Source organism: Tinamus guttatus, unplaced genomic scaffold (assembly GCF_059628265.1).
Source record: "Tinamus guttatus ecotype Peru unplaced genomic scaffold, ASM5962826v1 Tinamus_guttatus_pri_ptg000367l, whole genome shotgun sequence".
In the NCBI taxonomy this organism is placed as follows: Eukaryota; Metazoa; Chordata; class Aves; order Tinamiformes; family Tinamidae; genus Tinamus; species Tinamus guttatus.
In genome coordinates this window covers 499096-565722 of record NW_028288901.1, presented here as the reverse complement: position 1 = coordinate 565722, position 66627 = coordinate 499096, and the positions used below count along the sequence as shown (strand labels likewise).

General features: G+C 45.5%; 1 protein-coding gene across 1 annotated transcript; it reads right to left on the bottom strand.

Moving 5' to 3' along the window:
• Positions 1-10286: 10286 nt before the first annotated feature.
• Positions 10287-62290, bottom strand: SLC24A3 (solute carrier family 24 member 3). The gene is given in 17 exon segments (XM_010214209.2): positions 10287-10847; positions 11176-11241; positions 17617-17729; positions 18440-18554; positions 19460-19626; positions 19943-20104; positions 20107-20218; positions 20674-20834; positions 22360-22493; positions 23553-23606; positions 24447-24472; positions 28028-28102; positions 42712-42815; positions 43906-43990; positions 47481-47555; positions 58862-58970; positions 62253-62290. Coding segments are annotated over 17 exon segments (1746 nt in total). The 3' UTR covers positions 10287-10697.
• Between the last annotated feature and the right edge of the window lie 4337 nt (positions 62291-66627).

Genomic DNA, 66627 nt, shown 5'->3' with positions numbered 1-66627 from the left:
CTGCTTTGTGTGTCTCTGTTGATGTTTTGCTTCGTTTGTTTTGTTTTGCAGTGGAAATTTGTATCATCTCTTAGGCAGAAAGGATTTGGGGTGGCTGAAGGCTAAGGGCAGTGACAACTTGGCAACAATTCCTAGGAGAGCAGAAGTGAGTAAGTGAATGTGAAATGGATATTCCTCAATAACCATCCTGCCTCCTGGGCGTCCTCCAGGAAAAGCAACGATGACTTGCCTCAACTTGCTGGTTATGCCCACTTTAACAAAAACAGCTAGAAAATAGATTCAAAAACCCCCCAACAACTTTCCAGGCTAGGCTGTAAGCTATGTGGTGTGTTCTTTTTTTTTAATTAAAGTAATCATAAGGCTGAATCAGACAAGATCATATTTGTCATATCACCCTGGCAGGTTGTGGCGAGAGGAGTGGGGATACCTTAGGAGTTAACAGCCAACCGGGGCGGCTCCAAGTTGTGCTGAAAAGGAAGGTTATCCTTGAACCATAGAGCCAGCCATGGATTGCTACCGCATCCTTGTGCACTCCAACATACATTTCGGGGTGCCAGCATACGAAGCTGGAAAGCAAACCATAGAACCAACAGAAAGTATTTTCAAGACAACTGCTGGGCTTGCACGGATGAAAGCCGCTTCCTGCATTAACACCAAAGGCTGCATCTCATCTCTTTATTCACAGAGACGTGGAGCCAGCACGTGTGTCCGTGCTGCACCGCAGCGCTGCTCCACGTGGAGATGGGGTAATTCAGGAGAGGGGTGTCTTTTTGGGCAGTGTCTGTCACAAAGACATAAGAAGCATTAGTTCAGACAGGCCTTGTCATTCCAGGATCTCAAAACATTCTGTCAGAGAAAAGATAAAGGATGGAGAGCTCAGCTGTGGAGCCCTGGCTTTCTTAGGTGATGAGGATGGAAGGAGAAGCCAGGCTCAGATTTACCAGGGAAATTCATCTGTCTTTGCCCAGCTGATGCAAAACATAAGAATGGCCCAAGTATTTTCCAGTCCTAGTGCAAGCCCCTGCCACAGGTTTTCTGCTGCTTTCTGTAATTCAAACTGACCACCCAAGAGCTTCTTATAATAGCACCTCCTTCAGTATTATTCTTCCAGGCACTATTGGAAATATTACTCCAAGAATAACTTCAGAGGAAAGGCTGGAGCCCATGCCCACAGCTGTCCATGGCTGAATGGCCGTGGCCACAGCATCATTCCCACTGGGAGAATTATAATTAACTTGTACCGTATGTCTAGAGAAAAAAATAACTAGCTGCAGCACAGTAAATTCAGTCTGTAACAAGGCAGAATTTGGTTCATTATCTAGCAGCAAGTAACACTCCCTTGGTGGTTGCTCACGTCCAGGACTCGGGCACATGCACATTAAAGGGTGAAGGAAACGACCTGCACAGAAACTTCCGTGTGTACAAAAATCTCCTTCTTTCAGTCCCTCACTAATTCAGTGTTCTGGTCAAAACAGTGACCCGATTTTCTCAGAATTATGCCAAAAATGAAGGAACGATTGGGACCATGACCCACAGGGATGCTCTATTCCTGGGTCCCAGCAGGCCCTAAAGTGTTAAGTTAGTACAAAGAGAGGATATTTTTATTGATAAACATTATATTGTCTTAGTGTAGATGTCTGACACATTATTAAATCAAATGACAAAACATTTAAAGTAATTCATTCTAATAAAACTTTTTGATATTCCATAGACAATAGTGCTGTGAATTTTGTTTATAGTATAACACTTTAAAAACACAGAAATACAAGTTTCTAATTTCATAGGTTACCAGCAAACAGAGAAAATGCATGCTTTCAATTCTGTTAAATTTCTAGTTTACACAGGCAAGTGGAACAGCTATGCATAAAAGGCTATTCTACAACAAACTGCAAAACGAACATATAGAAAGACTGACCTTATAATACTTGTACAAGTATGACAAAATTATTGTAACTCATTTCAAAAGGTAACAAATGTTTTGTCTGTGGCTCCACCATTTTAACATTTCTAAGCTGACGTAAGAAAAAGCTATTTTGAATAAAATTGTATTACTATAAACCACGGATTTCTTTTTTTTTTTTTCCTTGCTGGCTGTAAAGGACACGTACGTCAGGTGCGTTTGCACTCAGTCCCACCTAAGGTTTCTTCCTTGTGCTATGGAGCATCACGGAATCTCCACGCTCGCTGAAAAGGGACCCGGATAGTTGTCGTTTGAGCCTGATGTGAACAAAAAGGTGCTGGGATCGGCCACGTTTATTGCTGTGCTTCCTGCAGCTCTGATGCAGTGACTGTGCCCTAAAGGAGAGAACTAACCCTGCAAAGAAATCTGATGCTTTTATCACAGTTTATTTTAGAGCAAGCTGTACTAGGGGCTGCATTCAGCGATTAGGGGACTGCAGTACCAGTAGTGGTGCAAAACCAAGTTTGCCCTAAGAGCCCCAAGGAATTATCATGCCTTCAGTGGCCACACAAGGCAATGTAACCCTTTTTCTCCCTTTCTTATTCTTTGAGCCATTTTTTATTTTGCAGACACTGCAAAAATTTGTCCCTAGAGCTTTGCTGCGTTGCAAAGGCCGAGTTCATCCCTCGGGTGTGCAGATTGCTGCTGGTGCGTTTTCCCACACATCTGTGTGACAGATTATGTGTGTTTGTGCAGAAGGGGTAAGACCTGAGTCAGAAATGCTATTTTGGACATAGCCCCGTATTTCTCACTGGGAAGAAAAAAAGCCTTTCATCAGGAGGACATGAGCTGTAGAAGGTCAAATATTACACAGGCCCATCTCTGCGTGCACGCAGTCCCTGCAAAACTTGCCGGTATCCTAATTACTCAATATCCTAATTACTCAATATCCTAATTACGCAGGAGCCTGTGGTTTGCAGTGCACCACTGCTTCTGCTCGCGCTTCTCTCCACTCCTGCTGTATGAACACGGACTCCTACTTTGAACCCTCTATTCCATCATGCAGCTCAAAACAAATCCCTTAGGATCCAAGTTCTTCCAGGAATTTCTCTCTTTGGTTTCTTTGCAGAGCTCACTGCACTGTCATTGCAGGTGCCCACAGCATCTGTAATTCCCTATCCCAATCTGGAGATAAAGAAATGCCTGTTACACTCAGGGGTTTTGACTCAGCGATGAGAACTGCTGAAAGACAGGGATTTCTTTCTGCTCATCTAGGGAGAAGAACTCAGCCAAACTCTTAGCTTTACTGTAAGTGAGAGCTCACTCTATGCAAATCTTGCAAATTACCCAAATCTGAAAATTTACTTCATGCAATCAACCCTTATCTTTCAATGCATGGACTCTTTTCTATTCTGAAAAAATAACCCCTCCCTTAGTGTTTAAGACCTTCCAAAACAGGCTTCTGATTTTCTCCCCAATACTACGTCTATAAAATGACTCCTGTATTGCTCTTTCTACTTCCCCACACGGAGCTGTGCTCTAATTCACACCGATAGCAATGACATGGGATATATTATTCTACATTGGCAATCTACAGTTGTACCTGAAACCAAACGAAACCAATGAAGGAAACCAAAGGCAACAGGGGAGTCTCACACTCTTGCTTTGACTGCAGGATTTCAAGGGGGGAGATCCCCGCTTGCTGTAAGCAGTTCTCATCCCGCCATGCAGCTGTGACCACAAATGTCACCAACTTCTGCTCATGTGTGACCCCTGTTTTAGAGCCTGAGCATCACAGAGCTGAAGCTAAACGGCAGCCGAACTGCCATTTAGTTTTAGAAGCAGCTGGAGGGGGGGAAACCTGGCGAAGGAAGATCAAATTTTAAAAAACCTATCTACGTGTCGGTATCTTATGAAACGTTGACTTTTCACTACTGCAGATGGCACCTGGTGACAGTGGCACAGCAAACACGACCAAGTGCAACAAGTATGTGCTGCTTACACATTTCTACGCTTCTGCTCGCTAGAAGGGAGCGTTACAGGAGCATTTCTGTGGCTATTGCAGCTTGGAACTTTTAGCGGGCCCTGCTCTTAATGACAGCAAGTGGTTAATTCCCTCTGGAGAAGCATATCATGGTCATCCTCTGTGCTACAACCTCGGTGCAAATTACTGCAAGCGGCTGAGAAGGGCTCACACCTTTCTGTGGCCACCCAGAATGGCTCAGTGCTCTAATGGCTTCATCTGTTTCATACCTGATTCAGGAAAACCTGGCTTACCTTCAGGTGGAGGGGCTGAAAATAGGGTCCTACATCTTCTGCCAGCATGGGGAAATGCTTCCTTGAACCAGGGGCTCAACTCTTCATGTAAGATAAATAAATAAATAAAATGTATAAATATATCAGTGCAGAATTTCCTGACCTCCTCAGTCGCCCATGCATGCTCCTTTTTTTTTTTTTTTTTCTTTTTCCTTAAACCTGTCCTTACATTCAGCAAATGCAACTGGAATTTCGAGTGACTAATAGCATTTACAGTTAGAAATAGCACTGCATGTACAAAGAAAAGCTGTGCAAGCTTTCGGCCTGCTATATTATACATATGCAATTGTCAGGCGTCGCTAACAGTACCTTACTGATACAATGTGGCAACACATAAAAACTAGAAACCCCCTTTTGTATTTATTTATCTTAAATACTGATGTCACTTAGCATCTTAGCAGGAGCCGTGATGGCATTTTGTCCCTACGTGAGGACAGGCAGCTACCACAGGACTTCACATCAACAGCAGTGGACATACTAGGTGAAGTACCTATGTAGCTGTTTGGATATAAATCTGTATTTATACACTAAAAAAAATGAATAAGGCCAAATCCTGCCAATTAACTTCCAGATATAACTGAGTCCCTTAGTGAAAACAAGATAGTTTGGCTTCCTGAAGCTTAAAATGTCTGGGCAGATCTAAAACCACCCAGCCAGGTCGATTGTGTTTACTGTATGAGCAAGGGCTCTGCATGGAAAAACCCAAACTGGGCAGGATTGCATCCATATGGCTCCTCTCGCAGACGACAGAACAAATACAGGGTGCATTTATAAATGAGCCAGTTGGGGATGAGGCCACTGAGGAGATAAAAGTGTCTCCATCTGTGCAAGTTTCGCTTTGGAAAGTCTTTGCCAAGACATCCTATGAAAGCCTTTCTGGGTACTTTGTACTGAGTGCATATGTTAATGGTTTGTAGCATTTTTACACTCTTTTGGAGTCTGGTTGTTAGGGCCTGATCTCTAAAAGATCCGGCATTTCCCCCGCCCCGTTAATGCACTGGACCAAGAACTTCATCCCATTTCTCTTATGGATGGAAGCCATGGAAGCCAGAGGGTTTCAGCTTGTGGGACAGAAAACAGAGGCAAAATCCTGAGTCCTTGTAAGGCAGGGAGCCTGATGAAACCCTGAGCAAGCAAGCGGGGTCGGAGGGCTGCTCTCCACAAAGATACCTTGGCGCTTCCCAACGTTCAGACCGTATCTGCAGGTCCTTCACCTCTCAGGCTCTATCAGGAGACCTCCTAGGCCCAAGATGGGACTTAGGGCCTGAGCAGGTGTGTCCTTGGTGCTCAGCTGTGCTGCTAGAAGAAGCTGCTCACAGAAATGCTTAGACTCCCTCCAGATACTCGTGCTCTGCAGGAGAGGTGGCAACCTCGAGCCAAGAGAGAATGGCCCAGCAGGGTGGACATGGCTCCCAAGCACGTCCTCTGGCACAGAGCTGGAAGGGCAGTGTCAGTATTTGTAGATATGTGAGGAAAATGCAGGCCCTCTTCATTCAAGTGTTTGAGAAGATGCATCTTCTCCCTTGCCTTCCCCAGCCTGATTCCCTTCTCCCTACACCTCAGTTCTTGCTACTTTTCGTAGCTGCTGAACGGGAAGAGGTGACTCAGGGCTGTCACAGCCGGGAAGGCAGCTGGCCCTAAGGACCACGTTTGATTTCTGTGGCCACTGCCAGGCACCCTGCTCTGCCACCACCTCCCTTCGGTGCCATCCTGGAGAAGATGGACCCTTCTGCAGCAAAGCTTCTCCTCAGCTGGACCCTTCTCCGGCGCTCGCTCCCGGCGAACGGCCGCTACAACTCCCATCACGTCTCCTGAGAGCCACTCTCCTTCCTGCAACCCAAGGCTCCTAAGCCTCACATCTCGGCAAACCATGTACGCACAGAGGCCTTCATTTCTAACTCCTAGAAATAAAGAAATTCCTAGGAATTCCTGGAATTTCTAGTTCCAGAGCTGCCTGCTGGTGGCATGCCCCGGGTTACTAAAGCCTGCTCATGTTGCTGGCCCTCTTCCTTTGCCAACACTTCTGCAGGTAACTCCTGCCCCCAAACTTCTGTTTCTATGTGAAGGAAGCCAACAGAGCTGCTGCTTCCTCACGCACGCTGAGGTCTATCTGCTTGGAGGCCACATTGACCAGGATTAAAGTAATACTTGGTCTTCAAGGGAGATCTGGGTGTTTACTACAAGAGAAGGAACAAGTATCAGCCCATGTTAGCAGGGAAGTATTAGAAACAGAGAGGTGGGGTGTACCAGGAGCCCCCTTCTTTCGCTATGAGAGCAGCAAAACATCCAGGAAGGGGCATGACGCCTCTGGGAATCCACCCGACCTGTTTCACCTGCTGGACGTGCCCATGGAGAAGCCCAAAGGCAGAAACCCAGCGCTTGAGCCAACCTGCACCTCCTACCACGGCTGCCCCTGCGGGCCCGGGCTAAGCTTTGCTTCCCCCAACCAACTATTGACAGGCGATGAGAAATGTTGTAAAAATTCCCATGTTGATTTTTAGCACCATTCGAATCTCAGAAGATAATAGTGACAGGCTTTGTGGGGTGGTTTTTTGTTTTTTTTTTTGGTGTGTGGAAGTTTTAAAACTTGTTTTTTAGGCTATTAGAAAAAATAAAATAAATTGAAAAAAATACCTAAAATAAGCCTTCACAAAGTTATTTTAGCTATAGAAACACACTACAAAGTCTGGAGCTTTACACAAATTGTGCTTTTTTCTTTAAAAAAAAAAGCTATTCCTGAAATTAGATGCTTATGTCCAGTCTTGGATAACTTGAGCCCAGATCTCAGGCTATTTCGGGGTGATGAGCAACAGGCCTCCCAGCCAAAGAACATTCCCCAAATAACGATCAAGCCAACCACCGTTTGCTTCCCTTGAGTAGAAGTAGATGCATTTATGAAATACCCTTCAGTTTTGGCTCTATTCAAACTTCCTCAAAAGGGTGGCTTTAAACTGATTCAGTTCAACTTGTACAAACCCCAATGTGGACATTCTTGCCCAGATTCAATTCTATTTTACAGGAACCTAAACCTAAGGCACGCCCGTTGAGATGGATTTCTAAAGTGTATCTTTGAACCAATTTAAAGTTCCTCTAGTGCAACTTTGGGATGGGCACATCTGATCCCATAACATCTTTATGAGGTTAATCTGAAAGGACGAGGAGATTTGGGTGCAAGAAATATTTGTCAATCATCAGAAAGCTTCTCTAAAAAGGTATTCAGCAATATTCAGTCGACATTTTATCGTACAAGTATTAACACAGTTCTTAGGAAAAGACGTATAAAAGTCCTGGTTTTGACAGCAGTATGTTAAATGTTGCCCTCAGGCCGCTCTACCTAAATTGAACATTGAGTTTTCTGAAAGGAGGATGCTTTTGGTTCACCCACCAGCATTTAAGATGCTGGTGGCAGTGCCAAAAAGTGCACTAAATCAAGAAAGAGAAAGAAAAAAGAAAAAAATACAAAATTTAACTTTGGTAGGGACAAAAGCAACTTTTCTAGCATGTCTTAAGACCTTCACGGATCAGATTCTCGGGGCTTTCGGACCAAAGGGAGGCTCCCTGCACACGGAGCAGAGCTGAAGCCAGCGCAGGATCATGAATTTAAAATCAGGCAGAACCAAATCAGGTCAAGGCTGGAGCTGCAGCGAGGCGCTCTCCCCGGAGGGAACGGCTCTTTCATCTCCCCTGGAAACCCTCATTAAGCATTGTCTGCAACCGCCAGGAATGGAAACAAAAATACTCCGCAAGTCCCGAGATTGGCCTCCGACTTGAAGGTGACCCTTTCAGAAGAACCAAAACCCAAGCAAACTGCAGGCATTTTGAAAAGAAAATAATAATAATAATAATAAAATCCCACCTCACTTTGCCCCACTTTCTCCCAGATCCTGAAGCACAGGATCTCTTGCATCCTCCTGCATGGTCCCTCGGCCCCGCTCCCGCCGCTCGGGGCATCACGGCCTCCCTTGGGGGAGCAAACAGTGAACGCGCATTCAACCGGTCTCTTCTCTTCCAAACCAGGTCCATTTGGTCGCAGGACGTGAGCGGAACTCCCCGAAACTGCCCCGCCAGGAAGGGCTCGTCACGTTGCTCAGAACGGACCGCGCGCGACGGCGGCTTCCGCACGCCCGCACACGCGCGTCGAGACAAAGTATTTCAGGTTTCACGGACAACGCAAAGCTACAACACACGACAGTATTTAATGCACACTAAATAGGAAAAGTTCCTTAAAAATACTCATGCAGTTTTTGTGCCATGGGATAGGTAACAGCTATTTCGTAGAAATAGATCCAACTGGCTCCATTGGAGCAGCAGTATAAATATTCAAAAATAGAAGTAATAATAGGCCCTGACGTGACACTTTTTATTTTATTTTGTTTATTTTATTTTATTTCTTTCCCTTCCCCAAATCCATCCATTTCATCAGCAAGGAAACATTCCGCTGAGGAGCAGCTGGGAAATCCCAGACATGTGCTTTGCGGGTGGATTTTTTTGAAGGGTGCCACATTGCTGCTGACACTGTTGGTTTTAAGGAAGTATTTCAGGCATTTTAGTGGTTATTATTCTTATTACTCATTGCATTCCCTCCTTGGAAGAAGCAACGAGGAGGTACACGGGGCTGAGCAGCACGTGGCGTTTCCCCAGGACTCGCCCTCCACGCGTGGGGCAGCGGCTGCCAACGCTCCCACGCGCCGAGCGCGACCGAGGTGGAAAATAAGGTGCTGAGCTGAAGGGGAACCACGGGTGGGGGTTGAGGGGAGGATAAACCATCTGTTTTACATCGTTTTGCCCAAAGAAAACTCAGGTGAAATCATCAAGTGCAAAAGTGCAAACGAGTTGAGGAATCGGTTTGCTGGGTGTGAATGGGGCTTTTTTCTTTTTTTTTTTTTTGGTTGGAGGTTTTTTTCCTGTTACAGTTTAGTTAAGGGATTTTTTTTGTTTGTTTCTTTTTACTTGGGGTTCACTGTGCCTCAACTACCAATATTTGCCACTGTTTGTACCATAGACAAAAACATTCGCCTAGCTGGTAGTATCTCACTATGCTTTTTGCAGTAGAACATATACAAGAAAGAGGAAAAAAAAATCATAACCAAATGAACCAGAAGTGATCAGTGCTCAAAGTAAATACAACAGCCAGCACTGGCAAGAATCCACAGCATCAATACGTACGAATGCAGCGGTGACGGCGCTTCTCATGGGATGGAAACTGCCTGCGTATTAATACAGCGTTATACAAAATCTAGCGGGGATACTGGAGTGATGAAGAGCTAAACTTCCACAATAACTTAGGTCTGTGAGCAAGTCTGCGTTAAAGGTATTCCACATTTTCAAAGTGCCATCTCTCCTCCGTCTCTCCCGCAGGACGTGTGACAAGTCCACACGATCGGTTAGCAGGTAAAGTTCAGCTGTTTAAGAAAAAATATCTGGCCAGGTCCAGTGTATTCTTTAAAGAGTGGCAAATTATGACTTCAGTAACTATGTCTGTGCAAAATATGCCTCTTTCCGTTTAAAGAAACCAGTGTCTGTAACTCAGTTAAAAAAGTTTTGAGACGTATTCATGTCCTTCTCAGAACAAGTACGTCGCAACTATTGAATCCCCCCAAAACTACAGGAAAGCTCATGATGCAGAGAAGGTTCTGACCTTTCGTCTCCACGTGTGGATGGTTGAAGACCAGGACTCCTCCTTGGCAGCCCTCCGCGGCTGGCGCTCAAACTATTGCTTGGAAAAGACCATCGACAGCCTAACAACGACACTCCGACATCCGTAAGGAAAACGGCAGCGTGTGTCTCCGTGCTCACCTCGTGTGCCTGCGAGCGATCCACTCCTTTCAGGAAAAAATCCCTGCCCGGTGCTTTGCCCATCTTTGCGAGCAGCAAATCCGCTTGTATCCAAGTACCTTGGAGAGAATTCCCATCACGCGCTGCCCCGTGGCCGTCAGGTCGTTGCAGGAGACCCAGCACTCCACAGGAGAAGCCGCAAGAGAGGCTGTTGGTTGCTGCCAATAAAATTCCCAACCGAAAAAAGAACCCCCCCGAAACCCCAAACGACCACAATATTCCCACCATTCTCCTTGGAAATCCGCCCCGTACGATGTACCCTCTTCTGTGTTCTAGCAATAGTCTTAAGTCATAAATTAGATTAGTCTTCCATCAAATAACTTAAAAAAGAAGGAATTGTAGCAGACCAGTTTTGCCTGGCTTGATGCCAGTTAGCAGCCAGTTGATCTCGCATCCCAGTCACTGTTCAAAAACGGAGCTAGGAAATCACATGAATGCTGAAAAAAAAAAATCTTCACATCGATGCAGGATTTTTCCAGGTTGCGGTGGTCAGGGAGCGGGTAAACGGAGACGGGGCCGAGGGTCCTATGAACAGTGAACAGGAAAGACGTCACGACTCGGAGGGGCACCGTGTTGCAGAGATGCCAGCCGTGGTTTGTATTGCACAGGTAAGAGGGACGTTCCTCCCGACAGTCTGCCACCCGCGTTAGTGATCTCTGCACATGGGCAAGTTCACAAAGGTGAAAACGTTGAATTCCGTCATGATGGAGAAACACAGGAAGATGCCGTAGAGGGAAAGGCACACGCACCCTAGCTTCTTATCCAGTTTCCATTTGTTCATGTGGACGCCAAAGACCTAGGACAAGAGAGTGGGCCATGTCAGGAGCGTTTGGAAGAACACGGGGCACCACCTTCCCAAGGGCAGGAGCATGAGAAGTGATAGTGAGAGCTGGGGTAAGTCAGAGCCTCAAGCCCTGGCCCAACAACCTGGAGTTTCTGCTGGGAACCGCATATCTTGGCAAGAACAACCCCACTTGGTTTCCCCAGGAACATTTCACTGCTCCTATCCCTCAACACCAGACTTTGCAAACACTGTTACATAGAGAAGCAAGAAAGAAAAATGTGAAGAAAACATCCATAAAAGCACTGTATGGGAAATGAAGAACAAAAGACTGGATACGTACTGTGACAAAAACAGACGCCAGCAAGAGACCAACAGAATAGATAAGTCCTCTGCTGTTTAACCGAATCTGAAAAAGAAGGAAGTTGGTAAAACTATGCCATAATTTCAAGCAACATTTTATTCCCACTGCTAACAATCCAGGGAAGCTATGAAAGCCAGGCCAGCCCGTTAAATCACCCGTTTGTTTTTGCCTACCCCCTTTTGCCAAAAGAAGAGGGTCGCTGAAGGCCAGGCGAACTCGGGACCTGAGAGCACCTCAGGTTGTTCCACCACCACAGGGGCTTCCTCACCCCTTGTGCAGTTAGGTCTTCCTGCCTCTTAACTCCTACTTGAGTCCTGAGTGGAAAGTCGGAAGGTTTATGTTCAGTCATCACTTAATGCCTGATAAGGGTCCATAAAGTGGTGGATGCTTTAAGCTGCAATTTTCAGAGCCTCAGCAGTCTAAACTAGGATGACCAGCTGCATCTCTAAACTCTAAATACCTTTAAAATAGGGGCTTATGTGACACAGGCCTACAGACAGGTTGGGGTATGACTAGGTTCCAAAGATGCTTCAGATGAGGATGCTGCTATTGCTTCTCTGGCCACCTTGGTTTTCCTGTAGTGCAGGTAGGTTTTCAGGCCTTATTGCTCTGCTGTGGAGGTCAAACAGCCCAGCTAACCACAGGGATCTTCCTTCAACAGGCTGGTATCAAACTCTTACCTTGCCCTGCAGCTGCAAACAGGCAAGAGCAAAAGCCTTAGTTTGCTGGTGCAAACGATCTGCAGAGAAAAATGTAACTCTGAGGAGGGAAGTTCATCCATCTCACACAACGCATGTTTTCTTTCCTTTTTAACAGCTGGATTTCCTCCTAGTCTAATAAACAATCCAGGGAGGAATTTTGTGCTACAATGACATTTGCTCAAGCATCAACCCAGGAAACAACAGGACGTGGTGCATAATGGGCCTCTTCTCAGTGCTCATCTTTCCAGCACTGACGAGACGTGTGGGTTGCTCAGTGCCACGGGCTCCCTCGTGTCACCAGCCTGGGCTCCTGGGACACCCGTGCTGGCTGGCATCACTGCCCGTGTGTCCAGTTCACCCGCTGATGTCCCCATCGCCAGTCGGACTGTTGAAGAGACCAAGGACTTGGATTGCTTCCCGGCGGGAAGGCCGATTTTGGCACCGCGTGCCTAACTGCAGGAGGAAAGGCTGTAACGATCCCACTGCTAATGTAAAGCGCAGATTGTGAAGGTCAGAAGGGAAGGAATGTATTTTTGCAGCCATGGAAGAAATCTCCAGAGCCATTTTCCCTTGCAGCTTCTAATACCAGTCCTGAGCAAACCTCAAAGCTTTCCTGAAACGAGAGCTTCCCTTGGGGCGGACAGAGAGATGCATCATGTTCCAGTCCAGACGGTCCTTCCTTCAACATCTCGTGTCTCCTGGTATGCCAAGGAGGCAGAACGAGCTCATTCTGGGGCCCTGTGACAGAGACAGGGGCCCTGTGGCACCCTACAGAGATAGTGCACCGTGCTTCATCCACTGCCAGGTGTGTGTGCCTGCCCTCCAGCTTCAGCACATCCCCAAGGGCCATGCAGGGCCGCTAACCAGGGCTTGCATCGGCAAAGCAGGAACAAAACCATCTTGCAAAATGCAAGCCTAAGCCCAGCTCTCCACTTGCCTCCTCCTAGCCCAAAGGGGCAGCACCTGGCCGGGAAAGACGGATCCTCTTCTACAGCAAATTCCTGTCTGGCTTTTCCTCTGGAGCTGGGCTGCTTACTGAGTGCCCAGCATCTGCAAAAACCGTCCGCATGAAATGTGCCAACCGCACAGGAATTCACAGGAAGAGGAAGCGAATGAAGCAGCTGGAATTATTTTAGCATGGAAAATGTCTGAACGCAACCTAGAGTTGTCTGGGGCTGTGGTCTTAGGCCTATCTGCAAGACTGGACTGAAAACATATCACAGCTGGATTTTCTGTAAGAAAAGGAGTGCGATTCATTGGGTAAAGAAGCCTTGCTGGTGAGCTCTTAGTGCTAGGAGAGCTGTGCTCAAAGGTTTCTTGGAGCAACAAGTTTTCAAGACCTTTGCAGACTTCACAGCCTATGTTCAGAAGAGGACTGGGACTGTGCGGTTTGTCCGGGTGCCAAGTGTGAAGGTGGTCCAGACTGAGAGAGACATCATCTGCAAGACGCTCTCAGGCCACCACGGCGACGTGTTCTCCAGAGACAGACAAAACGCAACAGCAAGTGTCACGGGAAGCTGCAACCCCAGGATCTGGCGGGCTGCGGCGCTGGGGCTCTGAAGGTGACACAAGTGAAGGTATTCCCACATTTGAGGGGTCCCCAGTGACCTTAGCTGAAGGAGATGGGCTTCAGCAAACATCCTCCACTAGCTGGAATACAAGCACACTGCTCCTTCCACCAAAGCTGGCACGGAGCATGAAGACATTTAACTGTTGTAGCAGGATGAACCAGAGGACATGGGCTGAATCACGGCAAGAACGTGGGTGTAAAGTATTCTGATTCCCCCTACCTGCTAATATGCTCGAGGTGCTCCCTGCAACCCCTTCTTTTAGCCCCTGTCTGCATGACTCTGGTAACTTGTTTTTATTCCAGCCTGCCCTATTTCCTACTGTGACTCCTAGAAGCCTGAGCTCAGGAGCTCGGAAGACTGAAACTTGGTGCAGATGCTTAAGAAAAATGTGTTGTCAATCTGTCATATCAGGATGGAAATCAGAAGCAGCCTCCCATGCTGCTACTGGTTTTCCCATGAGGGAAAATCCCTCATGGGAAAACCAGTATTTCCTGCACAAGGCAATGGAACAGTTTTCTGCAGGGCACATGGAGGTGTCTATGCTCCAGGAAAATAATGCTTGCAAAATTTTCAAAACTCCTGGTAAGGGAGGGGAAGTTTCCTCAATTTTTAGCAAAGAGCAGAGAAGGGGCCTCAGCTGAAGCTTCATCATGGAAGCAAAAGCTCAATTCTCTCTGTTTACTTGAAAATAGGAAATGCTTCTTCAGCAAGAGAGAACTGTCTGCAAAGGAAGAACCACAAGGAGAAAAAAAAATCTGCATTCCCAAACTCTCCTTTGAGCTTTGGTTTGTGCCTAGCAGCTAAAGCAGGCCAGGCGAACTCTCTGCATAGACTGATCATACATGGAAGGTTTGGAAGACCAAAACCTGCTTCGTGTGCTTTCAGTGCATCCATCTCCCATCTTCTGGTGCAGCAAATGCATCGATGTGGCTGCAGACTCCAGCTCCTGCAGGCAAGAAGGAACTGAGGCTGAAGCAAAAACTGGAGGAAAAATAATGGAAATAAAATAAATGTGATTCCATTCTTCCGTTCTCCTTTGGCAGTTGCTGCAGGGAAAACAAGGAGTGATTGCCAAAATCCAGACTGGTTTTGCTTCAGTCTCCAAGTGAGAAATTACCTCAGCTGGGAACATTAGAAGGCCTGTGTTAAGCTTCCAGCCCCCAGCTGCAAAAGCATCAGGTCTCCAGTCTGGTTGGGGATCCTTGGCTTTCAGTATTCTTGGCCAACAGTGTAAATTCACTGTAAATCCAGCCTTCCCCAGGTCCTGCCATGGGAGAGGAGTCTCAGCAACCCCCGGATTCAGGATGCATGCTGCATTCCTGTCTGTCTAGAGGCACTTTCCTCTTGGACCTTTTCTGAGATGCTGAAGCACATTCAAACAAAGAACTTGGTTTGCTCCGTACCTCATATTTCCCTTTGCAGAGCGTACGAAGCCTGCAAACGTGGAGGGCATCATGCAGAGCACATAAATCCTGTGCAATGCAGAGGGCATCTCCCTCCAGGTGAGGGATATCTCAAGCTCTTCAGCAAGAAGCAGAGGAGTTTCCATGGGAAGAAGCTGCTGCATTGCTGCATCCTCCGTGCCTTGTGGATGCACTGTTTTTCCCTACTAGTCAGTTTTAGTCTCTCCGTTATAAATGAAGTTGGTCTCTTCTGTCTTCGCCCCACGTTGAGCTATCCAGGGACTTTCCGCTGTATTTCTTCTCTTTCAAAGGAAAACACGGCCTTGCAAAATCACACTGTGGAAAACATGGAGGCTGCCAACATTTTTGTCTTGTTTTCTGTGAGGAAGCTGTTTTGTTTGGGATGATGTGAACTGAGCCCAGTGTGGTTTGGCCAGGGGAGCACTCACTCTTTCTTAGGTGGCACTTCCCAATGTGATGCGAGCCCGAGGGACATCCCCATGCCCAGAGCTTCTCAGCAATGTCCTGCACCCAGGCTCAACTTCCACATGATGCAGTCTGCTCATTTTGTGGCTTTCAGGAAAGATATAACTGTAATTGGCTTACTAAATTGTATTTACTTTGCACCTTCAGCAAAACCTAACTGCAAACACCTTAATCCCTGATCCCTGAAGTACAAACTAAACCTATCCTTTGCCCTTGGGTCAAACATTTTTGAGAAGCAATCGTGGTTTTTGAGGGCTATACAAAAGCAATCACGATCAAATATACTTCTACTTTTCTTTCCTTGTGTCTATAAGGAGGGAGAATCATTGTGACTTTGGTGACTTCCTCTTTTGTAAGAGAAGACAAATTTGGGATCCTGCTACACCCTGGTGCAGCTGTGCTGCAAATAGTGATTTTTAGCTGTGGACTTTGGTGGTGCAAACTGCTTGGCTGGAGTTTGAGAGGTTTCACTAGGACAGCAGCCTGGGCTGCTGCTAGCCCTGCCACCTGCACCCACCGCATTCCCCACGGCAGCAGAATAATCCTTCGGATAATTAATTGGTATTAATGCGAATGTGGGGGGTTGTTTTGGTTGGAAGTGCAGCTACCCAAGGATTTGGAGGGAGAGCTGCGGGCTGTATACGGACGCTCTCTTTGCTCACTCTGGGGCAGTTTCCAGGGCTGCGTTTTGGAGCCACGTGAGCACGTTACACAATGAGCGATTTGGGTGTGCGGAACAGTAGCGACATTGTTTGGCCTCCATGGGAGCTGGCTGCTTCTGCTCAGCCACTTGTTTGCATCCTTTTCAATGAAAAAAAGGAAAAAAAAAAAAAACAAATGTAACAAATATAGGGATGAGCTACTCATGAGAGAAAGGGGTTTTATTCCTACAGCATTCCTCTCTGTTTTGTTCTCAGTCCCAAAGTCTTGTGCACTCACACGTCATCAACTAAACTGAAATATTAGTTCTGTCAAAAGGGTGCCCTCATGCTGACCGCTCTCCTCCAGGTCTTCTGCCACGGGGTTGTTGTATCTTAGGCTGCTACGAGGAGTGTGGCCTTCACTCCTAGCCCTGTGCCCTGCTCTGAGGGAAGGAGACCCTACCTGCTGATGCCACCTGTCCTTTAGGTAGGTTTCCTGCTTGCCAGGGAATTGGATTCAGGATGTTGATACTCGTCAGCTTGAAGAGAACACTCAGAGGGATCTTACTAGCATGCATGAATATCTGATGGGTGGGAGCAAGGAAGATGGAGCCAGGCTCTTCTCAACGGGATCCAGCGTAGCACAAGAGGTAATCCACATAAATTGAAATACAGGAGGTGCCTTTTAAACATTAAAATGTTTAAGACCATTTAAGGCGTTCTAGGTGTTCTTCTTTACTTTGAGGATGATTGAACACTGGAACAGGTTGCGCAGAGGGGTTGTGGAGTCTCCATCCTTTCAGATGGGTGGAACTTGACTGAACGTGGTCCTGGGCAACCTGCTGTGGTTGACCCTGCTTGAGCAGAGGGGTTGGACTAGAAGAGCTCCAGAGGTCCCATCCAAGCTCAGATATTCTGCAATTCTGTGATTCTGTAGCCTGTGACTTGGCCTGTGCCGAGTGTTGTCTAGCTACTGGCAATAGCAATACTCATTTCCCCATGGGATTTTCTACCTTCTCCGACTCTTTCCTCTTGGAACAAAACTTTCGACAGCTTTGCAGGTGTGGGGTGGGGTTGTTTTATCATCTGGGAGCTAAAGAAGCTTTTTTGTTTTTAATTTGGGAACTGTTGCTGGCATTTGTTTTCTCAAAGGAGGAGGCTGTGCTGTGGTTTCTAATGGTGGTCAGGTTCTGAAATCTCCTGGTTATTTAATAGCTTCCTCTGTTTTCCAGTGTTATCAGTTTACTAACACTAACTTTGCAGATTTGCTCTGACCCTTTACTTTTCACCTGTGTGTTCTAGCCCTTGATCTCATTAAAAATAGGACTATTCTTCTTATCAGCAATAGATTCCAGTGCACCACTTTGCAGTATACGTGCTGAGTTAGCTTATTTCAGTGCAGACTGAAGCACACATCCTGCCTTCAAGGAGATGGATGCACTCCAAAACCTGGGGAATGTCTTTTGAAAACGGACTGCTGCTTCCCTTAAATAATAGCAGCGTGACACTATTTGTTTCCTCAAATACGATCTACAAAATTTGATCTAACCAGTGGATATAAAAGCCTGGGTTTAAGAATAAATTAATAAAATATCATGCAACCGAGCATAGGACTTACGTATGAACCATAATTCACTGCTAGGGTCTGTAAAGCCCACGGGAGGCCTAGGCCAATTAAAATATCAAAAACGTTGCTTCCGATGGAGTTGGACACAGCCATATCCCCCATACCTGCAGGAACAGAAACCAAGCACAATCACCCATGAGAATATGCTAATCTGAGTGAATCCAGATGATTTCCATGGATTAAAGCACAGAGTTAAGTCTCTTCCTTTCCCCTCTCCCCATCCTACAGTCCATCATCAGGAAAAGATGGATCCCCTTTCTATGATTATCTGAGGACTTCCTCAGCTACTCCTGGGGCCCCTGAACCCCTGGCTCTGCTGGCAGGGACCTGCTGGCTCTCTCTCTGGGCCACACTTGCTGCTGATTCTGGTGCTTTATTGCAACCATGAGTTTCTGTATCAGACCGGTTAGATTCGCTCTTCAGTTATTCTAATTTGACTGACATGTTTCATGAAGAACCATCTTCTTCATCCCCCAAAGCAGCATTCCCAACTTTCTTTTCCTCTTAAAGAATCTGGCCCAAAAGCCATTAGGTAAAAGAAGAAAAAGTTTCCTTAAAAAAAAAAGTTTTCCAGTGCTTACGTAGTGTTCTATACAGTTCTACAAAATTGATATTACAAAAGAAAAAAAACACTTGTGAATTTTTGGGGAAAGCTTGAAGTTGGCAGCGGTGCCAAAACACTTTGGTGTTACCTGCTTTGCAATAGCAACATAATTCTTCTTCCTTCTAAATCTCGGCCCCGGGGAAAGGGCTGTGAAGGTTTTGGATTCGGGAAGGGAGATGCCCCCCGCGTGCCCCAGGGCAGGGCGCCTACCTTGCCGGGCTACGATCAGGCTGGCCATGCAGTCCGGCACGCTGGTGCCCGCCGCCAGGAAGGTGATGCCCATGATCACGTCCGGAATGCCCAGGGTGTAGCCAATGATCGTAACCTACGGAGGGGAATTCAAACGTCAGCGTGTCTGTGAGAAGCAAAATCACAGACCAGCTTGGGCCAGCATTGCAAGATTTACTGGTCAGCCTAACCTGTCCTTCCTTCTTCCTTTTAAGAGAGAGCAGCAGTAACAGCTTTATTTATTTATTTATTTATTTTGGTATATTCGTCACTTGGCAGAGGATAGTACTGACCTGCTATATACTCATTTTCATCCATAATTTTCTGGACGTTAATCTGGAAAAGAGGCTCTATGTAGGCCAACTACTGGGTGCAACAGAACTCCTCCTCATGGCTGATGATTCAAGGCATTAGCACGTACAAGACACTAAAGACATTACTGCATACAGACATTAAAACAACCCCTTAGTTAATTATATTATGAGCATACTACATGCAGGACATATCCCCTAGATATTGCAAGTACTTCCCTGTTGCAGAAAGGAGATTCTTTTATCTCCTTTTGCTTCTTTGCTATGCAGTCTATGATAAATTAGTGCTCTTTGAATTGATTTGTATTTTGAAACGCTGGAGGCCTTTGCTGAATGATGCCAGATTTCCTATGAGCTGCATTTAGCTGCACAGAGCAAGGAGAAAAGCTCAGTCCGTGCCGATCCATGCTATCCTGAACTCAGCATGCCACAAGAAATGCCAACTATATGTTGCAAGCAACACAGTGACCCTGCAGACTCTCGTGTTCCAGCTATGGAAAGCTGGGAGAGCTTTTCCTTGGAAACACCTCATCCTCGCAGACGAAAAGCAGGAGGAAACAACTAACTTTTCATCTCCTGCTCAGGATAATCAGAGTTATTAAAAAATAAATAAATGTCTTCTGCTATGGCATTCATTTTTGCCTTTTGTTAGAACTGTGTAGGGGTGGTTCCTGCTTTAGTGGGCACATACCATCCACACCATCATGTAGGAGAAAGCGGCGATCCAGAGGGTAGAAGAAGCAAAGGTAACCATGAACCATTTTTCCAAGTGGGGTTTGTTACAGTTGGGCACCGTGAAGTACAGGACAAAACTCAACGGCCACGTGAAGAGCCACTTCAGGATTTCAGTCTTACCGGCTGCAAAATAAAAAATGGGAAAAAAATCATAATTTTGATCTACTTTAGTCTAGCACACTTCAGATTTTTTTTTTAATTTTCCTGAGCAAGAGGCCAGGCTGCTCTCAGCCTAAGCGCTGTGCAAGCGGTTAAGACAGGGCACTAGTTGTTCACAGGAGCACAGCACAAGGGAAAGAGGGCAGCTAAGAGGATGACCATGGGGCAAACCCAGGAGCTGGGGTGCACCCAAGGCCAGGGCTCTGTATCCCGAGCACTGTCTGGCATGGCCAGCCTGAGCTTTGCTTTCTAGAACAACCCAAACCCAGGAGCCTCTTACTGGGGAGGTCAAAAGGCGTGTATGGCCCTTCATGGTCATCACTGTCATCTTCTTCTTCCTCTTCCTCATCGTTCTCGTTGTTCTCGTTATCCTCGTTCTCGTTCTCCGTCTCGTTCCCGGCCTCAGCCACGTCTTCGTCTCGCCGTGTGCCGTTCATGCCCGCTCGCTGGAGTTGCTTGGCCCCGTGCCATTCTCTACAACGTGCTTGATGGGTATTTTGATTGCTACTTCTGACTCACCATTGGTGTAAGCCCTGCTGTTTATCAGCCTTTGTCTCTGCAAACACAGGTAAATTCTTGCTGAAATGAAGATTTTTTTTAAAAAAGAGGCGAGGAGGGAGAGAAAGACACATACCAAGAAGTGTAGATTCAAGACAGGGAGATTCCAAGATGAGGGGCCAGACTCAGTGGAATACCAGGTTGTAAAATAAATGCAAGTAATATCAACATCAGATCAAGACTGTGGGTACCTACTGCAAGTAATAGCTGAAGGTAGTGTAGCCTGGGTCACCTATAGCTTTCTTTACTAAAGTCTCCATGGGGCTGATATCAATAGATGATTTAGCAGAGCCCTTACCAGAAAGATCAACTCTAGGAAAATTCCACCTGGGATCCCACAAATCTACTGAATTCCATTTCAACCTGAATGCTGCTGTAGGAAGGGGCAAATTCAGAAAGAAAGAGAGAGAGATAAATATATATGTATGTATATATAAATGATATAACACATACCTCATTGATCAACATGCGGCTGGCCATTGAGAGCCGGGTTTTGGGAGGAAAGTGGCTGGTTATCATTATTCGGAGGCCAGCCTCGGAAAATGAAAGCTGGTGTGGGTAGGCAGAGAGCAGCTCGTCCACCATGATCACTGAGGCTTTGCGGTGGAAATTCCCTGCAGCCAAGGGACATGGAGAAATTAAGGCCTCTCAAGATCCCACAAAGGTTTCTGAAGAATAATCTGTGCATTCCAGGGGGCCCATCTAAAACCATTCCTTCAGCTACTGTCTTTTAAAATATGTCTCTTCTGTCCCAATTTCTGCCTTGAGGTGGAATTTCTTTTTTTGAAATAAATTACCAATAGGGTGCCTCTACTCATGCTCATTATTACAAAGCTCAATCTCCCCTCCACACCTCATCAAAGGCCTGTGTTAAGCTGATGGTTGCTTCCACCAAAATCTGGCAGCCTGCTGGTCCACTGGGAGTGACCTGCCAGGAGCCATCGAAGGAGAAGGGACACACAGGGCAGACAACTGAAACAAACTCCAGCTGGGGCACAGGTATGAGGTCAAAGCCTTAACTATGGTCTCTCAACACTCCAGGTCAAGCCCAGGGCTTTTTCTGTGCTTGGAGGCTACACAGGATTTTAAGTGATAAGCCACAGCTGAAGTTGGCAGTGGGGACACTTGACACAGCTGGGCCTTCTGTTACCAGCTTATTAAAACCAGTGCTGAGCACTAGCCACGATTCATGATATTGCTATTTACTGCTATATCCTCAGCCTACAGAAGAGCATCCTCCTCATCCTCCCAGCCTTTCTGCCTGGGAAGGTTTCCATGGAGTGGATGTAAACATGTGGGGTTTTTCCTAGTCATCCAAGAGAAACTGTCAAGTGTTTTTTAACTAGGACTTTTTTTTCCATTTGGCATTTCTTATGTGGCACTGGTGGGAACTGCAACTACCCTCCTGCTATCATGAATGTTACAGACTCTTGCAGGTCTTGCCTTCTTTTCTCCAGTGAGTAAATTTTCAAAAAGAAACCCAGAACTTGAGCCATGGCTGCACCAGGAGGCATGTTGAGCACGTCAAAGCTTAAATCCCATAGCCCAAACTGCCCCGTGTGCTCATATTCCTGCAGGACCTGAGAAGACCTGAGCGACCAAGGAAGGCCTGAGTTTAGGGTCATGATTTAAATCAAATGGACGAAGATTTGCACCAAAGTGTAACCAAATGATCTCCACCAAGTGGAGATCTCCAAGTGGAGATCATTTATGTGGAAAAGTTTGTCGTGTTGAAGACGGTGGGTGGAGTGAAAGCACTCTACCCACACTCTACACTATGCACCCTATCCACACCAAAGCCATGTCCCCTCCTTCTCCTGTGGAGACACATACCCAGGCTTAAGCATGCTTATCCCCCTGTTCAGTTTATGCCGCTTTATGCATTAAATGCATTGAATCCAGCTGGAGGTGCATGGCCTGAAGCTGCAAGAGGCTGCTCTACCAGACACACCATTGGTAAGAAAGGGATGGCATCACCCTGCCATCAGGCTGCTGGCACAGAGGGCTTGCTAAAGGGCTATTGCTTTTCTTACGACATTGCTAATAAGCCACTGCTTCCCACACCATGGAACTGATGGACCCGCTTGATAAAACCCGCAGAAGGAGGCAACAAGTAGGGCGACTTACTGGAACAGTTACCTTTCTTTAGCAACACCACCGTGGCATCACAGTTGCTGTTATCATCCATTTCCGTGTTACTCGCTAACCCGTTCACCATGTTGGCAGCACCTTTGGTCTTCCTTTCGAAGCAGTGGTGGATGGTCGAGTTGTACCTGGGCGAAGGAAACACACTTCAGCTGTAATGTTGAGTTAGAGCCTCCATGACCCAGCTAAGAGTGGGGAGGAAAGCCCTCTGGTTTGCAGAAATCCAGCTAGACCAGGCTGCAGCTCTAGCTGCACTGCCTCCAGAGCAACCTAAAGCCAGAGCAAAGCAACCACAGACCATATGCTAAGTTCGGCCTTTGTAAAAAAATCACCACGCCCAACCTCCTAAATCTTCACTTCTTATTTCACTCTGAGCACAGATGTGAGCTACAGGCCTCACTGCATTTCACAGGCCAAGGTGGCTCGCTCCAGGCCACGGTCCCTAGCCAAGCCAAGCCACCTCCCCAGCTGCCTCCAAGCAGCTCTGCAACAGCTGGGCCAGCCCCTGCATCGCTCACCACAAAATAAATCAATACGGCAACACTGCAACGACGCTGCGTGCGTGAGGGGAAGACACATTCGGGCTTGTGTTTCCCTGCAAACCAGCCCCCCTTGCCTCTCGCACTGGGAATTGCTCTCATAATATTTACCCTGCTCATTGCTGCACAACACAGCTCTAATCGCACTTGCTGGGACAAGACCCACTGGCGCGTCTAGCAGCCGGCAGGTTTTGTTTAATGTTCCAGCTTGAATTTGGGTTTCCTTTCCACTGGCTTCGGAAAACACGGTGGGAGGGATTGGGAGTGAGCAGCAGCCTGGGGTGTTCCACCTCACCCCTCGATGCCTAGAAATCAGTGTGGGCTGCACTACAACTTCCCTGGGGAGCAGGGAATTGCAGAGGGGTTTTGGGAAGCAAATGCAATCCCCCACGCTTTTATTTCTTAGTAGGGATGCTAAAGAGACCAGGGGAAGAGCAGTGGCCAGCTCAGAAGGTGGCTGCTTTGGTGGGACTCGGAGACAACTCAGTTCTCCAAGTCACCCCAGAGAAGCGCTGCCACGTTACACGTCTGGTCCTCGGATGAGCGCAACAGAGATCCTGACTTTCTGGCTAGAAGGGTGACAGCTAAATGTGTGGTGGGTGACCAGGCAGTGACACAGGAGCCTCCGGCCTGCTGCGGTGCACTTACTTCATGATGACGATGTAGATGGCGTACATCAGCACTAGGACTAAGGACTCCCACCTGCAAACCAAAGCAACACCGGTCAGATGCTGTTGGATGCTGTAAAAATTTGTAAAAGGGCTCAACCCTCTCTGCTTGCCTTAATCCTTCCCCAGGAGAGGACATGGGTGAGGAAATGGTTTCCCACAGGAAGCTCTATGCAAAAATCCCCCGTGTGCAGCTTGTTGCAGACTAAGCCACACGGGACACAAGTCCTTTAAGGAAGGCTTTTATCTGAGATGCTGCATGGACAATACCAATATCTCCCTCCCTGCTTCTGGCAGTTCAGCCCTCAGCATTCTCATTGATGTGTTTTAGCAGAGGACGTGGTCAAACTGAATTAGGCCTCGGTGCAATTTTATTTAAATACAAAACCAAACCAAAACAAAAAAACAGCAAAACAGGCCATTGCAAAACTTGGTGTTTTAGAAATCCTCCGTGAAGCAAAACATCGCTTCCCTGGGGAGAATAAGTTTAAGCAAACATGTGCTGCAAAAAGCCTGCCTCCCCCTAGTGCTTGCAATCCAAATAATCCTGGATGTGAGGGAAATCAAAGCTACTACTGGCCCCTGCCAAGGCCAGAGATGCCCTGAAAACAAAGGCTGAAAGCAAAACTCTGCAAAACACAGTCATTTTTTAAAGGTTTTGCAGCCCTCCTAGCCTACCATAGCAACTGCAGTCTATGTAGTGACATTTGTAAATGTTTAAGATATTTAAACATTTAAGTGTCTGTATATATTTAGACACCTAGTGATCATCCTCTCATTAGCTTTTTCCCTGATAACCCACTTCTTTTGCAGCTCTTGTGCCAGGATGAGAACAAAACAATGAGAAAAGGACTTCACTGCTGTGTACACTCACCAAGAAACCTTCTCGTCATAAATAAACTGCGGAGGAAAGGTTGAAAAAGAAGCATGTTAGAAACAAAATACAGATGGAAAAGCTGCCGAGCCAAGCGGGGCACGGAGCGGCTGTGGGCTCAGCATGCCGTCCCCCCCTTCCTCCCATCCAGCCCATGGGTTGTCCCCACTCCAGAGCTGGGTCTTCTCCCCAGTACCCATGAGGACCTCCATATGAAACCACCCCAGCCAAATATACTCAAGGACTGCAACTGCTTCAGCCCCTCTGGAGCCCTATGCTCACGCCCCCAAGATAACTACGCCCGTGAGAGACGTTTTGTGCCCATGAGAGACGCTGCGTGCCTGGGGAAAAGTTGTACTGTGCCCCTGGAGCAACGGGCTCCCTGTCCGGTTTCTGGTGCCGGGGGCAGGCTGCAGGCCCGCTCTTGTCGGTGGCCGGTAGATGGCCGTCCTGTTTCACAGCTGGGCGCCTCCTCGGTTCCGGGCCTGCGGCCGCTCGTCCGCCTCAGCTCTGCTGCCGCCTCCGCTGCTGCGAGCACCCTCATGGCCAGGGCCCTGCTGTCCCTAGGCCCAGCCCTTGAGAGGCACAGCCCCTTCCTGAGCACCCAACTGCCACTTTTGGGCTATGGGACACCTGTGAATGGTGCTCCAGCAGCTCGCAGCACGGAAACTGGAGGCTGAGCCCTGACCAGTGTATCCTCTGGAAGAGGCAAGGGCCAACATTTCACCATGGCTAAGCTGTAGATGGGGGCCCAGGCTTCATCATGGCTGGGTTGTAGATGGGGGCCAGCGCTTCATCATGGCTGGGTTGTAGATGGGGGCAAGCGTTTCATTGTGGCTGGGTTGTAGATGGGGGACAATGCTTCATCATGGCTGAGTTGTAGATGGGGCGGCTAACACTTCATCGTAGCCGAGTAATAGGTAGGTAGGCCTATACTTCATCATGGCCAAGCTGTGCCTCTCTGAGGGGTCTGCACCACCGTCATGCACATAGCAGCCCTACAGCTTCATGGCCTACAAAGCCACTCTGCCCAGCATTTCATTTTCCTGAGGAAGTTACTTTCCATTTAGTCCTTCTAAAGCATCTGTATGTGGTTTGAACTCAGTGCTGGATGAAGAGATGCAAACATTAGGATTGCATTAGGAGAGCACCTCCATGGAAGCAGCACCAAAGAAGGGAAAGCAGATGACGTTTTGAAAGCACAGCACAATACTTCCCTTAAGCTATACAGCTTGCAAATAGCAACTCTTGTTTGGTAGCAAGCACCGAACAGTCATTATATCCATTGCTGGAAGAAAACACGACTACAGAACATTATGCATGTTCTAAGACGGCTCCAGTCACCATAATTTCTTCTGACAATGACTATTTTGGGCTGCAATGCGTTGGTGTGGTAGGACACAAAAACACGTGCAGTGACCTTTGTGATCAGAAATAGCACCAGTCCCACTGTCTTCACTAATGACTTTGACCATGTCCCTCCAAGTTAAGAAACACGGATGTCTTTTTCCTTGCAAGAGGAATAAGAAATAAGAACAAGTTTTGACAAGCTTTAATGGGTGACAGGGCATCTTTGCAACATTATTTTCAGGACAAAAATATTATAACATCAAATCAAGGTGAGGTATATGTGATAAACAGAGCTAATCTGTTTATAGCCTCTATGATTCAGAGTTCAACCAATCTTATCACCTGGCCAGTAGTACCCAACAGGTGAGTCTTCTGCTTCTCTATTTTCTAGGCAATTCCTTTCCTGGTAGAAATGGAAGGAGACAAAGCAGAATATCAAGGAGTTTTTTAAGTCATTGAATCCATAATCTCAAAATACTCAGCACTGGAAGGAGTGCATTTATTTCCTCACGTGCATATTTATGAGTAGGCAAGACAAAACTGCTCTGGAGTGCAACCCATATGGGAGCCAAGGCTTAGGAAAACAAATTGCAGTATCCTGGTATGATGGGCTGCAGTCCCAAAGCAAAAGGACTGTTGAAGTTCTATAACCTTGAGGAAGAGCTTACACAGAAACAAAGTACAGGAGACCGGAGCTTTCTCTGGAATGACAAAGATGTCAATTCAATGAGCACTATGAACTGTAGTTACACATGATAGGTAGCTAGGAGTTTCAGTGGTGTGTTGGGCACAGGAAGGTGAGAATGAAAGCCGCTGACTACACAAGGATGAATTGGCCATGGAAAACGCTGCCTTGCTTGAAGGATGGCAAATCCAATGGCAAGGTCAACAAGATCTTTAATTTGCTTGCCACCAGGCAATAAATGAAACAGCCAATCCAGAAAAAAAGAGGTTAAATGCCAGGTAGCTGCCCATATGTGTGCTTCCCTTGGAGTACACCAAGAGGATGACTGCTGGCTTGAATATGTGTCTTTATGCTCATACTATGCAGCTTATTTCAATTTGGAAGAGTAGCTGGGTTTATTGTTTAGGAACACACTTTTGGGTATGATGCTGCTGTCGAGCTATCAAGAAAAAAAAAACATTTTTTTTTTGTTTCATAGCTCATTGCTAATAATTATGCAGCTTTTATTCTGGTGGCGGCATTCATGCATGGATTAGACTGGAAATGAGCTATTTTTCAGAAGATGCTAAAAGGCTGACCTGGCAGGGCAGGAAATAGAAGTACAAACAAGCCAAGGCAAACCCTTGGAGATTTCAAGGACAGGCACCTGTACCTACACAATATGTGCATGGTATAGATGCATCCGCAGAGAGAGAGCGAAACAACACACGCGGTTGAAATCGTGTGTTTAGAAACACAAGCACTCATTTCTGACTATAAAGTTATCTTCTTGATCACAAATGAAGACTAAACCCATAAAATCACCGTTCTTCTGGGGAATCTAGGGACTTCATGTCCAAGGAAAAAACGTCATGCAAGACAGTACCTGTTACCAGGAAACTCAGGTTTTGCATTTGCTGACTTTGCTTTATATTGGCTGCAAAAGTTATGCTAAGCAGATGGGCAGGTCTTAAGCACTCCTGAGAACTTTTCTTCACTGATTTGAGGATATGCAGAGCACTTATGGAGCTTGTTGAAAGCTGGATTAGGAGCAGCACTGAGAATTACTGAAACTGTTAACTTCACAAGATGTGTTAACTTCACAAGATGATTTGCTGTTGGTGTGCACTGAATAAGCACACAAATATGTGGGGACATATCTACTACACTATAATGCTTTGTAGCTGTTGAGGATCTCTTTCTTCTGGGTACAAATGACGCTTCCATGTTGGTACGTAGGACTTTTCTGGGAAGCAGGGCCAGTAGAAAACAGGAAGAGTCGTTGCATGGAGAAGACAGAACTGCATGTTCATGTCAGAGCTGGAAGTGGGATTTAGCTCTGTACTCTGTCCCTGCTACAGGCTCTCAGGACCTTCCTCCATTGCAAACTCTTGGGTCAAGCTCTTTGATAGAACCAGGGAGATAACAAATACATCTGCACATGACTCCTGGAGCTAGAACCATGGCCACCAGACTACACTTTCTTTACAGACCATCTTCTGAGGCTGCAACAGACTCATGGGCTCCTATGGAGGAGTAACACGTATAGCAACCTTCAAAAACTTACCACGATAAGTGCAATGACGGACAGTGTATAGTAGATTGAATCTCTCAAGAGACTCCATGACGACAGTGCAACGACCTGGGGAAACATGCAAAGGAGAGGCCATGAGGAAATGCGTGACTGCTAACGCTCTGGGTGTAAGCTGGTCCCATACGTGCTAGGACACGTGGCATGAGATTGAAGTAGGGCTTTCTGAGACTGCTTGATGGAAGGGCACTGGAGAGATGGAGGGTTACGACCAAATCTGAAAAGCAAAGGTATAAGGTCACAGGCAGCGCTTTCCATGCTAAGTCACAGACCTCTGGCCTTCAGCACACCTACAGAGTCCAAAGGCTTTGAGAGTATCAAAGCAGTTTGTTAGCTGTGAACATCTGAAGGCAAGAAGTCATAAGTTCATATACTTAACCAAAAAAACAAAAAAAAGTTAGGTGTAGGAAGAGGATGAGAGTACTGCTTCATTCATAGAATCATAGAATCCTTAAGGTTGGAAGGGACCTCTAGAGGTCATCTAGTCCAACCCCCTGCACACACAGGGTCACCTAGAGCACGTGGCACAGGACTGCATCCAAGCAGGTTTTGAAGATCTCCAGAGAAGGAGACTCCACAACCTCTCTGGGCAGCCTGTTCCAGTGCTCTGTCACCCTCACTGGTAAGAAACTTTTCCTTAAGTTCCTGTGGAACTTTTGGTGCTTCAGTTTGTGGCTGTTCCCTCTTGTCCTATCTCTGGCCACCACTGAAAAGAGACCAGCCCCATCCTCCTCACTGCCTCCCTTGAGGTACTTCTAGACACTGCTCAGGTCCCCTCTCAGCCTTCTCTTCTCCAGGCTGAACAGGCCCAGCTCCCTCAGCCTCTCCTCATAGGGCAGATGTTCCAGGCCCCTGATCATCCTTGTGGCCCTGCGCTGGACTCTCTGCAGCAGCTCCACATCCCTCTTGTACTGTGGAGCCCAGAACTGGACACAACACTCCAGATGTGGCCTCACCAGGGCTGAGTAGAGGGGCAGGATCACCTCCCTCGACCTGCTGGAGACGCTCTTCTTAATGCAGCCCAGGATCCCATTGGCCTTCTTGGCCACGAGGGCACACTGCTGCCTCATGGTCAACTTGTCATCCACCATGACACCCAGGTCCCTCTCTGCAGAGCTGCTCTCCAGAAGCTCAGTCCCCAGCCTGTACTGGTGTCTGGGGTTATTCCTCCTCAGGTGCAGGACCTTGCTCCTTCCCTTGTTGAACTTCATGAGGTTTCTCACTGCCCTGTTGCCCAGTTTGTCCAGGTCCCTCTGGATGGCAGCACTGCCCTCTAAGGTATCAGCTACTTCTCCCTGTTTGGAATCATCAGCAAACTTGCTGAGGGGGCAATCATCCCTTCATCCAGGTCATTGATAAATAAATTGAACAAGACTGGACCAAGGACTGACCCCTGGGGGACACCCCTAACTACAGGCCTCCAAGTAGACTGTGCTACTGATCACAACCCCCTGAGCTCTGCCATCCAGCCAGTTCTCAATACACCTCACAGTCCACTCACGTGAGCCACACTTCTGGAGCTTGCCCAAGAGGATGCCGTGAGGGACAATGTCAAAAGCCTTGCTGAAGTCGAATTCTGAATTTCTTTCCACTTTACAGAAAGTACCTAAGGGTATTACCTTCAATATACCATATTCATGTATATTCATACATCTCTGTATTAACAGACCACACAGAATTAAGAATTGCTAACAAATTAACATCCCATCTAGACTCACTGATTTAACTGCATGGGCAGAAGGGCTTGCTGATGTAGAGCAGTTTGCAGAGTTGCTAATGATATATTAAGGAGATCGAATGACCTGGGAAGTCCACAGTGAAGCTGGTAGAAGGTAGAAACCTTCTCTTTGTATGAGAAATGAGGCATTCGTTTCTAACACCTGGGACCAGTGATCAAACACCCGGGACAGAGGGAACAGGGAACACTCCATCTCTGGATGTCTTCAAGTCGTGATCTGGCTCCTGGGCTATGGTAACAGGCAGCTGCACAGCCTGTCACAGACCAATCGAGACTAGATGTTTAATGATTCCTCTGACTTTAAATCTATTAAGAGAACCGACGTTTCTCTGTCCAGCACACAGAGACCTCAGGTGGATGGAAAACTGCCCAAACACTAAGTCACTCCTTGACTTCCTCAACCACTAATGCTGGAGGAGGTGCAGACAGCCATGTGGCAGTAACATCTCCCATCACCTAAATCGTGCTCCATTCTTTTCAGCAGCTCTCCACAGCTGATCTGTCTCCTTAAATTTGATCCTCCCTTTCTAGAAGGTATTTCTTGCATTGCCTTTGTAAACACACTTTTCTTATGTTTCTTCGTGAATCCAAACAGAAACTTTACTTTTATTTTCTGCCATCTCTAAAATCTCCCCTTGATGCAGGAAAATCGAAATGCAATATTCAACCGCATTTACCAAGATTATCCCTTACAGCACTAGCACCTATGGAAGAATACCAGTCAAATAAAAGTTTTTATGACAATAAATGTAATTATCATGGATACTGGGGCTGCTTTGTAGCACTAAGAAAACAAGATGTGATCTTACAGCGTAGCCATAGGATAGTAATACTGTTGTTTTCGATAGTAATACTATCCAAAAGTAAGGTTGTTCTACTACACCTTTTCTCACTCTTTTAAATCAAGGAACTCCCTAGAGACTTACGGATGAAAAAGGTCCCACAACCACTGTGAGCGGTGCTTACACAACAGTTTTCATTTCCTACTCAAAATTTAGGCAAAACATTCCCTTGGTTTATGTTTTCCAGCATGCACAAGATGGAGCACTGGCCTCAGGCATTACAGCTCACCTGCAGCACAAGAGCCCTTGGTTTGAAAAGAAGCAGCATTAAAATAATGGCAAGGGGAATCGTCTCAAGCATTTGTGGATCATAGAAAGAAGCCACTCTGAAAAATGCTACTCCACCAGCATGGAGCAGCCAGATTACTGCTAGCTCGACCATCAGCAGAGCCACCACGTTGGTGGCCTGTGAGCATGGGCTCCCAGTACGCTAAGGTCCTGCGTGCATTCAGGATGGGAAATCCATGTCCAAGTTCCTACTCCAGCAGAAAAATGTGGTAAGAACAATAAAAAAAGAACAGGCAATTTATATGGAACAGAGGATAAAACAGGAATGCCGTGCAGTTCATTTTACCTGACACCTTTCACAGATACAGAAGGCAGGAGGAATTTTGGTCATTGTGGGCTGACTGAGACAGGAATTCTGATCTTGGGTGAAAAAAAAATGCCAGTGAATAACTTGGCCTAAAGGCCTGTTGACTTGGACTTTAACTTCATTAATAGCATCTGAAAGGGCAGAAAAACAGTCAGAGGGTGGTAACATCTTCCGTATGCTAAAATTCTGAATATTTTTTTCTCTGTCCTGGGAAATTGTCTCAAGTCACCTCAAGTCTCTGCTCTGCATTCCTGGAGAGCATTTCAAGCACCGCGGGCCACATCCTTCCCAGGTGTATCTGTATCTGACCTTGCATTTCTGAACATGTTTTCTGACCACATCCTCCAGCCAGGCTTGTGCATGAATTCAGTAACTTCATTTTCATTTGACAGTATCTCTAGAAAGCTCCTATTCCAGAGCACTGACAAAAACAGTTTCTCATATTTCTTTACTGTTAACTCTTGCAATTCTGGAATTTTATTACCTTCCAGGAAAAATAATGCTGCAAAAAAAGATGCTGACCATTATATACATATATTCTTTAAGGCCTCTTTACACTGGCTTTTTTAAGAGAGTGTAATTCATGCCCAGTGTAAAGTCTCTCTCTGCAACCATCATCATGCAAGAAACTCTTATCTAAAATGAGAAACAGACCTTTAAAGTCCTTGAGTCAGATTAGATTTATGCCCTCTAACAATGTGCTTCAATATAAGGAAGGAGAGATGAATGGAGGTGCTCTATGACGGAAATTTCCAAATGTAGAAACCTGCAGTTGGATTCGTAATTCTATTCAGAGCCTTAATTAAATCTCCCATCTTCTATTTAGTGGACGCCTTCATTTTGATCGAGCAATTTTCACAGGAGAGTTTAGGATATTATATTGGTTTATTCCAGCCTGCTTTTATGAGGCTGTACCAAGTCCTATGTGCTCTTCTGAGCACAGATGCTGGCAGGGATTTTACAGCTGCAAACTTCAGTTCTGCATAATAAAAGCCATGACATTTCAAAGCAAATAATAAATAAAGGAACAGGCATGGTGGTAACTGTAGCTATTCAATCGAGTGAATGCTCCCCTGGGTGTAAGGAGTGTCACCACACTGCACATTGTACCAGTAAAAAGGTCACTACAAGTCAAACTAGCACCTTCCCTATTCTTGGCTATTCTCTCAGAATGTCTTCATCTATGTCCAGGGATTTTTTCCCAAACAAACATATTAAGATCCCAAAGGCAAAATGCAACTACCCATCAGGGATACATTCTACAATATTCACAGATCAAGACCCTGTGGGAGTCACAGAGACTCTTGCTTTGATTTCAGATGGCATTGAGAGAAACAGGCTCAAAATACAAGTTGCTGACATTTTGCAGAGAACCTAAATTGTCGCCCTGATGCAGCAAACATGGGGCAAATCCATCTCAGCTTTCCCTGCCAGAGGAACAAATCTCTGAGGTGTTTCTGTGGGTAAGGTATATGGATGCTAACTCTCAAAGAGGTGAGACAAACTCCCTGAGAAAGGCACCTTCCTGCTCCTCCGAGATAGGAAAGCTCCGTTTCTGGTTCTCTGTTGGGTTCCTACCAGGCAAACTCTCACTGATCTCTGCAAAGAGCCTGAACTCCCCACCCAAGAGCAAAACCGAATGGCATGGGGTGAACACAGTCACAGTAACATATATGATGTAGAGAGCAAATAAATGAAAAATCCCAAGTAAAAGGAATGGCAGCACTTTCAGCCTACACTGATGAGTTGTGCAGTCTCCCTGTAACTGTCATGACCTTGAAGGCAGGCTCATACTATTGCAGAAGCCAGGAGCTGCACATAAATCCTAGCACCCTGGGACCCTCTTGAACTACAGCCTGGAAACCAAGGCAGAAAGGAAATGAGAGGAGCAAGCAGCTTAGGTAAAAACATGATGAAATGTGGGCTTTAAATTAGCAAACCTATAGCCCAAGGGACACCTGATCCTTTGGGGCATAAAGGGGCAGCTGCAAAGGCATGGACTCTGAGGTTGCACATTTCTTCCAGCTGAAGGAAGTATCTGAAATTCAAATCTCCAGCAAGAACCTGTTAGTCCTCCCTCGACTGCTTTTGAATCTGGGATCTCTGGACCTGAAAGGAAAAACTCTCTAGCTGAGGCACTAAATGAGAGCTGCCCTCTATGCACCCGGCACATGGAAGGACCTATAAGGACACATGCTCACCTCCATGCCCCACCTTGCATTAGAAACAATTAAATCACTCATTTTCTATTTGTAAAGTCTTTATAACACACTGATCATCTCCCAGCTCTTTATGGAACTCTTCACTCCAAGGCATTTACTTCTCCTGTTGCCCTCTGTTTCCTTGGCATTCTTGGCCTGTATAATCAGCCCTAAACGCTGCCTGGAAATGCTGGGCTTTGGAAAGATGCCTTCTAACCTTGTTTCCCTGTGCCCTCTGGCACAGAGGGTCTAGATTTTCAGGTATTAACTGCTAATACTTGATTTCTTAATGCAAAGAGACAGCAGTTCTGAGGCGAGGGTGTCAAATGATTAAAGACAATCCCTGTCGCGATGAGTTGCAAGACTCTCGAGACAGCAGTGGAGATGGGCTAATCGTGAAGGTGGAATGTCCATCTCCCCTACTCCAACACATGGGTCTCGCAGCTGGGAATATATCCTTCCCCTTTGACTCTCACATGCTGTTGTTGACTCCTTGGATGCACTTTAGTCCATCAAAAGTAGATCTTCACGAGAAGATGTCCACTGAGCAGGATGCATTCTTGGGTAAAGATAAGCACTTCAGCTAAGCTGTAAATGGAAATGTGGGCATAGCTCTACTTCATTGGACATAGTGTTAATACAAGTGAGTTGTGCTTGTACTCGCCTGGGTGTGAGTTGACTCCTAGTATTGGCCAACATATAGACAAGGCGACTGGAATCCAGGGATCTAGGCTCTATTTTGACTCTTCCATTGAGGGACAAGGTGTTTTAAGATTCCCCATTGCAGTGAGGAGAGCAAGGCCTCTTTCCCACGCACCGCTTAGTTAACTCAAAAATGCCTGAGAAGAGTTCAGAGGCGGTGGCAAAGCCAGGGTAACGATCTGGATGGTTTTTGTGATCTTCTTCTGCTTGATGCCTCTCTTTTGCCCCGAGGGCTGTGTGTTCCTCCTTTGCACTGTTGATTATTGCAAACACAGGTTTTATTCTTATTGGTAGTTAGACATTTTAAATCAGATTTCTCATCCAGAGGAACCTTCTGAAGATGATTGTGAATCCCAACTGTAGTCACTATGATATCGATGGGAGCACTCCAAAGCCAGGAGTGATTTGCAGGAGCTATTCCCAGAGCTGAGGGACAACTCTTTGAAAGCTGGATGGAGTTCCCTTTGCAAGGCCAAGGCCTTGTCTCCTGGCCCCAAGCCAAGCCTGACGCTACCTTTCAGCAAATGCTTGTCAGAAGTCCAAGCCAGTTCTGTGACAATAAATATGTCACCTCAAAATAAGCTCAGTGACTAATGTCTGGCCAATATTATGGTAAAAAAGGGACTCAGATGGAATTAGCAGGGACAGACTTTCGGGAAAATTAAGTTTACAACGGGTTGTGGATAATGTGCATCTTCCTCATTTGGCTTTATGCAAAAATAAAAACGGTACCAGCGCTCATCCTGCCCATGCTGATGGGAGGATGAAATTCAAAATCCCTTTACTTCCCTGTGGTTTGTAGAATTGAGTCCTCCACAGTAACCTACCTTCCTCCCCTGACAGTCACCAAACCAAGGCACTGCTACCACCCATTAAAAAATGACAGGTCACCGCCAGGTCTACCAGCTGGAGTAATTAACCAGCAACTAAGGAGCATGCAGAGCAATCAAGGAGCAAATTTAATTAAAGACAGTATAAGTTATTCTGCCCTGTCTGCTCAAACTAAGGCCAAGTACTTGTCCTTCTCAAAATTGTCGTTCTCAGAAGTCCACTGTGAAATCCTCGATCTGTTGGTGCATTTCATTGTCGCTAACTGCATGGCTAATAACAGCAATATTGGTTGAGGTTTAATTCTACTTGTTCTGCACAAGTATAAATGTCAGATATAAATGTATTGGCAAAGAACATCATTATTGGGTCTTAAGTGCCGTATGCGAATCCAACCACCCTGAATCACGGCTGCTCAGCCAAGCCAAGCACAAAATTAAAACACCTCCCTGACACAACTGGCACTTTCTCCAGTAGGCAGTTGTGAAAGAGAAAATGACTTGATTGGACACAGCAAAATATCCCTACAAGGGCAGATCATTGTATGCTAGACACTGTTAAATGTAGAGCAGCACCTGATCCGTGCTTCATTTGCAAAATTCAACTTAAGAGCAGATTTGTCAGCTACTCACTTTGGCATAGATGTAACAAGAACATTTATTTTACTGTAGTCAGGTCAAATTTAGTAGGTTTTGCTGCAGTTTTCTTCTGGTTCAGTATGGTTCATTTGAATTTTCAAATTCATGGGGATTAAAGAGACATGCAAGCAAATGGGACAGAAAAAAAAGGGAATCTTACTGTTCCTACAAGTGGTGGCACTTAAAAATCATGGTGTTTTGCTAGCATATGGACAAATGTCTAAGGCTGTTCCTTGAAGCCATTACATCCTTATAAAGACCAGCACCAGCTAGATGCTGCTGCCCACCAACATGCTGGGCCACTTTACACTTTCAGGGACAACCTGTGAGTGAGCTGTGGGCCAGATGAATCACTGGTGACCACAGCAGACTGCTCTGGATGTCCTTGAGGATCCTCGCTTGTCCCATGTCCAGCTTTGACTTCATGCCATCCCAGCATCTATGAAACTGTTGGAAAAAAAACATAGAAATTCCACCCCATTTCTGCCTATCTTAAGAGCACATTGGGAAGTCCTGACTTCCAAGGAGCTGAATATCCCTGACTGTCTTTGGTGCATCTAATGAAGGTCTGACACTCAGGGGACAGTGACTGATCCTTCAGGACTTCTGCATTCCCTCTGACAGGGCACGGGCTCTGCTTTTAACTTCACTGTTTATTATTTTCAGAACTCCTTGGATGCAAAGATCCTGCCACCTCCCTGTTCAATGCCACTGGTTGTGATTTTCATGAAGCATCACATATCAACGTGAGAGAGTGACACTGCCCTATTTGTATTTATCTTTCAAGAAGCAACTGCAGAGTCTCTACACTTTTCCCAGGAGTCCTTCACCTAGGACTGAAGCAATTCAGAGGCTTCTTGTTCTGTCCCAACCCTATGGCTTGAGCTTGGCTGAGCCATTTAACCTCTGTCCCTTCTTCTTAAGGGGATAAAAGATCCTTATTACCCAACAATAGCCATGCGCTTTCACCAGCATCAGTCACACAGCAGTAACGTGGAGTCATGCCTGAGCTAAAAGATATAGACTGAAAATCTCAAATTGGCACCATTTGACCAGCAGCCTGTTGCTGCCAGCACTTTGAGACACTCCATAATTCAGACACAGCACTGCAGAGACCTCTAAATTAAGACCCAGTCTTCAAGTATTGCAGGCTCCTGGTTATGACCACTATGAATTTTCTTCCAGTGTCTCAACTGCACCTTCCAAGCTGCCATTTTCATCCACTTTTGGAGTCTGCCATGTGACTTCTGGCCACGGATACAACCTTCCACATGACTTCACTAGTCGTCTTCCTCGGATATCTTCCCAGCACATTTCACACCCTCCTTGAGATCATTTCATCTAGACTCTCATCTCTATAGCAATTGCAATTAAGTTACAAGGCAGATAATATCTTAAGATAATTTCTGCTGCCTTTCAGCAGTGCTTAGAAGAGAGGTGCTGCCTAAGCATCAGGAACTAGGAGTTATTTCTCCCAATCCTTTCCTTGTTTTGGGCATTACTGAATCCCATCCACAAGGAACAACCTGCCCAGCAGAAGCTGATAATTGTTGGCTGACAAACACAGCAGAGACGAGGGGGCTCGTTTGTCCTGCAGGCTCCTGCTTGCAGCATTCATCTGCCAGGCTCAGAACAACCTGAAAATGTGAATCAATTGCCCTTATTCCCACTTTAAGGTCCCTGGAGGAAACCAAAATCATAAATGAAAGCATGACCCAAGTTCCTCTGGATGTTTTGCAAGGAGCTGGGGTCACAGAACTGGAGAGACCTGAGAAATCAGAGCAAATGCAGAGCTGTCCTCACTGGCTGGAACAGCCTCCAGCTCCAGCTGGGACAGCATGGTTCCAGAGCTGAAACCCAAACCACTCTTCTCCTTTTTATACCTCTCAATGATGCCTCCCAGCTGCTGACATGTAGGGCTCAGGGCTGCCCCAACCCTCCTTGAAAGCTAAATGTGGCCAGCTGCAGCACCAAGTACCTCCTGGCAGAGATGCCAGCATCTTAGGATGATGCATTAGGGCCACCTCAAGGCTTTGACCACGACTAAACACCCCTCCCTGTACAGTGTATTTAAGCAAAAAATAAAATACAAGTAAGGGTCAGAAAAAAAATTCTGAGCCTTAAGATACATCTCTTTTTAGGCCAGTAATGCCAAGCAGCTCTGATCTAATGGGTTCAGTGAGAGAAGACCTTCAACTGCATGGAACCCAATGCACCCCGGGCCAGCCAGTCTCTGCAGGACTCAAGCCACACTCCCCTGTCCACTTCTTACCTTGCCAACTGACTCCATCTATTCTCATTATTTCATCTTTTAACTGCCTTCCCTATTTCTGTCCTACCAGTGAATCTAACACTGTGAAAAAGTCTTGAAATGCTAATTTTAAAAAATCACAGCAGAATCTTTGATGGCCAGACTGGTCCCAGCTCATTACGTTCTACATGGCACCTGATCTGCCAATTAGATCTGCTCCCCATTGGCAACCCAAAATACCCCTGTGCCCTGCATTGCAGAAGCAGTCAAGAGTATTAAGTTCTCCTTAACCTACTACATTGTGTGATTTAAATGTTCTCCTCAGTTGGACACAAGCCATTAAAAAAAAAGCCTTTCCATCCTCTTTCCCCTCCCAAAACTCCTCCACAACCCAGGAGAAGAAAATAAAAAGCTCTTGGAAGCAATCACAAAGCCAAAGGTCAGTAACTAAACCAATCTGAATTACTTGTAGTCTGTGAAATTAAAGCTTAAAAGATTAAGATGCATGCAAGCTAACTTTAAAGGCAGAATTAGATTTAAAAAGTAGATTACCAAAATCCCAGTCTCTTCACTAAATGTTATATTTTACCTGGTTATTAAATCTCTGTTCCCAGTTTCTGCTTCTCAGCTCTTCTCTATTGATAACACCTATTTCTTAGGTACATTTTCACATACAGGGTTTTGAGAGGTGTCCATTGCCTACACAACAGTGGAGACAGGAAGAGCCTTCTGGGTTTATCTGACTTCCTCAGAGAGCTTTAGAGGCTCAGGATTGTGTGCAGACAGCAGATGCAAGCGCATCCTTGGAGTACGAGGAACACAAATGATCCATAACAGCGGACTGAGACCCTCTGAATGGGATAATTTCTCCAGGAATCAAGGGATCCCTTCTCCAGGGATGGGATCATGCCTCAAGAGACACCCCACGGGTGCACCACCTCTCCACCCCAAGAAACGGGGCCCTGTAGAGCTGTCGTGCAGAACAGCCCCACGGGAAGCAGGGCCTGGATTCCCACCTGGGCATCGCGGAGTCTGCAGCACAGCACAGCCTGGATGGGCCCGAGCAGCCCATCCCAACCCCAGGGAGGTGCAACAGGGACAAGGGGACTCAGTGCAAAACGTGGCAATCAGTTAGATGGTAATTAGCCAGTCCAAATTACGCAGATTAAGAGTTGCTGTGTTTAATGCTGTGAGTTGCAACTCATAAGGGTTACATTGCTCTCAAGTACTTCTCACTAACCTCTTCCAGCTCCTCATTCTCTTCCACAGGAAAGAGGACTGGATCTGGACGGAGGACATTTCAAAACTGAACAAACTCTGCTGTGCTGGCTGGAAGGAGAGCAGAAGGAAGGCAACAGAGGCTGCCTCCGAGAATCCCACCTCCTTCTATATCCAGCAGGCACTGCCATGAAATGCTGCCTAGCTTGTGTCTGAAGGGCTGAATCTGATGCCACATTTTCATCCCTTGCAACATGCCCTTACTTTCTCAAGTTCTTCTTCTTTCTTTAACCTCACTGTGCTTTTTTGCCCCATCTTTAAACCATGGATTGTTTGTTGTCTTGCACGGATTTGGGAAAAATTAATTCCTCATCAGCTGCTCGGACACAATAGTGATGAGCAGGGCACAGGAAACGACTAATTTTGCTTTCGGAGCAGGGCTTGAATCGAGCCTGGCGAGTAGAGCAGAACTGAAAAATGAGGAGAAAATAAAATAATGCATCGCTGCTCATTAAGTGAGCCCGTTCGGCTGCGTGCCCTGGAGGAGGCAGGGGCCCCGCAGAGCACCCAGCGTGCCATCGTGTAATTAAAGGCTCTATAAAAATGCAAACATGCAGGGAGGGGGACATATTAAGGTTGCAGAAGGAACTTCATTGTTGCCACATTCTAATGTCTCAGCAATTGACTTTCAACCTTAATAATGCTCTTTTAAGGGTGTTTCTTAGGTGCCTGGTGTCATACCGAGGTGTGGGCAATGTGCTTTCCTCTCCGGTCCCAGCAGCACGACGCCTGCAGGGATGCAGTCATGGACATCCCATCCATTAAATGCTTGGAAAAAATGATCCATCAGTGTGCGTGTTGGAGAAAATACATAAAATTTGGGGAGTGGGGGATTGTTTCTCTTTTTAAGTGATGTGTGTGTAACCGGAAACATTATTTGCTAGAGCCAAAGAACAGCACACCCAACATAGCACATACATGCTGCAGCCTAATTTAAAATTAATATATACCCTGGGGAGAGCTGATCGATGTTTTTGAATTCAGCTTGTCACTGGTGGGGAAAAAAAAGGGGGTTTCTGATGATACGGAGCAGTTTTGCAAAATCAGAGTGCTTTTTAGAAATCAAAAGCGGAAATGACCATTGCATTTTGCCATTCGTCCTCCCTATTTGGATGGCAAAATAAAAACAGAGAGAAAAAGCGCACCAAAAACAAATGTGCAAATGGAACAGCTTCCAAAAAACTACAAAAACAACAACAAAAAAAGGCAGGTATTTCAGAGATTTTAAGGATTTCAGAGATTTTAGGAATGCTACTGGAATCAATGACCTCCATTCTGGTCGCATGCTGTCGTCATCACCACAGATATCTAAGGGATCCTACTGAAATACTGCACCGACGGCAGGCGGATGCGAACGGAAAGCCCTGCTGAGAATAAGAGCACACTCCCTGCAAATCCCCGCACAGAAATCACCGGTGTGAGCGTCTGGAAATTGCTCCTCATCAGTGCTGTAATTATGCAGGTTTAGTTACTGCACACTAGAGCATGGGCTGCAGAAGCATCTGGAGATGTGATGAGCATCTTGCTCTGTAGCTGGATCAAGAGCCCTGTGTGTTTTATACACGAGTTCTGCTTCAGCAGGTCTCTTCTGCACTTTACAAGGGCCCTAAATTTCTAAGGGTCCCGAACTGGGCTCTGCTCCAAAACTCCCAGCTCAAACCCATTTTTATATATATCTATAGAAACATGTATACTTGTATGTGTCTGTATAGTCCTTACATATATATGGTTTTACATAAATTATATGAGTTTAAATATATATATATATATGAAGAACATACAAAGACATACATAAATATTTTAACTTGCCTGGCTGGGACATGGAGCTAGCTCATTCCCATGGACCGACTACGCTGATTAATGTTTCCACCAACGGCGCAAGGATGCATTGGGTGACAGCAGGAAAAACGAAGGACTTTGGAGGAAAAAGTTGGAATAAATGAAAAGCACAGAGGTAATATCAGCACTGCTGAAATGGGACTTTCCCACCTGCATGGGAAGTTTTTTAGCAGGTTAGGGGCTTGAGACCAATAATGCAGGGCATATTGCAGGAAGACTTAGCTCCTCTGCCATTGTGCTAAACATCTAAACTTTTCCATTTGCTTCAAAAGGCAACCTGAGCAAAAAGTCCTACTGATTACAGGAGAACCCCTCTGGGGAACAGGGCTTCACGCCCTGGGAAAGCTTTGGTAGCAACTAGTTGGCCTGGATCAAATAGATCTTCACAGTAAGTGTTGTGGCAGAACCACTAATGTGTTGGATGTGTGTAGCGTTCAACTGCACGTTGTTCCATCAATGCCCCACACCTGCTGCACTGCCCCATCGTTGTGAGCCAGCTCCAGAGCTGCATCTTGGCACCTGAATATCCTTCGGGTTCCGATGCAAATCAAGGGGGTTTATGAGTCTAAAAAGTAGATTGTAGACTTTTTTCCAGCCCCCTCCTACTGTGAAAAATGTTCCTCCTCATCTTGAAAAATGTCTGTGGTGAAAGCAAATAAAAACTGGATTGTAAACCTTCCCGGGAAGGTCCAAGCTCCCTGCTTGCTTTCACATACTGGCCAAGTTAAAAATGTCCCTTCTCTTGGATTCCTCTGTCAGAAATAGCTACTCCACTGCCCTGTATTGCTTCTATAATCCTGCTTTACCTCATTGCCAACAAGTCTGCAGAGTAAGAAGATTTCAAATAACATTTTATGAGACCAGAAAAATACTGGGCATGCTGGCAAATGCTAAGGTGAATGCAGATTAAGATACTTAATTACAGCGAGTCAATCATCTCTGCAAGTCAGAGAGCAGCTGAGATGTCACAGCCTAATTTAATTTCAGATGAATAACTCGTGTTGTCATATGTAGTCTGACAGGCTGAAATGCGGTCAGAAATTATACGAGGAATTGATAGCTTTATTGCTAGTAATGTAAAATGTTGGGGCCTCCTTGGAGATATTCAAAACTTGACTCTACATGGCCTCAAACAACCTGATCTAACTTTGAAGTTGGCCCTGCTGGAGCTGCAGTTGGGTTGGAGGTTTGGACCAGAGACCTTTAGAAATCTCTTTCCACATAAACCATCTGGTGGCTATCAATGAGATAAAGTACAAAGAAAGGCCCAACCAATATTATTTTGTATGTCATGTCAGTCACCAACAACATTGGTGAGCTCACCATGTGCATCCGTACCTATCTTGCAAAAAGGGGGCATCTTTCATGATGCTCCAGAAGGGTCCTAATGCTCTCAGAAATGTCTGCCATGCCTCACCAGTTTCCATTGGCACCAATCAGAGGCTCCTTTGGTCTTAAACATCATGATACATAGGTCACAATCCATTTTTTTCAGCAGCTACAGTGAGGATGTGGTCAAAAAACAACTGCATTCCTTTGACTACTCCTATCTACTGGGCTGCTTAAAAAGCCAGAGCTGATCTTTGCTGTTTTGTTTTTCATTTCAAAAAATGCAAGAGGAACAGTGTAAGGCCCCGTGAAATAGAAAACAAGCCAGAGATCCTTGTGGCAAGGCTACAACTTATTTCACAGTACAACCAAGGCATGTAAAGAAGCAAGAACCATGAGGAAGCCTTAAATGCTCTTACCTGTCCTGCAAAAAGCCCACACACACCAATAATACAGAGAATATTAAATACAGCAGAGCCCACGATGGTTCCAACACCCACGTCGCCTTTCGTGATAAAAACACCTGAAAAACAAGTTCAAGACAAGCTGCATAAATTGGAAAGAACATATTTTTTGCTCAAAAAAGCAACATGAAGCCTCTCACAGGGGTTAACGGCTTACATTACAAGCCCCTTTGTGAAAAGTCTCTAAGCTCCGAACAGTCATCCTCATGGAGACAGAGAGATCACCTTAACCCTCCTGTTCTTCTGATGATAACCCACCTCCTAGGTACACGGACGACTTCAAATGCAAGAAGACTCTCCTCTTATGTCATACATAACATACAGCATCATTTTATAACAGCTCTCTGACTGAAGTCCCTTTCCCCAAATAAAATAAAAGAGGACCCCAAACTGCATCATCCACTGTGATTAAAAAGCATGGGTACTGGCAGTTTCTGCTGTTTCTAGGCTTAATGAATCCAGGATGAGACAAAGATCTCTTTCACAGCCTTTCTTTACAAAACTGCTTTTCATTGCATGGCCTTGAGCTCAGCACCCCTCTCTCCAAACCTTTGCCCCTAGAGCTGGGTTGCTCTTGGCACATCCAGGTGATTTGTCATCCCCATCCACACAACAACCTCTTAGCTTGAGGCTTTGGAAGGAGCATACAAGTGTCTCCGAGTTTCCAGAACTACTGGTGAAACTGTTGATCATGATTCCCATAAGCAGAGCGATACTTTGGTAGAGTGACGCTCTGACCAACTCATTATTTGAGGATCTCAAATTCTCTACTCCTCTTCAGCTTTCCTGGAGGGACAGAGGTGTTCCAAGACTAATCAGAATGAAGGTGATGGTGGAGGCTGTGTATTTGAAGACACAAAGAGTTGCCTCCAGGGTATCATCGGCCCTGGAGGTGCACTCTTTCACACTAAGCCCTAGAGATCCTGTGCCAAGTAGCATGTGTAGGGGGTGGGTGGAAAGGAAGAGAAGGCTGCACCTGCAGAGCCCAGCACACCTCAGCTATGCTACAAGGTGAGATTAAGAGGTGGTTACGGTGACCTGACTGTGGTGCTGGCCCTGGTTCTGCTGGATTAGCTATCCTATCTGAGCTCTGAAACCCAGTGAGGGGAAGAGAGGATTTCAAGAAGCAGCAGCAGGTCAGTTAGTTACCTATGACGGATGTAAACAGCTCAGGAGCAGAGCTTCCAGCTGCCATGAAAGTTGCCCCAGCAACGTCTTCGCTGAGATGCAAACGCTGCGGAAAAACACATCAGAGTCACTGGTTACAATACTGAGACAGAACTGACAACGCTGAATTGAAGGAATTCAGCTGGAAAAGTTACATGGATTGCTAAAAGCATGTAACTGCCAATGTGTATTTCAGGAGAAGCACGGGATAAAAGTCATCATCGGTGGTAGTGACTGCTAATTTCCACTGTTGTTCTCCAGCTGTTTAACAAAAATTCTCCTTGTACAGAGGGCAAGTTGGGGCTTTGACATCCTTTTCTACACTGGAATACTCCAGAAGACAGTGAGGCATTTTACCAACCAGGCTCCCAAAACCATGACTCCCAAAATACCCCTTATCCCTTCTCCTTTGGCTTGTTAATGGTCAGGGCTGGAACTCAGGCTCCGTCCATCCCCTGACCTCCCGCCTTGAAGAACATCTCAGCCTTAGACACTCACCATCCATTTTCTTGGATTGTCACCGAACCTACACACCTCCCACAGCTTCCAACAGTGAGGCCCAGGGACTTCTCTTGTTTCAAACAGTGTTTCCTAGAAAGAAAAGGCCCTGCCACCCTACGCAAACTTCTCTGACATATGCTGTTTCCAAAGATTTACTCGGTTAATTACTTCCTTTATGTTCCCCACACTCCCGCTGTTCCATCTGTACAAGGCAGCGCTCGGTAAACGAGACAAAGCTGCTAGAGACCACATGCCTTGTTGACACCTTCTGCAGTTTCATACGAGGAGCTAAAAAAAAAGCCACCCGCTGCCACCTGGTCACGCCGAGCTGCTGCTCCCCGGAGCAGGCGGCATCGCGCGCGCGGGAGCGAGCGGCTTTCGCTGCACGAGCAAGGAGAGGCGGTGGGATGTGATGGGAACATTTCCAGAAGAGCTCTGCATTCTTTGAAACAGCACAAACCAGAAAAGAAAACATTTCTTCCTAATGGCGTAAGGCTCTCTTGTTAACTTTTTCATTGTCAAAGTGCACTTGCTCCTCCAAAATTGCAGGGGGAAAAATAAAACAACTTAATCTTGACTGAGTAGACCATAAAATTCTCTTAAGAGCTTAAAATGTCCTTAGCTCTACCCACTGAACACACATGTACAATAGAGAATTTTTAAAGATTTTTCTGGGGCCAAGGAAAAAGGAAAGGATTCCCTCATTGGGAATGCTTTTTTAAGCAGGATGCCAGATGCAGTGCTGCTATAAAAGCTGTAGAGACTGATTCAACACTTTATGTAAAAATGACTAAGTAAGATTGGAGTTACTGAGCAGAAGTCCAAAGGAGCAGAGGCACAGCCCAAAACACTGGTTTCTTCTGCAGACACTCTGTGGGCACAAAGAAACGCTCATCCTTTTAACACTCACTCTGCATCTAGAGTGTATCTTTCCAAAGGAAAGACCGTTCATCAGGGAAACCACTTGGGCTGATCTTCTGTGGGGATGGTTTAATGTAAAGTTACAGTGGGATCCCTGGAAGACAATTACTAGATAATTTATTGCCAGGAATGTAAGATGGCAGAAAATATAACACTAAATAGGAGGCAAAAATTTCTTTTCTGATATTTGTAAGCAAATTGCAATGGAGGTGTGACGTTAGTTGGGTCATATAACCCTTTTGTAAACATGAGTACAAATCGTTTTAGAAAATGAACAAAAATAAAATAATAACAAAAAAATGCATTCAGGTAGGTTTTGAATATCTTCAGAGAAGGAGTCTCCACAACCTCTTTGGGTACCATAGGTCTCATCTCGTTAGGTAATGTAGGATGCTGTCCATCTTCTCTGTGAGAAGAGAAGGAAATAACATCTAAAGAAACAGTATCTCTCTTTTGGGCAGTAGCTTCTTTTTCCAAGTATGCCAGATATAGTATTCAATTTACATTTTTTCTCTTGCACATATAATTAAATAAACCTTATCAGTCTCATTTTGTTTGTGCTGTCGGATAATACATGATTCAGAGCTGCCAGGAGAACAAATGGTGCCAGAACATCCGACACTTCTACCTGTAAAACTAACTGGTATTAACTCATCCTGGATGCAAGTGCATTCATGTGGTCCTCATCAAACCTATCTGAGCCACAGCGTTAGCTCCCACCATGACTTTACTACCTTTAACTACCTGAATATTCATGTATGGAAACAGTGGCACTTCCTGAGGACATTTTTTTTAAAAAAAAAATGCCAAACACGCCTTCATGGTAGGTTGTTGAGCCACAAATAACAGGGTAGCTGGGAGTCAGCATCCATCAGAGCTGTCGCTATGAATGATTTCACATGTCACCTCCTACGCCTCCCCCCTGGTACGGGCAGAGCTCCGTTTCCACGATGAGCGACACTTATTGCCAGGGAGATGGGCAGGTGTCTCCTCCAGCTGACAGAAATATCTACGTGCTGAGACCAATCCCTGTTTCCCACATGCAGCACAAATTTCATTGCCTGAGTTTGGCAATAGAGAGGACTCAAAGACACTTCAAGCACAATGTTCACCCTGCCACCATCGGAACAGATTCAAGCTAAAATGTACTCCTTGTCCTCTAAACTTTCAGCATGCTGGCCTTAGCAAAACAGGGTCAGGGTCCCTTGCAATTGCTGGAGGTGTTCAAGAACTTCTTTACAGCTGACCTAGTTGTCTTTGCCACTTTACAACTTAGACCAGAACTAGTCCTTTCATAGACATGCTTTGAAATTCACAGTTTCCACAGGAGTAAATCACCAGAAGTTTTAATTCATATCCGCTCAGAGTTAAGCCCTGGTGCTCTGAACATGTTTGTGGAAGGAGATGGGAGCACCAGGCAATGACATCTCTACACGTGTGTATTGTAGGAGCATCTAGAGTCCAGCTGGCTTGTGAAATCTTGCAGGGCACCTCTTAAAGAAAGCTAAAGGCCCCGCTTCCAGGATACTCGTGACTGAGAAGACAAGAGGACTGAGAAGACAAGAGTTTTTCAGGGAGTAAGGGAGGCATCTGTTCCTTACATGGGCAACAATTTAATATTGTCTTTCCAGTACTTTGTGGTGGAATCTTATCTCAAAGGTGTAATTTCTTGGTCCAAGAGGAATGTCCACTGAGGTGGCTGAGGAGCAAAGCATGAGACAAGCCACTAAGCCCTGTTGGGCTTCTTACCTGCAAACACATACTGCAGCACTGCTAGGGAGTGAGATGGGTAGTCACTGTTCTAGAAGACACATTTTTTACTTCCTTATAAATTGTCTCCATTTTTGAAAAAGTGGCATGATACATACATAGGATTTGTTATTTAAGAGGAGATCGCTAGCTTTAAGAAAGAGCATCGGCCAAGTTTACCCATCAGGAGACACACAGCTCATCTCCTGCAAGTGAAAACCATGAAGCTGAGCCAACTCACACACACAGTGTTGAACAACTAAATAAAAAAACATGGGGGAAACTGTAAGATAATGGTAAACACACAACCACCATGTTTTGAGGCTCTCAAGGAGAACTGCTGCTAAAGCAAAACATAAGCTCAAGTAAAATTTTCTAATACTTACCTCGCAAATCTTTTCCAATGAAGGGACAAAGAAATCATCGCAGACGATTGCCAAAGCATAAAACATATACATTGCCTGCAAAAGAAGAGAGAAAATGTCGAGCCTGGAGAGCATCAGGAAAAGATACGTAACTGCAGCACCCCAGTTCATCTTGTGTTTGTTTTGGTATGCATGTGAGAAGCTATACCTTCCTTTTTTTTCTCTCTTTTTTTTTTCATATTCTCTGCAAGAAGAAGCTATCTGGGATTTAATGGAAAGATCATGGAGTATCCATGTGCCTTCACTCCTGTTAGCACAGGCAAAAGCCATGCCAAAGAATATGCTAAATGATGTGGACAATCACAGCCAGGCTTGAGCCCGTGTCCTGGCCCTGCTGTAGACGTAACGAAGACCATCCACACTACAGCCACCTCTGAGGACTTCCCACCACCATGCACAGACCTGTGGCAAAAGACAGGACCCCAAAATACCCAGAGCCAGTGGAAAAAACAAACATTTTTTAGCGTGTGTGTTTTTTTAGAAGGCGGAGCTTCTCATATATGTCTGAAAGTAAAGAGTCCTAGAAAGAAATAACTCTGGCATCGGGACCAAAAGGGCACATGAGTGTGCTTTAACTCCCTTTCCACGTTATCACGGACAGGCACTGCAGTATTATTTCCTTTCCACTCCTTCGTGAGCAAAGCGGTTATCAGAGCTCCCTTTTCAGCAGAGGCCACCAGGAGATGCACTGCCCTGTCTCACCACCTGGCAGAGCAGAGGACAAGCGTAGCGATCGCTGCAAGGCCTCGGGGAGGTAGGAAACCTGCCTGCTGCTGGTCCCCGCGGGCTGACGTCAATCCTGCCCCTCGGCCAGACATCCAGCAACGGCCCGGGAGATTAAGGACAGATTTTGTACAACTAAGTGCAATTCAATTCCTAGAAACCTCCTAGTGTATGATGGCAAGGATTATGCTTTATACTTGGAAATAGGATTTTTGGATGTGACTTTGCCCTAGAATCTTTATTCAAATCCTGTGCTATCTTGATATAAACATGCCTGACGTGATGCAATTACTGTCTTGATTGAAATACATTGTTTGGGAGCTTTTCTTCTATGTAACTGATGAAGTGCAAACAGAATCACATAAATTCTGTCATTAAGAGACACGGAAATACAGTCTGTTTTAATTTGCAATAAATATTCAAAATCTGGTTGCTTTATAGAGCTACTTTGAACACCAGCCACATCTTAAACCTCTCCTCTACCACAAACACTGCCCAATATCCCAGCCCCAGTGACTTAACATTTATGAGGGACCTTCCTGACTATTTGCCTTCTGCCACAGAGTGGCCTCTTGCCCCAGTTTCGGCCACCCTAAAACCTCAGACCAACTCAGGAGGGGAGGATTGGCAGAGGCCATACAAAGATATATACACAGTGGGAAGTCTCTCTGCTCCTAGTCTGGTCATGAACTACTATGAGGACTTCTTCCCAAGTCCAAGCAGCCCTGGCAAGGCCTGCTGTGCGCTTCAGACTATGCTCTGTGCCCCACCAACGCAAAGGCCACGTGCTGATCTCACAGCACCACCAGTTATTAATTTCTAAATATGTCAAGGTATCACAGTGGGGTGAGGCCCAGACCTCATCGAGAGTTTTGCCTGAACGCAGAGTATCTGACACGGTCATGCACAGCTAATTTTGCAAACATTATGGTAGCAAAGCCAAATAAACACCCGTCCAAGTCTTGGTGGGATCACGGCCTGTTCCTGGGGTCATTGAAAAATGTTCAGTATCACAGAGGTTTTCTGAGGAACTTTTGGGGCTGCTTTTTCTAGCTCTGAATATTTTATTATGGCTTATGATGATTCCTCGCTGACACACATTACTGCAGAAATGATAAGAGAGGCAGGCAGGCATAAGAAGGCAAGGGGGAACACCTCCAAAACATGACCATTTATTCCAGCAAGGAAGAAGAAAAAAAGACATTAGAAGAGAAATGTTAGTGATAAGGAAGAAATGAATTACCTATTTGTTATGTGAGAATTCACATAACTCCAATTATAAAGTGGGGTGGATCGGAAACGATCTAAATGAGCCCGATAACCAATAAAGGAGTCATACGATTTCCCTTCACATCAGTGAAGAGGAAAGGGAAATAACAGAAAGATCATTATTTTGCTCTGCTTTTTAAGCTTATCTTAATGCAGATGAAATTCAAGTCAATCAAAGTGTTCTATTAATCGAATTTGTGGTTTTCTACAGATCTTGGCCTCTTCTCTCAGCTTGAAATATTCCCTGGAGTTGCAAGCTGCATCGCATTAACCAGCACCTTCAATCTTCCTCACGTTTTGTTCTTGAAGGACATCTGCTTCAGCACAACCCTCGCAACAGCCAGGTAAAAGCAGCTCCTGGATGGGTTTGCAGGAGCAAAGCCAGGGCATTACACTGTCTGCAGCAGGCCCCAAAGCAAAACTGGGGCGAAGTAGCTGCCTGGAAGATCACGTCCAAACGGGCAGATATGGGAAGGAGAAACAGAGGTCCAGGGTGGCACTGCTATGTGGGAAGCCATTGCCCCAAACCAGATCAGGTCCACACGGGTCTGACATCCTCTAGTCTCACAACACTTTGCTGTTCTTGCAGGGCTTTTCCTCAGCTTCTGAAGAGAAACCCAAGGGGAAAGCTGCAAAGCCTCTGAGGTGCAGCAGGAGCTGTGTCCCAGAGCCTGGAAACGATCAACCTAGCAAGGGTCACTCAGGCTTCAAAACCTTAGCAAATGATGACACTTCAAGGAATCAACTGGTGGAGAACAGAGCTTTGCTACAGCATTTGAGTGATGAGGAACAGGACCTGTGGGGCTCATGGCCTCACAGCCTTTCCGTACACCGGATCCCGTTATCCTTCCAGCTCCCGAGGCTGAGACGAGGCCTGCTTGAGCTGTGCCCAACCAAGGTTTAGCTGAGCAAGTAAACTTCCTATAAAGTACAGCCCAGCAGCTGCTTTGCTGAAGATCAAGCCTTTCCCAAGACCATTGGTGTTCCGTCCCAAACTAGACTCTTTCTGACTGTTGCGTATTTTCAATAGTTATGAGCATCTTTCATAATAAATCTCTTTTTTTTAATAAATGAGTTCTAATCCAAACATTCAGTGCAATGTGCAAAAAAGGCATGTCTCCCTTCTCCTGTACAGCTCTTGGAAAGCACATTTTCCAGGTTTGTTCTACCTCCAGCTTCTGCTTTCCTGCCTCCAGCCTGTTCCTTCCAGTTTCAAGTCCAATTGCTTCTGCTGCAGCACAAGCTGAAGTGCTCCCATGTGGGTGGCTAGACAGCCCTGCCTGGACAGGCTGGGGCTGCTGCTCCAGAGCTCAGGTTGTCTCAGAGCCACCACTGATCCATGTTTTTCGAGAGTTCTTCAACTCTCCAAGACAAAACCACTCACATTTCATTCTGCTGAACTCAGGCTCACTCAACTTTCTCTGCCTAAATGTTTTGTGTGTTTTTTTTTTTTCCATGTGAGCACTGAGATGATTCTTGAAGTCCCCAGTGTTTGGTGAGCCTGAGTTACTGCATCCTTCCCATCTTCCGCTTGGAGATGCCTCTTCCATCCTGATGCTGCCGCAGTGAAGGTCTAGATCAGAAAGTCTCTGGGAGAGAGGTTAATCTCCCAAGTTTTATATAGCATAAGAAGGGAATAATGCGCGTTTTTTGAACTAGTCTGCAAGCCCTTTCAACAGGAAACCATCATTAGAAGACAAAATGAAAGACTTACTGCTATTCAGCTTTCACTTATGGCAATACAGAAATCAGACGACAGAACTGTGGGTTTTACAGACTGAGGCCTGTTTGTGAACCTGGGGGATGTAGGATGCCTCATGTCTCTGCCAGGTTTTGGACTGTCGCTTTCATGCTCTCACACTCCATTATAAATGCAAACTATTTAAAAAAAATCAGGTCCTTCCATATTTTCCTTGATTCTCAGCCCAAGAAAATCCCAAGGAGGGCAGGAAGAGGTCCCTGCTTTCCGACTGTTCTTGCTTTGCCACAGTTCTTGGCTTATGATGATTTTGGTTTGTTGTAACTATGTTCTCCTGGGCTGTTCTCTGAGGTCAGGAGAGGAACAGGAGCAGAGAAAAAATTACTTTCGATCTGTGCATTGTCCAGGTTTCCACGGCATGGATCAAACTATGTGTTTTCACTAGAATGATGGACATTCCTTGCCCTCCAGATGTAAACTCCTCTATTCATGAAGCAGAGTTATTCCTACATCACCAGCAGCTCATCCTGTTTTGCTTGCCTTTGAGGTTTACTGTAGAAGCTCAGGTGATGGGAGTAGATTAAACATGTTTTTTGTGGGGGAAACAACAATAAAAGCAGGCTCTGGGTATTTGTTCTTATCTTGAGTTTCCAGGGACAAAATTAAATCCCTAAAATTTAAAAAAATCTTTATAGTTTTCCAGAATTTAATCACTGCCAATAATTTTTGTGAAAATCTCTGTCAAGAAAACTTTGCATGCTAAAAAAATAATTCAAGTATTTCTAAGATAAAGGGGAAATTGACCATAACGGATGATTCTGACATTATTTTGGAGAATCAATGCATCTTGCAACAAGAGTGTAATGCATTGCAAGGTGTCAAACAGCATCTGTGTTTCTCTGTCACTCCTTATAAAACTTGAATAAATGTAAGTTACACTTTATGAAACTCAGAGGCTGGAAAATGGTCCAAAGGACCATAAATGTAAGCAAAACGTTGGCATTCACTTTAGTGAAAAGTGGTAATGGCTGAAGGAAAAAGGCCTAAGGCCTTTCAGTCTCAGTGAGGGAAGTGCTGCAAATTGGTCAAATGCTTCTTTTTTCTTTTCCTTGTGGGAGAGAGTGAATTGAGGGAGTGCTCAGGATTTTTAGCCTGCCTAAGAGGGTCCCAGTCTGCATTAAATACATGCATCCTTAACTGAACTGGGAGAAGCTCTCCCAGCACAGGGTACTGCTGAGCATCTGTCTGAAAAAATAGCAATAATTTCAACTGTTTCCTTTCTTCTGCCATAAACGTCAACACACCTGTGGTATTAGCAAGAGATTCCTTACATTTCAAACCTCTTTTGCTGGGCACTTACACCTGCAGCTGCCTGCCCAGATCTCTAGCAGTTTGTGTCACCTGGACTGCAGGCCACCATTGCCCACCTCAAAGCAAGGGAGAGTCACAGAATCACAGTATCATTATAGTTGGAAAAGACCTTTGAGATCATCGAGTCCAACAGTAAGTCCTTCAGCACCATGCCTGTTAAACCATGTCCCTAGTTGCCTCATCTATGTGTTTCTTGAACACTGACAGGGACGGTGACCACCATCCTTGGGCAGCCACTTCCTAGGGCACCACTTCCTTGGGCAGCCTGTTCCAATGCTTCATCACTCTTTCCACGTAGGAATTTTTCTTTATATCTATTCTGAATCTCCCCTGGCACAACCTGAGACCATTTCCTCTTGTTCTATTTTCAGTAGTTATTCTGGAGAAGAGATCGACCTGGTCGTAGAAGGAAATAAGGTTGGTCAGGCAGGACCTGCCTTTCACTAACCCATGTGGGCTGGGCCTGATCCCCTGGTTGTCGCACACATGCTGTGTGATCGCCCTGAAGATGATCTTCTCCATAACTTTCCCTGATCCTGAGGTCAGGCTGACAGGCCTACGGTTCCCCAGATCCTCCATTCGATTCTTCTTATAGATGGGTCTTGTACATGCGTCTTTTAGATGGTTGACCAAGACCGTTGATGGATGATGGACAGTGACTTGGCAAACACTTCTACCAGCTCTCTTAGAACCCTGGGGTGGATCCCAGCTGGCCCCACAGACTTGTTAGCGTCCAAGAAGTGGAATAGCAGGTCGCTGACTGTTTCCTGCTGAATTGCGGGAGGTTTATTCCACCTACCATAGGTGTCTTCCAGCTCAAGCAGCGAAGTACCTTGATCTGAGTGTTAACTGATCTGAGTGTTCAACACAGAGGGAAAGAAGGCATTAAGTACCTCAGCCTTATCCTCATCCTTGGTGACAATGTTCCCTGCCACATCCGTAAAGGATGGAGATTCTCCTTGGCCCTCCTCTTCTTGCTGATGTATTTGTAGAAACATTTTTTGTTGTCTTTCATAGCAGAGAAGGTAAAGGCATCCGGGAAGCAATCAGTCCATGAGCTCCAAACGAGCTCCAAGCATGGGACTCGCTGTGGCTCATGTTTTCATTTTCATTAAACAGCAGGGAGAAGATGCCTTGAGGAGTCCCTTGACAGGCTGTCCACTGCATCCTCCAAAATGCCCAATTTATAGCATTTGTCCTGGTTATCTGACATCTGACTTCCTTTGAATATGATTCACCTTGTCCAACTGCACACGAAGGTATGGCAAAGGGGGGAGAGGAGAAAGGGAACAAGTTCTTACTAAAATAAATAATAATAATAATAATGGTTTAAAGAGAGGTCAATAAACATGAGAAAAAATCTCTCCTGACCTGCTAATCACCATTCCATCCCTGCCATTATGAAGGCACCTTTGATTTTACAGCCTTGGTTTCCCCAAACCTGCAGAGAAATTTTAATTTAGCCAATATGAGTCTGTGACTATATCCTTTTATTTTTTTCCCCTGCACAAACTGCATTTCCACACACGCCCTGATCTGATCAGACATTTGGTAATTGTATTGCCGGAGGCTAAAAAAAACAGAATTAGAGATTTATCATCCCAACAGGATGACAGCCCCTTTCAATAGAGATTAAAGAGGAGGCCTGAAGAAAGCCAACTATTGTCTTTTCTCTTTTTTTCTCTAAGTATCATTTTCTCCCCTTTAACAATAGGTTAAAAGCATCTGTCCCAATGAGTGACATATTGCGATGAAATTGACCCAAATTTATCTAGAGTGGATTTCTGGACAGAACAGCCCATGGGGTTCATTGATCCTGGCAATTCTGGACCTCTAGGTCAGTAGAGATGTTACCTTATCCAGTCTGTGGAGATGCATCTGAAGTAGGTCTTAGACATCTCCGACTTCTCTTGTGGAGGAAGGCCAGGATGGACATAATTGAAGACCTGCAAATGACTTCCCACCACTGAATGCTTGGCCAGTGGAAGGAAGGTCTCCTGCCCATGTAAGGGAGCTAGGAGGGAAAAAGCTGCCCCCACAGTGAAGTCCACAGCCAGGATGATGTATGACCAAGGATATTGTGGCCAGCAGTTTCCTACAAGCACGTCTAGCTTTGAACAGCCCTTCTGACAGACTTGGAGCAGGGGCTGCACATGAAACTCTGAAGAAGCCTCTCTGCAGCCACAGAGTGCAGAAGATGGCACAACTTCTTGCAGAAATCAGGACATTTCACCTTCTCTTAGACATCTACAAAGGCATTTCCAGCCTGGCAGTGGAACCAGAGTTGGATGTCCTACTTTGACCCATCTCTTGCTAGGGAGATTATAGAGTTTGATGGGTGAGTCTAACCTTTTTTGTTGTGGTTTTCCTTTTATCATTTTATTTAACAATATAATCTGTTAATATATAGGCACAATGGGAAACAGCATTTTTAATAATCAATAAAACTGCTATGCAGAATGATAGAGCACTAATGGATTGGAGTATCTGCCTTGCTGCTTGCTAGAGGGGAAGCAAGTCGATAGGACACTGTTGGGACAACAGATGCTCACATCTTTTTCTTATTAAAAACAGATTTTTCTCCTTTTTTTCTTCCCAAAGTAGACAGTTTTATCTTGAATTTTCAGTCTTCAAATAATTCCTTTGATTTCTGTTAAAGTATCTTCAACCTATTCAAAATTGTCAGAAAAAGCTTGTGGAAAAATAAACTTCCTTGAGAACACTTATGAAGCCCCAAATCATAATCTGAGGTAGACTGGAAAAGAGTCCAATTAATAGTTCACATAGTCTACTGTAAGAGAAGACTGCATGATTACTGTTAGCAGTAATGAAAAATATAGTTCAGGCCCTGTCTCTTTCAAATAGCCTGGAGAAACACATTTGGAGACATGGATTCCACAGAGATTAAGAATGATTTCAGCAACCCACATTTTTAATGGTCTCAGTATAAACTCATTCCTGTAACTCACAGCGATTTAAAAAGGAATATTTTTGTACCAAAATCTAAGAAACATGACTTACAAGGGAACAAAGTGCTTCTATAAGCACATATTTAGCCCAGGACAGCTGTATAGGGCTATACTAGTTTTTTACATGCAGAGATGAATTTATCTAAATGTAGTTAATTCCTTTCTTAAAAATTCTCCTGATAGTTTGCCATATTATCCACAATAGAGTAACAAGGGAGGAAACTGCCTATGGATATTTTACAAGACTACATTATCTGGCCTAACCACTTTCTGATTAAGAGTTGCTAATATACCTCCATGAATTTAACAGATGAAAAACAGTTTTCCTCGTCAACCCACAAAAACTGACTGGGGCTCAGGGGCACTACAACTGAAAGGAAAACAACCCGGAAAATTATCAGCGTTCAGATGTCAGCGAGGAAGGAAAAACATCAGCCAAGATGAGCATTAAGTGACTTGTTGAAATCCTGCAGACTGCATTGCGTTATATGCCAACTATAACAGCACTAAGAGAACACTAAAGTCACAAAATCCAACATTCACAAGTTAGGAAATAGCAGGCTAATGGCAGCCTGAGATGTGTAGACAGACCCCTATGAGTAAGGTCACGGGAGGCCATGTCTTAATTAAGAACCACAGAAAGGTTGAGGTTGGCAGGGACTTCTGGAGAGCATCCAGTCCAAACTGCCGCTGCTCAAGCAAAGTCAGCTAGATCACATTGTCCAGGACTGCGTCAAGGTGGGTTCTGAGTATCTCCAAGGATGGAGACTCCACAACCTCTCTGTGCAACCTGCTCCAGTGTCAATGACCCTTACAATCCCATGAATGCTGCCCCCAAGGCCCCTTTGAAACACTGCTGCAATAACAGGATCTCCAAGCAGGAGAGACCCAATCTGAAGCCTTCACCCAGTACCTAAGGTAGGGGAGCAGAAGATCCTCTGGAGATTTCTCTTTCCAATGACTGCAGAGAAACTCTGGGTGACTAGCCGCAGTATGATACTGCTTCAAGAGACAGTTTATATGAATTTTGGAGAGTAATTGTGTGTGGGTGCTAAAAATCCAGCCCAAATTCAGTGCTCAATTTCCAAAACATCTCAAACCTGAATCTTCCCATGGAAACTTGGAAGCCTTTAGATTGCCAGATAAGTCAATAGTGATGTTACTCAACAAATTATTGCAGTCATTTAGCTGCAATAAGATCATAACACAGAACACTCATATTACAACATGAGATACAATCTAATTTATACTTAAAAAGAAAGAATGAATAATTACACATAGCTAACGATGACTGCTCACTTAAGCGGACTAAAAATTGTAAGGTGCTTTAAAATATTCATTAGAAGAAGCTTTTTTCTTTGCTGCTTATGAAAGTCTCTTCTCCCTAGAGAAGTGCCAGCTTGGCAGCTCTTCCTAAATTACAAGATGTCAAAAAGAAAAGGATTGTCTTCATCTACCTAACAAAAGTTGAAAAATCAATTTGGAGGAGAAGCGCTTCTTCGTGTAAGATTATTGAGGCTACTGAACACAAGGTCTTCTAATACTACTTAACTATCTAATGGACTAATCCGATCTTAAATTTATGTAAATTCAACTTGAATATCATTAATTTTTACTCAATCCCTAGATAAAATCTTCCTGATGTGTTTCTGAACTTTGAGGCAACTTCCTTACCTTCCAGCTGTCCTCCAAAACTCCTCAAAGAACCTAGGATCACCATGATCAGTGAGAGGATATGATGCTTTCTTCAACATATTCAGGAAGAAGAACTCACTTTAGGAACTCTGCTGGTCAGGGGAATTCTGGTGACTCCAAATTTATTAAAATTAATACTACTAATTAACATTACTAATTTTTTAAACCAAAGACCCTCATTAATGTCCTTCCCTTACAGCAACAGCATTAGGAGTGCCACAAGGATTTATGGAGGATATTTTGGGTGCACGTGTTGTGCACACAACAAGTTCAAGCAAAGGTTAAGCCCTGTCTGATCTTCAAACAAGCTTGTTACCAAATCGTTTTGTTTAAACAATAAGATTTTTAAAAACAGCTGCAGTCCTCAGGTTGGCAGTGTAAGATTTAACAGATTTTTGAAGGCAATTACATGAAAAAAAACATGCAAGATTGTTGCAGGGAGTCTGGGTGAACAATTATGACAAGGTCCTTAAGCAGCTCATCTGTCTCACAGGCAGTTCAGTGTATTTATTAGATGATGTGGGTGTTCTATAACTATTTACGGTATTATTCAAACACCAAACAGTCCTGATATACAGTCCCTCTACAGGCATGGTGCCTATGAGGCAAAATGAGGTCTGTGCTGTCCTTCTAGGTCTATCAAACCAAGCTTAGCACTTCAGTCTCATTCTTTCAGTAAAATAGCATCTATTTTAAAGCACTTTTTGGAAGAGTCCTTGCCCTCTGGATCTTAAACTGAACCAAACACTATCATTGTTTGCTTTTTGAGGATTAGATTTGGGGAGGGAAGGCTGTCGTGTAATTTAGCATATCCCGAAGCTCTGCATTTGGCCAACTAAAACATAGCAAGGAAAATGGCCAATTAATCAGTCAGATGACAGTCAAGCAGGGCACACTGAAGTGATGCTCTCTGTCCAATATCACGTGTGAAAGTGGGACCCCATCCTGCCCCCTAAGAGCGCCAACATATTCCATATGCTGCAGAGCCTTCTCCTTCAGCATGGGGACCTGGAAACTCTCCTGTCTTCTCAAACCATCCCCATTGTAGCAATGCCAGGAGGCAAATCCCTCCTTGGCTATGGAGCCCTAAGCTCCTCAGTGAAGTTTCTTGGGCTTTACTAATGTCGCAGATGAAGACCCCTAAAGTACCTCCATGCAGGCTGTCCCCACGGGGACTGAAGCTGGCTCTGAAAAGGAGACACTCTGCTACACAGAGAGGTTCAGTTCCCAGGGCTCAAGTCATAGCTCATCCATGGGGTGAAGAAGCCATCAGCAGTGGAGGGAGAGGACCACAGAGGTGGGAGTGGGCACTGCACAACAGCCCCATGTCCTCAGCAAGGCCTTTCTGGAGCACTCGCATGGGTTTATTCGCATGCAATATACAGCTGTGTTCAACGGCTGCCCTGGTGCTTCCAAAACAGTCTTATATAAAAATGAAGGAGGAAGTATTAACATTATATTCAATTTAATTCCTAAAAAGCACTCTCAGTCATGACTGAGTTTTGGTGCCAGACGAGAAAGCCAGGCGGATAAGGAACAGTATTAGCTTGTCAGTGCATATGTACTGTACCCTGTCCGAACTTATAGGAAAAGAAATGCAGTGTCAGAAAACTTACACAAAGGACATGCAGGACGACAGCTCCATGCCTCCTGTCTTCGTTCGTAAAGATGTCATTGGGGAATTCATGGAGAGCTGCAGAAAGGGGAAAAAAAAAAGCCCAGATGCTTAATCAAGTGACTCAAAACTGCTACATACACCGTTAAACAACATAAATACACCTGAGCCTCCTGCAGGGTGGCAATCTCAGAACAACCATGATTACGGCACCCTGTGCCGTCGGCGCTCCGCTGCCTCGCAGCGCTCCGTTAGCTTCACGTGTCCTCAGCCATACATGCCCTTCTGTGAATATTTACCGTGCAATTTGTGTCCACGGCAACTGTATGGCAAAAACATATGGGGATTGCAGGTAAACTCTACACGAGCAGCACTGCACCCCCCTGCAGCAGCTCATGCCCTCCTGGAAACATTCAGAGGGGAAGACTGTGTTTCAGAAGCAGCCCTATCAGGTCACACTTGCCAAGCATGGCCAACTTAGAGCTCTGCATCTCCACCTGTGTGGGTTTCTGATCTCTTCTCCAATCTCTTCCTTGTGAAAATGGCCATGTCAGAACCGCAGCATACATGTTGAGGAACAAAAATCAAAAAGGCTCAAGGATGACTGTATATGACCTTGGTAGTACCCGTGCTTGGTCCCTCTTTCTTTTGGTTTGTATAAGCAAGCCATGCATCTAAATCTATGCATTCCCTATTCTCTATGCTGGAAAGCTCTCCAGAGAGCTGTGCAGCATCCTCTCCTCCATCCTGGTATACATCAGAAACGGCCTGAGTATCTCCAGGAGTGACAACTGGGAAAAGCAGATTGCATCTCACATGCATCATCGCTCTCCTCCTTCAGTATTGGGCAACAGTGACACTGGTCTGTAGACTTGGGACAAGCAAGCAAGGACATGAAATAATTTGCCTGGGGTGACAGTGCTCCTGCGGCTCAAACAAGGAGGTCTGGGGGAAAAGATCTAGGAGCCTAAACACAGCTTGGCCACGGAGGAGCCTCCGAGCGCGGGGATGACGGCTCTCATGGGTAGCAACCTCTCAGGCTCAAGTTTCTGCAGAAAGGTCAAAGAAACCATCTTCCATGGGGGCAGATTTTTCTACCTGACTGACTCAGTAGGATGAGGAGAATCACTAAAACACTAAGAGGGTCCTCAAATGGTTGTTTTATCCATGCTGTCCCAAGACAGGGGCAGTATGACCTGTGTGATTCCTAGCAGGTACCTGGCAAACGAGTTCTTCAGAATGGAGATCTTGCATCTCTCAGTATTTCACTATCAGAGCAGTTATGAAGCTCTTCCTAAGCTGTAGGAAGCAAAGTTTGTGCGAAGTTGCTATTCCCAGTGGCCATAACAACAGGTAAGAGCTCCCATTTCCCCCTCCTCCTTTTACTGTGCCCAAAGACCCTCGGTTAGTTTGGCTGAGACAGCCAAGCCTCAGTCACTCATTTCCAGGGACAGATCCTCTACAAGGCAGCAGCTCTTATCCATGGAAATGCAATTGCCCATGCGTTGAATTACTCCACTGGCATGGCCTGTATATACTGCTAATAGTTCTCCCTTGCACCTAACTCAAGGGCAAAGTCATTACTGATCTGAAGGAAGGGTATAAACGTTTACTCGGTGATGATGCTGCAGGATTCAGGCAAACTTCATGGCCTAATTAGTTTTGGGAAAAGCATCTGTTGGTAGAATTGAACCATGAAGGAACTTTGTACAGAATCATAATTATTTTGGATAATAATAATGAATAATGATAATAATGAACAATGACATTATAGAGCAAGAAAAAGAAACCAAATCACAATAGAAACGTCTGCTGCGAGAATAAGTGGACCCACTTTCTGACCTCACTTATTCCCACAGTAAATTTGGACCCACTTCCCAGGGCCCTAAAACATTGTCACTGCTGTCATTGCTTGTCCCTACTCCATGCAGGGAGGACAAGGATGCAACCTTTGCAGTCAGAAGGTGACGTGCTACACAGAACATCTCCTCCCCACTTCTTTCCACATTTTGCAATTAGAAGTGGCAAGTCTTGCAAACAAGCAGCAGCACCTCCAAAAACAGCAGAATTCACTGAATTCCCGGGCGAGGTGGCCATTAGGTCTATTCCCTAATTCAGGCTGTTTTCTGAATAGAGAGAGGAAAGGAACATTTTGGAAGTTGCAAGGAGAGGTGATGAAAGTAAATCCCTCCTTTTATGGTTGCTCATTCACATCTATGCTCTTGCTCTCCATAAAGCACTGAAAAGCAGAAGCTCCAGAGCGACAGGCTCACACCGAGGCCACATTTACAGCCTGCCTTGGCTGTATCAGCTAATTTCAGTCTGAAGTTCTACTGCAGTCCAATAAACTCCCAAGCCTCACAAATGACACACACTAACAAGCATCTCCGAAACCCGATAGCTAAATGAGTCCTTCCAAAATAAAACCCTTGGCAATTCAGCTTGTTCAATTTACCTTCATTAAGAGCATTGCATTTTTCTGAGGTTTGCAATTTTATTTCCAACGCTGGGCAATCAGTGTGAGAGCTGAAAGGTGCACACAGTAGGGTTGAATAACCTTGGCTGCAAATATGGTTTTGCTGGTCATTTAAAGGCAAATTACTTTCATTCACTCAAGAGCTTTGTTACTGCTCTATATGTTAATTGGATTATAACATCAACTGAAAAGCAAGTGTTAAGATGATGTTCTGGCATGCCAAGTGTCTCGCAGTACTTCCAGATTTGAATTGCTCAATAACAACTAAAATGATGTTTTTCCCCTCATGGTCAGCTCTGCTCACTCAGCTTGGAGTTGGAAAAATCACAGCGTGTTTTTCCTGGCTTTCACGTCATTATCATTAATAAAGCTTCAGCAATTGGAATTTAATTAACAATCCCATAAATGATGAAATGGAAAAATAACCTGGCTTGCTCTGATGTCTCTGAAGCAATAACCGAGCAAAACAGAGCAGCATCTCGGTTTTGTTACCCAGACTGTGGATCTGCAGAGAAAACATTTTCATACGCAGTCTTCTGACCAAAGGCTCTGCTTAACACTGTTAATTGTGTTCTTATGCGCTGGAAAATGTTATGGGTCCTGACAAACGAGGAGAGCTACTGGAGAAGTACCGAGGACATCTTTAATATTAGTCCTCTTAGCAAGTAGTGAGTTGGCTCTGGGGGACCAACACAAAGACCAGAGTTTGAGATGATAACAATCCAATGGCTTTATCAAGAGTCTGGACCTGCTCAAGGAGACTGAAGTGCATCTAGGGTAAAAACATGCAGAAAAAAAATCGTAAAAATAGCAAAAGCTCATAGCTGCTGCGATGAGATGGGGGATCCAGGCATCGCAAGAACATCTAATTCTCTCCCAAGTACAGCTTCTGTTGTAACAAAACGCACCTTCTTACACGAGAAAATCTAAGGAATCCATCACTGGCTTCTCCATGCGCTGTCTGAGAGCCAAGGCTTTTATGACTTACATTTGAACACAGGCAATTATGAACTAATGTATGCGACTTTGTAATCCGCTGCATTTTTATTAGCTGCATCAGGTGCAGATGAGCACGGAGAGGAGCTCTGCAAAACACAGGAGCGCCTTTCTGCAGAGAAAGAAAGGGAGCTGCTCGAACAGCACTCCAGCAACAGCTGCCCTATTTAGCCAGCATAAAAGCTCCCGCAGTTTGTTACCTCACTTAAAAGGGAGCTCAGCAATGGGCAGAAAATGGGGGAGACTTTGCCAAGCTTATTTGGATTGTGCCAGAAAAAATAATGAAATGAAATGAAATGAAATGAAATGAAATGAAATGAAATGAAGTAAAATAAAATAAAGTAAAATAAAATAAAATAAAATAAAATAAAATAAAATAAAATAAAATAAAATAAAATAAAATAAAATAAAATAAAATAAAATAAAATAGATCCGGTCAACGAACCTAACCCCACAGAACTGAAGCAAATTATTCCATTCACCCTTCTCCTGCAGACCCTGCAGGTGTTCAGTTTGCAAAGTAGAGCAGGACAAGATCTCTACAAACATCCTCCACAGACGTTTTCGAGATGAGTGTTAGACAGCAGGTTCGTCGATGAGGGCAGGTCCCCACGCTTGCAGCAGCCCAGCATCGTCCCCATTGCTAATCACAAATCCCTGCCGGGAAGGGCAAGGCAGCTCATTTGAGCTTCCAGAAGATGGAGAAGGCAAAGCCCAGGAGCACGGTGCACAACAGACTCTTTTCTTCAAGTTTAACTTCGAATTAGCAACTTGAAAGCTACTACTCAAAGAGAGGTCACTAAAATTTGGAAATATTTGGATTTTCCTCCCTTATCTGATATTTCCGCCCCTAAAATCTCCTCCCATGCAGCTCCCAAAGCAACGGAAGGGATTTTGGTTCCCCTTGGAAAAAAAAACAGAAAAGGGGCTTGCAATGAAGCATTTTATTGAAGGAAACTCCTGCTCCTCTACTTGTACCATAGATAGGTCTTTGCTTTTGTGGCATGACTATGAGTTGTAGACAGCAGAGTACCACACTCCTGCTTGAAAAATAACAGTATCTGAGCATCACTACTTTACAGCTCTCCAGATCCATTAGAAACAGTGGGACCAAGCTGCACAAGAGATGCACAAAAACATATTGAAAAGAAACCTCCTAGAGGTTTCCTCAAGACACAGAAAACACATGTACTTGGGTCAGCTTTCACCTCAGAGTCTACTAAATGGAAAAGAAAAAAATACTTCACTGAATCACAGAATGCTTAAGGTTGGAAGGGACCTCTAGAGATCATCTAGTCCAACCCCCCTGCACACGCAGGGTCACCTAGAGCACGTGGCACAGGACTGCGTCCAAGCGGGTTTGGAAGATCTCCAGAGAAGGAGACTCCACAACCTCTCTGGGCAGCCTGTTCCAGGGCTCTGTCACCCTCACCGTTAAGAAATTTTTCCTTAAGCTCCTGTGGAACTTTTGGTGCTTCCATTTGTGGCCATTACCTCTAGTTCTGTCGGTGGCCACCACTGAAAAGAGGCCAGCGCCATCCTCCTCACTGCCTCCCTTGAGGTACTTCTAGACACTGCTCAGGTCCCCTCTCAGCCTTCTCTTCTCCAGGCTGAACAGGCCCAGCTCACTCAGCCTCTCCTCATAGGGCAGATGTTCCAGGGCCCTGATCATCCTTGTAGCCCTGCGCTGGACTCTCTGCAGCAGCTCCACATCCCTCTTGTACTGTGGAGCCCAGAACTGGACACAATACTCCAGATGCGGCCTCACCAGGGCTGAGTAGAGGGGCAGGATCACCTCCCTCGACCTGCTGGAGACGCTCTTCTTAACGCACCCCAGGATCCCATTGGCCTTCTTGGCCACGAGGGCACACTGCTGCCTCATGGTCACCTTGTCGTCCACCATGACACCCAGGTCTTTCTCTGCAGAGCTGCTCTCCAGAAGGTCGGTCCCCAGCCTGTACTGGTGTCTGGGGTTATTCCTCCCCAGGTGCAGGACCTTGCACTTGGCCTTAACTCGCTTGCCTGCACTTAACTCACTTGCCTGCACTCACAACTGCACTTGGCCTCACTCACCGCCGAGCTACCGGACACGAGCGGCTGCACCAGCCCGGGGCGCAGCGCTGCCAGTGGCTGAGGACACCGTCCCTCCGGTGGCCACCGCTCCGCAGCAGCTGCCCTTACCCAGCGATGCGCACGCAGGTGGCATTCACTGAGCCTTTGTGGAAGTAAATTCTAATGGCCCAAAATTCCATATTTATTGTGGATGCTCAAGGCAGTGATGAGTCCGTGCACTCATCCACCTCCTTCCATCACTGCACGCTGATTTGCTTGCGCAGGGAAAAACATGGGCTTATGTCAAGCAGAAAAGATGCTGCCAGCAAATACATTGAACAGAAGCATCTTTTAATTTTCCATTTTTTCCAGGCTAACTCTTGAATAGTAGTCCCCAATGCACCTGGTGCATTCATACCATGATAGGGAGCCTTGCTGCACATGGAGGCCATCAAGGCCAGCATAAAGTAGCTCTGAGCAACATCTCAAATCTTGTCCGCAGCACCCCTGGGTACTGCTCGTGCTTTCACACCTTCACGGCCCCATCATGCTACAACCCCAAAAGATCCTAAACCCTACATTTAGGGGCATGCTTTATTTAAGGACATGCATAACTTCTCCTGACCTCACCATAAGAAAATCATGGGCTGAAGTCTCTTTTCCCAAATTAAGATGCTTCCCCAGTTCTGGACCAAGAACTTAATATCACTGGAAGACGCAACATTCCCACGCTATGATGCCTTCCCATTAACACCCATAAGCATCAGTTTAAGCACGAGCCATTTTTCTAACTCAAATGCCCCAAATTTTCCATCAAGACAGACATATTTCTCTCTTTCTTCTGATGCATGTACCATATCGGACAATAAAACGTCCCCTCTTCATAAAAAGGGACAGATCAACATTTCTATTTCACAGCTTAAGTAATGAGTAAGAGATATAAGGTCTTCCTGTTCACATCTTGGTCAAATGAAAGAAAGAGGAGAGGAGCAGGTGGTTGAGGAGACCTCTAGCCTCCTCCAGCCTGAGTGGCTGGACTGAGTTGTGGAGACTTGGCTCACCTCACCTCACCGTATCTCACCTCACCTCATGTTACCTCACCTCAAAACCCCATCTAACCCTCTACCTGGCTTTGCCAAGAGCTAATGGTTCCCAAAGTGGCCCAAACGGTGGAAGATGCCTCCTTCTCACTGCACAGCAGCACTGGACCAGCAAGCTTGACATTTTTCACTGGCAAGCAGATGACTTTTGTTTCCTCCCCGAGCTCCCACATGTCTGCAGCATCCTGCATTTGGCTGGCTAAGTGTTCTTAGTTGGACTGGACTCGAGCAGGGAGGGAACCAAGGAAGAGCTACACATGACAAAAGGTTTCCATCGGCCTGGCCAGCCAACCACAGCGCCTCAAGTAAAATAATGGAGCCTTTAAGACTGCCTCTCCCTTGTGTCCAAGCCAGTCTTGGACAGCGTCCAGCACACAGCGCTCCCCAGGTCACTCTTGTTCCACCAAGAGTTTTGTATCACAGATCCAAAAACCAGAGATGAGAAAATGACCCTTGATTTTTTTCCATGACACTATCGCAAGCCTTTGGTCACTCCACCGACGGAAAACACGTGGCTTCTTGACGGAAAACAGCCCAACCCCAGGGCCAGATTCACACCCCGCATTGGGAATCTTGCCATCATTCAAAGTCAGGCTCCTTTTTTTGCCTCTGCCTCCCTGGAGGAGTAACTCAATCCTCCTGGAATTTGAGCCAGCCCACGTAGGTGCCCCCAACCTTTTTGGCCATTGCTCTTCTACTTGCTCATGAGCGACTCCCATGTTTCCAACCAACAAATCAGTCTAAAAGTAATCTTCCTACCATCCAGTTAACTCAGTGGTCTGTTAAGTATTTATTCACTTTAATAAACAAGAGTAATAAACAATTATCCCGGACAAGCCTCTCAAAACACTCCCTCCTAATAGAGCCCATTTCTATGTAAAAAAGAACACATCCTCTGAAAGTCACAGCTTATCGTCCTTGTCGGGCAGGGGAAGCAGGATCTGGTGATGTACAAAGCCTGACCAGATGGAGATGGCCACGCAGAGTTGTCCACAGACTGAGGGGCCTTGGGTGACAGCCCCAACAAGTGTGATGATGAAGTTAGCTAGTGATGAAGTTAGTGATTAAGTTAGTCTTTTAGCTATATCAGACAGATTCTCTTCCCACTTATCTTTCCTTATCAATAAGTCTCTCTAGCAGTCC